This window comes from Ascaphus truei, chromosome 1 (genome assembly GCF_040206685.1).
Source record: "Ascaphus truei isolate aAscTru1 chromosome 1, aAscTru1.hap1, whole genome shotgun sequence".
Lineage (NCBI taxonomy): Eukaryota > Metazoa > Chordata > Amphibia > Anura > Ascaphidae > Ascaphus > Ascaphus truei.
The window spans coordinates 200758961-200831049 of record NC_134483.1 but is presented as its reverse complement, the minus strand read 5'-3'; the positions used below and the strand labels follow the sequence as shown (position 1 = coordinate 200831049).

The 72089-nt window shown below is 41.6% G+C and overlaps 1 protein-coding gene across 1 annotated transcript; it reads left to right on the top strand.

Annotated features, from left to right (window-relative positions):
• Positions 1–17114: 17114 nt before the first annotated feature.
• SLC27A6 (solute carrier family 27 member 6) lies at positions 17115–68751 on the top strand. The gene is made up of 10 exons (XM_075600203.1): positions 17115–18228; positions 29923–30132; positions 42814–42972; positions 45638–45762; positions 48275–48469; positions 49825–49915; positions 51962–52160; positions 57877–57974; positions 61643–61773; positions 67356–68751. Exons 1-10 carry the CDS (start codon positions 17739–17741, stop codon positions 67530–67532), a joined length of 1875 nt encoding a protein of 624 aa, XP_075456318.1. The 5' UTR covers positions 17115–17738; the 3' UTR covers positions 67533–68751.
• Positions 68752–72089: the final 3338 nt, after the last annotated feature.

Below are 72089 nucleotides of genomic sequence, written 5' to 3'. Positions count from 1 at the left end.
TCTGATTGGTTGATGAATACGCCAATTTTTAAACCTGTCAACGTGACCCACAGGGTATTTAAGTGAGTCTATGAACATTTAACAAATTATCCCTGAAGAAGTCTGACACTTACGAAACGCGAAGGATAGCTGCAGTTGCTTTATATGCTGATTACACCCTTCAATTCTCTGCCAGACTACCTAGACCGTTGTATTTACTGAACACTTAGACGTCCTGATCATTTGGCAGCTGCCTGACGGCACTCGTTCGTGACGTCAGTGTTTGCCACGAGGGTCGAAGTGTAAGTCATTCTAGAGCGGTTTGAGTTTGGTAGGGTGTCGGGAGTTCCCCAACATTTGTATAGTGAAGTTTCCCCCCCCCCCCGATCGAGCGGAGGAGTGCGGGATAGAGGTGGAGAAGGACGGGATCCGGTGCCTGGCTCGTGGAGAGAACAGAGAATCACGGATCGCCTCTATTGTGTACCGGTGTATGCTGAGATCCTGGATCCCTGATGTACTTCATAGTGGTAACATGTCCCTAACATGTATTGCCTGATTTATTCCATTTAAGTGTACGTGAGTGTTACGCTGTTCTCGCCACAAACTAGACGAGACCCCTGTGCTGAGATGGGATAGTAGCCACCAGCCACAGACATGGGGACCCCGTCCGGAATGTAAAGTAGTCTTGCTGGCCGAGTCTAGGGCAGGAGAAGTGAGAGTAAACGTATACTTGCCAAGTCTGATGTGGGAGAGGTCCAGAGCGAGTCAGGTACTATTGCCAAGGTCAGAACTGGAGAAGAGCGGATGGTCGGAGTCCAGAGCCAAGGGTCAGGGCAGGAGAGATACGGTTGGTCGAAGTCAAGCCTAGGTCAGTGTTCCAGAGAGTGAGAGGTCCAAAGGCAGGCACACGGTACACGGGTAAGCAGAACTAGGACAAGGTAACAAGACAAGGGAGGTAGCGGCAAACACCAGGTAACAGAGTATATGCTCAGCCGAAGTGCTAGTGGCACAGCTGAGCATAAGTAGCAGGCAAGGACCAATCACTTCAGGGGGTGGAGCGGGGGCATAACCCTCACGAGGAGCCAGGATAGGCTGGAAGGGAAGAGACAGCTGGCAGTACTGGAACTAATAAGTTCCTCTTGACTCGTCGCTCGGGGGCGTTGCGCGCCTGTGACGCGTCTCACGTCTGCCCTCCAATCCCGTGGTGCGGGGCCTGCACAGCGCGTCAGCGGGGACTGGCGCTCCCAAGGGGAGCGCACTGCACGTGCGGGGAGAGGCGCGTACCGGAGGACAGCGTGGAAGGTTGTCAGCAGGTGTCGGGGGGGAAGTAAGTGTGAGTGCGTGGCGTCCGCACTGGAGCGCGTGAGGGACCGCGAATCGTGTGAGATACTGTCAGGACTCGGGCACACGCCGCCCTCGCCGCTGCCCTTCCCTACCTGTACCACTGGCTGCGGCCTCCTCTGTTCCTGCTGGGCACCTCGGCCCATTCCTCCGCCCCCCCCTGTGGCTCGCCGACGCCGGAGTCACGGCCGCTCCGCTTACAGGGCGCACGCCGCGCAACTTCATTTATGCACTGCATCAGCCGGGTAACTCCGCCTCCCGGCCATCTCCACTCTTAGGCTCAGCTCCTCCCACCATCCTCCGGCAAGAAACCAGGCCATTTAACCCTGCCCTATCACAAAGGGCTCCTGGGCGTGCCTCTGCTCCGCTTCTTCCTCCCATTGGTCCTTCTCACTTTATAACCCCGATGATTCCTCTGCAGCCTCGCTCTGCATAGTTCGTCTGCCTAGTGCTGTTACTCACTGTGCCTAGCTCTCTCTTTGTTTCAGCTTCGTTGCCGATTCGGTTTGTCTTCCTCTCCACCCTGGCTCTACGACCCCGGCTTTCACACAACCACCGCTTACCACTCGGACCCCTTGATCTCGGCACCTGGACCCCTACTTCCCGGAACTATGTAATCCTCGACATCTTGCCTTCGGACCTTACTACGGCACCTTCTACACGCCCGGATCTGCCAAGAACTCTACCTATCCTGGTACCCCTGGCCTTGTCCACGCAACAATCCACACTCTGGGCACGCTCTCACTACTGCGGGTGCGTGGTAACTCACTTTCCACCTCAGTATTGGGGGTTAGTCTGGTCTGCGGGCAGAACAGCGTGACAGATACTTACCTACCTGCAAAGAGTTAATACAATCACATTTAATACACTATGACTTGTGTGATGTTTTTCTGGTTTTTGTTTACACAAAAGCCTGCCCTTGTGACAGGGGAAAAGTTCTGTGCATACAAACAAAACAATGCATTTGGGCATCAATTCAAAACTAGAATTCAACAGAGGGGTGCTATATAACAGGTGGTAATGTATTAGACTTTCTGCTTCTATCATTTTATGAAACTGTCTGCATTTATATATTGTATGTCATTGTTACATTCCTTTTCTGTAAACAAGTACTGTACCACTTTTCATATACCGGTATATTAAAGCCCCAATACTACATTCCACCCTTTTTCTTTACATTCTTACCTAAGCTGGCAATCATTTGGTGCTACTTTTTTAAACCTGTCAAAATCCTGAATGTGTGCCTAACATAATGGCTGCCTTTCAGTTTCAATCAATCCTTCAGTCAGTGTACTGCAACTACAATGTATCTTATATTACTACAGTAATATTATCTACAGTATTGTTACAGTTTGCAGCTCAAACTGCTGGGAAATTTGGCAGCAAATAATCACAAACAGGAACGTGTTCCAAATATCTTGCACTGCTTGGGTGGTGGGCTAAAACCTCCTATAGAAACCAAAGGATGCTTTAAAATTATCGTATTTACTTGATTGTAAGACGCCATCGATTGTAAGATGCACCATTGATTTAATAACAGTTTTTCGGGGAAAAAAGAAACACTACATTAAATGTACAGAAAAAATATTTTTACTAGCAGACAATAGCATACATTTATCCATACAATTACACATCACTTTCTTCTTCAGTATCACATTCAAAGTTTGAGTCTAAAGATTCTTCTGAATCACTTCGGGAGTTGTTGAGGTCAGTGTTTCCCACAAGAGATCATCCTCTGTACCATCAAGTGCAAACACGTTAACTGAACTGAGGTGACAATCGGATACCTTCTACAAACGGCTAAGTTTGCGCATGCACAGGCAATGACAACTACGCCACAACTTGCTCCTCTTCCTAGCAGCTTGCAAGTTTCTTTTGACATCGATTGTAAGACGCATCCCGCTTTCAGAAACGTTAAAATAAAAAAAGGTGCATCTTAGAATCAAGGTAATACGGTAATTAACAATGACATTGAGTTGAATAATAAAAATTAGAAAACAATCACTAATATCGAATAATAAACAGAACTGATTTATTTTAAAAACCATATAAAATTTCACGTTTTGCTGCTTTAAATCTAAAAGTTAATAAGTAGCGTCTTTGGGCTCCAATTGAACCTAGTACCTTTTTTGTGTTAATTAAATATTTTTTTATAGTAAACAGAAGACCAAGAACTTTTAGGGGTAAGGTCGATCTCATATACTCCGCTTGCTTGCGAGAATGCGAGCTCTTGCTGCAGTAGCACACGCGGTCTGTGCGCATAGTGTAGGAGACTATTGGGGGTTTAGCGGGGGCTTGGCCATGATGTCATGGAGCAGCGGCTGCCACTAGAAAAGACACATTTCTTGTCTTTTCTAAACGCGGTCGGTCAGTTGTATGTGCGCACTAGGAGCGGCCTCAAGGGATCCTGCACTTTGTGCTTTGCGCGTGCTCACGCGCCAACGCACACAGTATTATCTTGACCTAAGACTTTAATTATTTATTGTTGGTGAACACTCAAAATCCCAGCAGGCTCAAGAAACCCCCATACCCACCACATTATAATATATATATAATAACTAACACAAACAAAGAGTAGCACTAAAGTGTGTAGTGAAATAAGGGGTTAATAAGCATATGTGCATAAATATAATCAATAACAATGATTTAAAATAAATCAAATAATTTGTGTAACACCAAGGTAAATATATAAAAAAGAAAAACAAATACGTGAAATAAAGATGAAAAGTACAGATCAGGAACCAGTCTGTAAGGGGAGGCTTCTTGATATGATCTTGCAAGATCACAGAAATCTACAAAAAACAAAAAGACAGAAGCGCCAGCTCCATAGCATAATACTGTGAAAATGGAAGGATTCTTTAATGAAACAGAGAATGGTCACCAGGACCTATACTCACAATGTGGGTAAAAACACAATCGATTGAGACAACAGCAGCCGGTCAGTGCAGATGGATATATCAGACAGGTAACCAGGACCAATAGGTAATGAAGTGGTTAATCAAAGGAGGAAAACAGTCCACAGCATGCCTCTTTGATGTGGGGATGATAATTACACCAAAGTCTAAATCCCACCAGCCAGTGGAGCGTATGATACAGTGTCCTCCTGTAATGGTGAAGGATAGACCACACTGGACTCTCAGTAGCAGCAGCCAGATGGAAGAACTGCTATGAATCAGATGACTTCACAGCAATGGCGGCACCCCTCGTCGAACAAAAAAATCTACTCGCCACCTATTACCACACATGTGCTGCTTGGGCCAATAGCAGATCGCCACGATGTTAAATCCACTCGCCCGTGGCGTGCAAATGTATAGGTTTGTCGAACACTGTATATATATATATTTCATATACAGAGGCGGCACATTTTATTTGAGTGCGGCTAGCTCCGCAAGCCTGGGGATGCCCCGGCATGCTAGCCGCACTCCCTCGGCGTGCCGCGCGTCATCGACGCGCGGTAACGCGTCATCGGGTGCCTGCGCCCCCTGCACGTGCGTCCAGGGCTCCCCGAGGGAGCCCTGGTGTCCCGTGATGTGGGGGACGGCGGCAGGGGGTTCCGGGGGACCCGGCGGACCCGGCAGCGGGAGGGAGAAAGCCCCGATCGGAGGGCGCTCCTCCGTGTCTTCGGCGTGCGCCCGGCACCCTCTGGCGCGCGCCAGGTTACTGCTGCGGCCGAGAACGGGCAAATGCTCGAATAAACTCGGCCGCAGCAGTATACAGTGGTGTGAAAAAGAAAGCACACCCTCTTTGAATTCTATGGTTTTACATATCAGGACATAATAACAATCATCTGTTCCTTAGCAGGTCTTAAAATTAGGTAAATACACCCTCAGATGAACAACAAACACATGACATATTACACTGTGGTATGATTCATTTAACAAAAATAAAGCCAAAATGGAGAAGCCATGTGTGAAAAACTAAGTATACCTTATGATTCAATCGCTTGTAGAACTGCCTTTAGCAGCAATAACTTGAAGTAATTGTTTTCTGTATGACTTTATCAGTCTCTCACATCATTGTGGAGGAATTTTGGCCCACTCTTCTTTACAACATTGCTTCAGTTCATTGAGGTTTGTGGGCATTTGTTTATGCACAGCTCGCTTAAGGTCCAGCCACAGCATTTCAAATCGGGTTGAGGTCGGGGCTTTGACTGGGCCATTGCAACACCTTGATTCTTTTCTTTTTCAGCCACTCTGTTGTAGATTTGCTGGTGTGCCTGGGATCATTGCCCTGTTGCATGGCCCAATTTGGCCAAGCTTCAGCTGTCAGACAGATGGCTTCACATTTGACTCTAGAATACTTTGGTATACAGAGGAGTTCATGGTCAACTCAATGTCTGCAAGGTTCCCAGGTCCTGTGGCTGCAAAACAAGCCCAAATCATCTCCCCTCCACCACCGTGCTTGACAGTTGGTATGAGGTGTTTGTGCTGATATGCTCTGTTTGGTTTTCGCCAAATGTGGCGCTCTGCATTATGGCCGAAGATCTCCACTTTTGTCTCGTCTGTCTTAAGGACATTGTGCCAGAAGCCCTGTGGTTTGTTCAGCTGCAACTTTGCATACCTAAGCCATGCTGCTATGTTCTTTTTAGAGAGAAGAGGCTTTGTCCTAGCAACCCTTCCAAACAAACCATACTTGTTCACTCTTTTTCTAATTCTACTGTCATGAACTTTAACATTTAGCATGCTAACTGAGGCCTGTAGAGTCTGAGATGTAACTCTTGTTTTTTTGCAATTTCTCTGAGCATTGCACGGTCTGACCTTGGGGTGAATTTGCTGGGAGGTCCACTCCTGGGAAGATTGGCAATTGTCTTGAATGTTTTCCACTTTTGAATAATCTTTCTCACTGTAGAATGAGGGACTTTAAATTGTTTGAAATGGCTGTATAACCCTTCCCAGATTGATGGGCAGCAACAATTGCTTCTCTAAGATCATTGCTGATGTCTTTCCTCCTTGGCATTGTCTTAACACACACCTGAATGCTCCAGACCAGCAAACTGCTAAAACTTCGGCTTTTATAGAGGTGGTCACACTTGCTAATGATCAATTAATCAAGGGCATTTGATAAGCAGCACCTGTCTGCTACTTAGCATCTTAATTCCTATGGAAGCAGTAAGGGTGTACTTAGTTTTTCACACATAGCTTCTCCATTTTGGCTTTATTATTGTTAAATAAATCATGCCACGGTTTAATATGTCATGCCTGCTGCCCAAACTGGATGAACTAAGAGCATGGTGCCTTATGCACAAACCCAAAGCCATTGTTCTCACAGAAACGTGGCTAACCCATAAAATTCCATATGCAAATATTGCCATTCAGGGATACTCCATTTCTAGTGTTATTTTATACTGCAAACACTTTACAATTTACACTGCTAAATTGCCCCCCCCCCCCCCAACCCACCCTCTTTTGAAATCCTAGTTGGCAAAATCTGCCTCCCCTTTTCTAAGCCCATCTTGCTTGCTAGCATCTACCGCCTCCCTAAAGCCCCTCTACAGTCCCTGACTGATATCACCCAGTTTCTTGGCTCCATTTCCTCTCTGAATGAGAAGAGTGAGCTGACAGTTTGTGGGGATTTCAACTTCAATTGGCTTGACCATAAAAAACCAAAATCCAGATACAAATCAAATCGCTTAACCTATCGCAACTCATTTTCCAACCCACACGGACAAACCTAAATTCGCACAACCATTCCTTGCTAGACTGGATTCTCTCCTCAAATCCCAGAAGAATCCAATCCTCTGGCATCCTTCCTGACATTTTCAGTGACCATGCAATAGTGTACCGTGTAAGGAAAATTAAACCGCCCCAATCAAGCCCTAAAGTTCTCCTCACAAGAACATTTAGAAACTTTAACCCACAACAGTTTCTGGCTGACCTTACCAACTGCCCTTGGCACAGAATCGATTTAATTCCTGACCCTGATTATGCACTCGACTATTTCCAATCCGAGTTCTTAAAACTCTGTGATACCCATGTTCCACTACGCAGAATAAGGGTACGGGGTGCCCACCTTACATGGGTTACACCTGACCTTATAGAACTCTACCAGTTCAGGGATGCCTTGTGGAAAAGCTACAAAGTATCTGGCACTACCAAGGATCTCAATCACTACAGATGACTGTGGAACATTTGCACAAGGCAAACAAGGCATGCAAAAGCACAATATTACTCTGACAATCTCTGCCAGAATACATAAAACCCAGCTAACTTCTGGAAGGTTATCAACAATATATTCCAGCCTTCTAACCATCAACAACCAAGTAATATCACTAAGGGGGATGTTACTCTGACAACCCCCACTGACATTGCAAATGTATTCAATTATTACTTTGTGGGGTGTGCTATCAACTTATTAGCGAAACGCAACCCAAACCACAAACCTGAATCTCATCCTGGGAGTACTCATATAGTCCCACTCCCTCCCAACACTGCCCACAATTTTCAATTTCGCCCAGTATCCGAAGTGGAGATTACACAAGCGCTCCTCAAATTAAAATTAATGAGCCAATGTGGACCTGACTTACTATCATCTAGGTTCCTAAGACTTGGTGCCCCAGCAATTAGCCAAACCAATTGCTTCCATAGTCAACTCTATCCTGTCTGCAGGCCATATCCCTAAAACCTGGAAAACTGCCAGAGTTGTCCCAATCTTCAAAAGTGGGGACAAAAATACTGTCTCAAACTACAGGCCAATCTCCCTTCTCCCAATCCTATCCAAAGTCATGGAAAAATGTGTCCACTCCCAATTAAGCGATTACTATAACAAGACAATTTTCCCTAGCCAATTCCAATCTGGCTTTCGCCCCAAACACTCTACCGTAACTACCCTGCTAAAAGTTTGCAATGAAATCCAGTGTGGAATGGAACGGGGACAACTCACTGGTGCAGTATTCCTAGATTTTGCACCCCTACCACATGCAGCACTTATCATCTGAGATCAGACTCCAAAAGACTGTTCATGGTCCCAAGGCACAAACAAAGTATCCGGCCGCTCCTCCTTCTCTTACCGTGCACCCCAAAACTGGAACAACCTACCGGAGACTCTCACATCCACCACCAGTTTAAGTTCTTTCAAAACTAAGGCTATCTCACATTTTAATTTGGTCTGTAACTGTAACATAAGCCTTTAATATACATCTTCTTTAACTGTGCAGGCAATGTCTTGTATATAATGTATACCCTTTTCATTTATGTAACTGTACTTGTAACCATGTATTATTTGTCATTTTAACTCTATGCCCAGGACATACTTGAAAATGAGAGGTAACTCTCAATGTATTACTTCCTGGTAAAACATTTTATAAATAAATAAATTAATGTGTTGTTGTTCACCTGAAGTTGTATTTACCTAATTTTAAGACCTGCTGAGGAACAGATGATTGTTATTAAGAGGATGTACTCTCTTTTTAACACTATGTATGTATGTATGTATGTATGTATGTATGTATTTACAGCTCAACCCCGTTATAACGCGATCCGTTACAACGCGAATCCGCTTATAACGCGATGCAAGCTTGGCTCCCAATTTTCGTATTTATGAATACATCACAACACGATTATTTTAATCTTAAATACTTTATTGTACAACTAGCTGATATACCCGGCGTTGCCCGGGCGTGGAAGGGCAGGAGGCATGGAATGGAAGGGGGGCAAAGGGCAGGGAGGGGGGGCAAAGGGCAGGGAGGGGGGGGCAAAGGGCAGGGAGGGGGGGACTCAATCCCCCCCCCCACACACACACAACCCCCCCCCCACACACACACACAATTCCCCCCCCACACAATCCCCCCCCACACACAATCACACAATCCCCACACTCAACCCCCCCCCACACACACACACACACAATCCCCCCCACACACTCTTCCCCCCACCCCACACACACACACTCAATCCCCCCCACCCCCCACACACACACACTCAATCCCCCCCACCCCCCACACACACACTCAATCCCCCCACCCCCACCCCCACACTCAATCACTCCCCCCCCACCACCACCACCACCAACACACACACACACACACTTAATCAGTCCACAATTTCACCTGGGGGGGCGACATGCTCCGATCCCCCAACCCCTCATGCTGCTGAAAACGGGAAGCAGACAGGAAGAGAAGGAGGGCTTGTCTGTGTGCAGAGAGAAGCCCCGCCCCCTCTGCAAGACACAGACATAGAAGCAGCAGCACGGATCTTCTGGCCCCGCCCCCTCTGCAAGACACAGACATAGAAGCAGCAGCACGGAGCGCCCGTGCACAGCTTTGGCCGCCCCCAGGTTTCCCTGCAAGCTGCTCGCGCCCCCCCTACATAATCGTGCGCCCCCCCTACTTAGTGTGTGTGTTTGTGTGTGTGTGTGTTTGTGTTTGGTCCGTCACTCCGCCTCAGGCCAATGAGAGGTGTGCGGGGGCGGGCGGCCCAAGGGACCAATGAGATTTCCCCTAGGGACACCGGACATCCAGACAGGCATACAGTGCTTTCACTAATATAGTATAAGATGCATACAATTGTACATTATTTCTAACGTGATCCGCTTATAGTGCGATGTGATTCTTTGGACCCCAAGCATAGCGTTATAAGGGGGATGAGCTGTATATATATATACACACATATACACACACATACATATAAATATATATATGCAGAGTATAAGGCAGATGCCTGTCCCATAGAAATAAACAGCAGTTACCAGTCCATGAACCAATAAAAGAGACAGCATACAGCAAGGCCCTGAGGAAGATCTCCCTGTGGGACCGAAATGTTGGCATTCGTGTAACAGTGTATTTTTTAATACATCACTTTTGGATTACTCCTTGCTGTATGCTGTCTCTTTTATTGGTTCATGGACTGGTAACTATGATATATATATATATATATATATATATATATATATATATATATATATATATATATATATATATATATCATAGTTACCAGTCCATGAACCAATAAAAGAGACAGCATACAGCAAGGAGTAATCCAAAAGTGATACATATATACATGTGTGTTTTGTGTCCAAAGGAGTGCTACTAAGCGTGGCCAAATGAATAAAACAAAAAGACCAATGCTATATCCACTATGACAAAAATATACAGTGAAATACCTATATATTATCTTGAAAAAGGGTCATTTAGTTAAACCCTTTTGCCAAAGCATTATAAGCTTGCTAGCCACATGAAGGCATGACTATTAGCAGGCTCTAACACTACCTTATTACCCTTTGACCCTTTTTAAAGAGAATATATAGCTATTTCACTGTATATTTTTGTCATATTGGATGTAGCATTGGGCCTTTTTGTCTATTGTTTTATACATTTCGCCACTCTCAGTAGCACACCTTTTGGACACACACAAGAAGAAAATGTTCGCGCCTACCAAAATCCTCCAGCACAATCCTTGTATGCTGTGAGATGACTGCAACCAATAAATGGTTAAAACATAAGTGTAAAAATATATACGGATAAAAAAAACAACACAAAAGATTATATGTACATAAGAATATAAAAATGATATGTAAAAAATGTAATCATAAATTATACAATACACTGAAGAATCCAATCCAAAAAAAGTGTACTGTCCTTCAGATTAACTGCAGCCTGAAAAAAAGGACCACTTAATCCCTCAAGGATATACAAGAAAACAACAGGCGCACTCATGGTGTAGTGTATCAGTAAAATTTATATAGGACTGAAAAATAAAAATTGTGCACTCACAAACGTGACAAGATCATAAGCATGTATGAGTAAAACTCAAATCGCCAGCAGTGACAGGATAGCAGGGTACCGTCTTGGGGTTCCACCGTGTGCTGCAGATGTCAGTAGCTCCGTGGCCTCCGTGTACCGAATGCTTCCCCACTCCAATCTCGCGAGAGTCGTGACGTCAGCAGGAGCTCTTAGGTGACGGGAGAATTTTAACAATCTCTTATCTCCTCTCCCTGTACCCATTGGATACAATACTCTGAATAAAGTCCGTAATAGCAAGCTTGTGGAAGAGCACAAATGTACAAATGATACAATTGTGTTGGTACAAATGATCCGAAACACACCCTATGCGTTTCGTCCTTAAGACTTCGTCAGGGGGTATATATACACACACATATATACGAAAAATTGTAAAAGACAGCGCCCTTCTCCAACCACGCACAGACCACTGTGGCCCCAATAAAGTGCAGCAAGGTGATACCAGCACAGATGACTGATAAAAATGGCTAAAAATATACTAATGTAAATATGTGTAAAAATATATATGTGGTAAGGAACTAATAATAGGGACTAATTGCCCTGTGTAAAATATTTGTAGTGTGTGTGTGTGGAAATATATGTGTGTATATGGATAAATCAGTGTTAGATTAAAATAATGAATGTATGTTGTGTATTATATGGACCAAAGTAAAATAGTGTGAAAAGCAAAAAATGCCAAAAATAGGAAAAATAAAAATTACTAAAAATAGTTATGGTAAAAAATGAATAAATTGAAAAAAATACAAAAATATATAATTGAAAAAACAATACTTAAGTCCACATGAGTCCTTGATATAAACACATAAAAGGTCCAGGCAGCTTCTTCATGGGATCACCAAACTCCCAACGAACCTATAGAAAAGAGAAGAAAAAAGCGCCCGCTCCTTGTGTAAAATCAGATGATAAGGTTTAATAATCCATGGACAAGACAATTGCACACTCACACTGTGTCAGAATTAAAAGGCATGTTATGGGACCAGTCCATGCACCAGATGGACGTGAGGTTTCACCGTCGCCCTCGGTATTGGATGCGGTGGGAATCTTTGCAGATTGATATTGCTGCTGTGGTTTTTGCTGGAAAGGGTTTTAACCTTTAAAACCGGAACACCTCCGTTGACTGTAGCCGCCGTTTACTGCTTCCAGCTGCGGGACCAAGGGAATCCTTTCACACGTCTTCACTCCTTCCTCTGGCGTCTGAACTGGTCACCTGCCGTAGTTCCTATGCCACGTGACCCTACGCGTTTCTTCCGGCTCAGCGGATTTCATCAGGGGATGAACTCCAATTGAATAGACTGGTAATTTATAGTCCCATAGTCCAATCAAATATAGAGGTGGGTACAATTCAAACTGGAGTGTTAAAAAAGGTCATCTGTGCTAGATAAAGGTAATCAATGCATGAATACATAATATATACTTAATAGTAAGATGAGGACAACATTGAGAAAAGTAAAAAACAATTACAGAATTATATACAAAAAAAATAATAAATGCAATAAACATTAAACAATGACAATAATACATGTATATTATATAATAAAAAGAATGATTTTAAATATATAATTAATACTAATATAATAATTAATTCAAATTTCATTGCACATAAGAAAGTAAACATGCTGTGGAGACATATAGGACTGAACTTTTCAAATATTGCCAAATGAATGGCTTACCAATAAATTGATAAAACAAAAATAAGAGATGAATAATATCAATGAACAAATAAATTAGTATGAATGAATAAAATACACACAAGCATGAATTGATCACCAAGAGTTCAAAATAAGTTTAGCTCTAAGTGATCTAAAAAGGAAGAATTGAAACTAAAATTAATCAATTGGAACAAAATGTATAAAATTGTATCTTAGTTTATTATTGCCAAAAATGTATTAACACTATGAGATAGTTTGTGTATAGTGGTCTGTAGCAATAAGTAATGATTATAATTGGAATCTTTGTGCTACATGGACAAACGAATGTTATGATCAGATATTGATTGATTAGAATCTATATACTACAAGAACAAATTATTAGCACCTCCCTAATCTACATAAAAATAAATAACGTTGGACTTTATTTAAATATTTGTAGCCAGATTAATAGAATATATTAATTTGCCAACTAGAATCTATCATATGACTGGTTTCATACCAACAAGTGATTTCATGTTTTTTGGATGACCGAAAAGGAAAAGACATGTGAGTGTGGTACACTATGATATTACATGGGGATTCCACAGGAAGGGGAGAACAAACTACTTATATTGAGCTGATATTATATAACTGGAGAAGTAATTCAAAGAGCCAGCAATCCATTAAACTAAATGTATTAATACTGTGTTATATGTGCCATAATAAAATATCATAATACTGTGTATGGTTTTATATATTAAATAAAGATGTATCTGTGTTTTAAGTGGAAATGAATTAATAAATTTCTCAGTAGCACTCCTTTTGGACACACACAAGAAGAAAATGTTCGCGCCTACCAAAATCCTCCAGCACAATCCTTGTATGCTGTGAGATGACTGCAACCAATAAATGGTTAAAACATAAGTGTAAAAATATATACGGATAAAAAAAACAACACAAATGATTATATGTACATAAGAATATAAAAATGATATGTAAAATATGTAATCATAAATTATACAATACACTGAAGAATCCAATCCAAAAAAAGTGTACTGTCCTTCAGATTAACTGCAGCCTGAAAAAAAGGACCACTTAATCCCTCAAGGATATACAGGCATACCCCGCTTTAATGACACTCACTTTAAGTACACTCGCGAGTAAGTACATATCGCCCAATAGTCAAACGGCAGCTCACGCATGCGCCTGTCAGCACGTCCTCAACAGCAAAGTTGAACTCCTTACCTGCACCAAAGCTGTGCGCAAGCGGGGAGACTATAGAACCTGTTACAAATGCGTTATTTACATCAGTTAAGCACATATATGACGATTGCAGTACTGTACATGCATCGATAAGTGGAAAAAAGGGAGTGCTTCACTTTAAGTACATTTTCGCTTTACATACATGCTGCGGTCCCATTGCATACGTTAATGCGGGGTATGCCTGTACAAGAAAACAACAGGCGCACTCATGGTGTAGTATATCAGTAAAATTCATATAGGACTGAAAAATAAAAATTGTGCACTCACAAACGTGACAAGATCATAAGCATGTATGAGTAAAACTCAAATCGCCAGCAGTGAAAGTATAGCAGGGTACCGTCTTGGGGCTCCACCGTGTGCAGCAGATGTCAGTAGCTCCGTGGCCTCTGTGTACCGAATGCTTCCCCACTCCAATCTCGCGAGAGTCGTGACGTCAGCAGGAGCTCTTAGGTGACGGGAGAATTTTAACAATCTCTTATCTCCTCTCCCTGTACCCAGTGGATACAATACTCTGAATAAAGTCCGTAATAGCAAGCTTGTGGAAGAGCACAAATGTACAAATGATACAATTGTGTTGGTACAAATGATCCGAAACACACCCTACGCGTTTCGTCCTTAAGACTTCGTCAGGGGGTATATATACACAGACATATATACATACATGTAGCCCCCTTTCCCCCTGTGTCAGGGCTACTATGTGTGCTGCTATACCTGTGTGACAAACAGGAGGCTTGACCCTCCACCACTGGGGAGCCTGGGGTGTATGTATATCTACTAAACAGCGCCTCCACCTGAGAAGGATCCTGACATAGTAGGATAACCCCTCGCAAGACAATATGGGCAGAAATACACACAGAGTATGGGGAACAGTATTTACTGGGAGGTAATAAACAATGACAACAATAGGAACAACAATAAACATATATGTATACCAACCCACGGAATATCCCCACAGTACTTGGGTGCAGGGGCACCAGTGTCCCTGTGTCCAGACCACAATGGCCTTTCCCATCCCAAGTGTGAGACAGCACTGCCCACGTGAATGTTGTCTACTTATGCGGATACCTTCCTGGGTGCTCCAGCCCCCGGGTGTAGCTGAACAACAGTCAATGGGCAGCCTGCTCCAATGACGCCTTCCGCCTCCATGTGGGGTGGTCTCCACCAGAAGCTTCCCACCATAGATAGTCTCTGAACGTAGGTGGTCTGATCCCAGACCACAAGTTACACGTCACCGAGTGGCGTAGACACTGTGTCCCTGATGCTGCACAACACAGGAAAAAGGGTCCCTAACTATGGGCTTCCCTATACAGCTGCAGGTGCCTACTGTCAGTCGTGGACTAACTGGGGCCTGCAGGGGAAAGCTGGCCTAGTCCCTAGTCCTTGGCACCTGGGACCCTAACTCCCTCTTCTGTACCTTGCTCCCAACTGACATAACTGTTCTAACTGTTCTACAGGCATACCCTGGTTTAAGGACACTCACTTTAAGTACACTCGCGAGTAAGGACATATCGCCCAATAGGCAAACTGCAGCTCACGCATGCGCCTTTCAGCACGTCCTGAACAGCAATACCGGTGCCCTACCTGTACCGGTAAGCGGGGAGACTATAGAGCCTGTTACAAATGCGTTATTTACATCAGTTATGCACGTATATGACAATTGCAGAACAGTACATGCATTAAGTGGGGGAAAAAGTAGTGCTTCACTTTAAGTACATTTTCGCTTTACATGCATGCTCCGGTCCCATTGTGTACGTTAATGCGGGGTATGCCTGTAGTTTTAAATGCAGCAGCCCTATTGGCTGTCTGACAACATGTGGTCTGCAGCCTCTGAGGCTGCTGGGACTTGTAGTTCCCAGCGGATCTATGGGTGTAATGGCCGCCACTGGCATTATACTGCGCATGCACCAGGTGTACAAAGATGGCCGCCGCAACTCTAGATACTATCTGCGCATGCGTGAGCCTTCTCTGCGCATGCGCGAGCAGCCACTTGCCTGCACTCGCGTCTTAAGGCGGTACGGTTGGCAGCAATCCCGCGCCATGACATGGGTATTCCGAGGTATACACCGCGTGATTTGTTAAAATAATGGGCTCTGCATCTGTATTGTGGTGGGTTTTGGGGTTTCTTGAGCTTGCTGGAATTGTGTGTTTTTATTAACTTTTGTTTTCAGCTGGTCTCAGCTGCTTGGAGGTAGTGGCACCTCCTCCCCAGGGTTTAAGCTCGCCCCTTCGCACTTTCCTAAGTTAGCAGGTCTTTTTCATGTTACTGGGTTTGGACAGATCCAATGTGATCATTCTCCCTCCAAATTGGAGTTAAATGAGAATTTTAATCAGGTAGTGTTAGGGCCTGCTAATGGTCATGCCTTGATGTGGCTAGCAGGCTTATAACACGTTGGCCAAAGGGTTTAACTAAATTACCCCTTTTCAAGAGAATATATAGGTATTTCACTGTATATTTTTTTCATATTGGATGTAAAAAAGTATTGGGCCTTTTTGTCTTTTGTTTTATAATTATTGTTGGTGGCAGCGTAACTGAGGTGTAGTGTGACGGTGTTTGGGGAGTTACTTATTGCTAATTTTAGTGGCCTGCGGGGAGGTGTCAGCAGCATAGTTTCACCCTGTTCACATACTGTAAACAATCCCATGCACACAGGTGTGGCCTTCCTAACAATTCTAATTACAGATCTGTTTGGAATTGCATTCAATAATCATGTGTCATTTCCCAACACTCACTTTTTACTGGAGCAGACACAAACCTAAAAATGCTTCCCATAACTTTAATCTCAGTCATTCAAAAAGCATAGTTACTTAATGCTTCTTACACCTAAGCAATTCAGAACATAAGCACTTTTACAATGAACAAACACAGATCTTAAGGCTGTGTTTTTAAACAATGTTTCAGGTGGGTAGTAATGAATAATCAGCAATCATGCAAGTCTGTTTTGTATTATACTGTAAAATGTTGAGGTGTGCTTACATGATGAAGTATCTCATTCTTGCTGTTTCATATTGAATCTACAGTAAATGCACTCTCTTAGTGGCAGTGCCTTGAATAGCATTCAGCACTTCGCCCTTTGTATGAAGCTTCCCTCCCCCAGCCTTTATTACCCACCTCCATAACACTGAGCAGCTTATCTAGAGAAGCTTTGACTTGTCAACAAGTAGGAGGTGGCTTCAAACGGTTAGGGAGGGGACATATTCCAGTGCTCATCGACTCCTTGTCCTGTCTCTTATGAGAAGAAAAAAAAAGCAATTTCGGCTGTCATCTGAAGCGTGAGTGGGAGAGTTTAACAACAAGGCAGGCTTGCTTGCAGAACATGAAATCAGGAACAAAGTGTCCCTCTTTCTATCAAGTTATGTAAAGCCCTGCGCATGCCAGAAACCCGCAGGAAGAGAGAGAGAGAGAGAGAGAAGAGGAGGAAGAAGAAGAAGAGATTGCAGGACTGAATGCACATTTATTATCACTTCTAAACACATTGCCCTGGTTACTTTGATGCTGCGGCTTACACTATATCAAAGTAGGATAATTCCTCTTGTTACAAGAAAGCTGCTCTTGGACTTTGGGATTAGTCTCTGATCCCAACTTGAGTTTGCCTTCTTAAATAGCCTAGTTAATGTAGTTTTTTTTTTTTTTTTTTTATCATTGTTTCAGTTTGATTACCTCATGTACTGTACTCGGGCAACAGTAACCTATAGCAGCTGGAATATACACCTGCCCTTGTGCATTTCCATTTACTGAATAGATATCCGGGTATCCGGGTACCTTTCCTCGAGTTTTCACTTGCCTGCTTTTCTACATGTCCCACATGGCTCTGCCATGGATAACCGGACTTGTGACGGGCTTGGCAGCCCTGCATTTCTTGCAAAGGCGATTTTTCCCTTACTTCTGGATCGACCTGAGATACTTGCTGAAAGTAATCCGCTATGGGCTTCGAATTGAGCTGTACAAGAGGACTGGCAGGATAGTGACTGTCGTGGATCGCTTTGTGCAACAAGCTCAACAAGTGCCCAACAAAGCCTTCCTCGTCTTCCAGGAGCAGGTCCACACTTACCGCGACGTGGACCGAAGGAGCAATCGGGTGGCCCAGGTGTTCCTCCGTCACTCCGCGTTAAGTAGGGGTGACACGGTGGCCATGCTTATGAGCAATGAGCCTGACTTTTTGAATGTCTGGTTTGGGATGGCGAAACTTGGCTGCAGTGTTGCATTCCTCAACTACAATCTCCGGTCCAGGTCCCTTCTGCATTGCTTTCACAGCTGCGGCGCGAAGATCCTGGTTGTGGGAGCAGGTATGATATTAACCATGCAAATCCACATTTGTCTATGTGCTCCAGCGGTTAGCTGTGTGTGTTATCTGCTTGCTGAGACTCACTTCAATGACAGTTAACGCTAGATCAGGGTGTATACCCCCAAAATGGGCGCTTACTACATCTCCCCCAGTATGGCTTTCAGGAACTAATTTTTTTTTTCTGGTGGGGGTGCTGTGTATACAAATTCGGTATAATGTATAAACCCTGGTGGGAGGAATCTGAAGGCACGCCCCACCCCTTTGTTACAGCCCCCCATTGTATGGCAGGTCTTTCATCACACAAAGTGTCATTTGGGTACATTTCTGTTAATCATTTAGGCTTCCATATTGGGACATTATCACTGGCAACTTTTGGTGTAAATCCCAATCTCGCCCCATTTGGGAATTTGAATGAAGGTTTCATATAACAATATAGGTATCACATACATTGATAGATTTTGCATCGTATCACAACAGGTGGAGGTATTGGAGATGCATAAACTTTCTTGTGCAGGAATAACACTTTGATTTTCATAATTCTCAAAATTATTAGTTGTAACTTTTTTTATGGTGTATTGTTACATTACAGTATAACATTTTCGAACATTTATAATTAATACATTAACCATATTGGCAAGATAAAATTTTCTAGGTCTTGAAGAGTAAAATATCCACCATTACCCAATTTCTCAGGGAACTCCTATCCTCCTGTGGAGCACCAAGGTTCCATTGAACAATGGTTAAATGGTAGCGCTATATGAAATAAAGTTATTATTAAAAACCTGTGCTCCATTATAGGGTTCTTCAACTAGTTCTCAAAAGGGGCCAGATGTGAAAACAGACAGAAGTAGAATCGCCCTAGGCTTATTATAACATAATTTTAGATGCATTTAAAGACTTGAAAATTATATGTCAACATTGTGCCAGCATTTATAACATATGTACCATGTACCACAGGACTCTTCAACTCGCAGGCCAAATGTGGCTCACCAAGGTCCTTGGTATGGTACTTGGACTCTCTGATCTTGCTAATTTCTCACTAGTTGTTTAGGCATCTAAGTGCATTTTTTAGCACTGAAACTCACTTGTAAGTTAAAGCAGGGGAGTGCAAACTTTTGCAGCTGCGCCCCCCTACCTTCCCTCCGCTGCTGCTCATGCCCCCTCCCTTACCTTGATGCAGCGTCAAATGATGCTGTGGGGTCAGGTGACATCACGTCGCGTGACCCGCAGCGTCATTTGACACGTGTGACATCACATGACCCCGTTGCGTCATTTGATGCCACTTTGCCATGGACACGAGTGACGCCGGCACAGTCAAGATAAGTAATAGGGCTGCAGAGGCTTCACGCGATCCCCTGGCATTTAATTTTAATGCCTCAGGGAACAGCGTGGTGCCTCTGCAGCCGCCCGTGCCTCCCCAGAAAAAATCTCACGGCCCCCCACTTTGCGCACCGCTGAGTTAAAGCAGTGTTCCCTGCAATTTTCAAGTAATTTTGAAAATTGTATCAAATACAGAAGACTTTACAATGCATCTGAGCACAGAGTTGCTATTAGAGATGGTTGGGGGTTCCTCAGTATTGGACTTAGGGTTCCTTAACTAAAAAAAAGGTTGGAAACCACCGAGTGAAGATATTGAAAATGTATCTGTTAAAATATGATAATTGTCAATGTATCTAAAATTAAGTTACCATAAGTGTGTTGCCCTTCTACTCCTAAATGTTTTCTGATGTGGTCTCATTGGAGAACTATTTGAAGAGACCTGATATATTGTACATTTACATTATCCTAACTTATTACTTAAGACTGCGAAAATAATGTTTTCGCGCCGCTACCGCCGCTGTAATGTGTGTATGTATGCGTGTGTGTGTGCGCACAATGTTAATAAATAATTTATTCTTACACAACGTATCTTTTTTAATTTTAAAAATATATAATAAATTAATTACTTACACAATCTACACACACACATATACACATATACAAACACACAGACCACTGCAAACCTGTCACTCCCGGCAGCACGGACCGTACACACAAAACATGTGCGTCACGTGCACGCACGTTCGCACAGGTGCGCACACGCACCTACTATAGAACAAGCCTAACATTAGACATACAGATTTGTGAAGAATTGCTAAATGTTGCTAATTTGTGTAATGTCTAACAGTGAAGGGGTTTTATCTCTTGCAGGACAGTTCATGTGGTTTCTTCAACTGATCATAGAGCATCTTGCATTAGAACGGGGGGGGGGGAGTACTTGTGTTTGCTAATTGCTAGCAGTACAATATCTTGTTTGGCTAATTGGTGTTTTGAGGGAGCTTTCTACAGAAACTTTAAAAAAATGTTTCTTCATATAACATGATGAGCTAATTTTATGCATGAATTATTTACAGATGTAGCAGACATTATTGCTCCCGGTAATGTGACATTGCATGCGTTAATAAAATGATACAAAGATTGTGCCAACATTGTTCGAGTTAACTGGAGTAATAATTACAAAGATACACCCTTTCCTCTGCTAAAACTCTGACACAGGCCCTCATTCTAATAATAATATCGTCTTGTATAGCGCTTAGTTTTACATAGCAATTTACAGAGATATTTTGCAGGCACAGGTCCCTGCCCCGTGGAACTTACTATCTATTTTTGTGCCTGAGGCACACGGAGATAAAATGACTTGCCCAAGTTCACAAGGAGCTGACACTGGGAATTGAACCAGGTCCCCTGCTGCAAACTCAGTGCCAGTCAGTGTCTTTACTCACTGAGCCACTCCTTCGCTCCTGTCTCGACTACTATAACCTTCTGCTGTTCGGCCTTCCTGCCTCTCACGTGTCTCCCCTACAATCTATCCTAAACACTGCTGCCAGAATCACTCTACCCTTTCCTAAATCTGTCTCGGCGTCTAACCTGCTGAAATCCCTCTGCTGGCTTCCTATAAAATCCCATATCACACACTCAATTCTCCTCTTCACTTTTAAAGCTTTGCACTCTTCTGCTCCTCCTTAAATCTCAGCCCAAATTTTGCGCTGTACACCATCCCGACCCTTGCGTTGTACTCAAGGATGTCTTCTCTCTACTCCTTTTCTTCCTATAGCCCTCTCCCGTCTTAAACCTTTTTCACTGATTGCCCCACACCTTTGAAATGCCCTTCCCCTCAATATCCGACTAGCACCCTCTCTATCCACCTTTAAGACCCACCTTAGAACAGACCTGCTTAAGGGCTGGGACCCGCCCCTTGGGGCGGGCAGTGGTGGTAAGTGGTCGCTGGCGGCGTTTGGTGCAGGAGAGGCGGGGAGCCGCCTTTTCGGATCGCCTGCCTTTCCTCTCTTCCCTCCCCCTGCCCCCCTCCAGTCACTCACATCCGCCGCTGCCTCTACTCTCGTACTCCACTTTGTGTGTGTGTGTGTGTATCAGTGTGTGTGTGTATCAGTGGCTGTGTGTGTGTGTGTGTGTGTAGCTATCAGTGTGTCTGTGTGTATCAGTGGCTGTGTGTGTGTGTGTGTGTATGTGTGTATCAGTGACTGTGTGTGTCTGTGCAAGCCAGAAGTAGCTGTGTGTCTGTGCAGGTCTGTCTGTGTGGGTGTCTGTGCGTGGTCAGTGTCTGTGTTGGTCTGTGTGTGTGTCAGTTGGTCAGTGGCTGTGTGCGTCTGTGCAGGTCAGAGAGAGAATGGGGGGGGGGGGAAATGGAGGGGTGAGAGGGAGATGGGTGGGGGAGAGAATAGAGGGGAATGACAGAATGGGGGGTGGGAAGGTAGAGAGAGAGATCTTTAGCAACATTTTAATAAAGCTTCACTAAATTCAGAAAAAGAGAGAACACAGGAGCACACCAAGGTAAGAGTAGTGTATTGTAAAACAAAAAATAAAAAGTAGTCACTTACATATAATAAAACTTTAATGAATCCCGATCTAAACGATGTCCTTCTCAGTCAGGCACCACTTGGGAGGGTGGGCAGGGGCGATATTCAGATCCCTCCAGATAACAGTCCCGCGCGCTGGGGCTGTCTCTGTAGCACTGTTCGCATCAAGCCTCCACGAGTGTAAGCGTCGTTTGGGGCAAAGTGCGCATGCGTGGGAATGAAGCCCCCCGTAGCCGTCTTGGGTGCCTGTCTGTTTGGGTACTCACGATCGGAAAAGAAACACTTGTGTGTATGCCAGCTATCAAGGTGAGTAGAAGCTGGTTACACAATTCGCGACGTATTTCGTATACCAAGTATACTTCTTCAGACGATAGCTAGGGCACCTATAGAGGGTCCTTTACATGTCCATCACATACCACCATTGGCTGTACCTGTGAGCGATTCAGCCAATCATGGCAACACTATGACGGGTGGATGAAGTTTCAAACCCTCCTCTCTGTTAACTTAAATAGATCTATAGTACTAATATATGCAGTGGTATTTATTGATCGTGATTGGATGTTACAAAGGTGAAAAAGATAAATTATTAGCAAAATTTAAATGCCAATGATATCAGATTCGGACATGTAAAGGTACATTGATAGGTAGCCCTAGTGGTCAAGTGTGATAGTAAACTAAAAAATTCATATGTAATAATATGAACAGCATCTAAAACATTGTGTAAATTACATAAAAAAACAATAATACAAAACACATAAAACAAAAATGAAAAGGGAGGGAGAGGAGAGGGGGGGAGGGAAAAAGGGGAGAAGAGGGAAAAAAAAAGGGGGGGAATAAAAGAAGAGAAGGGAAAAAAGAGTTGATAAGAAAGAAATAATAAAATCAAGAGAACATATGATACAAAATGAAAAGGAGAAAGGGGAAAAGAGGGGGGGAGAGGAGGGGGAAAGGGGGGGGGGCGAGGAAGGGGAAAAAGGGAACATCGACCCTCACAGTGAACATATCAAAAACATGTCAGACTTCAAAAATGCAAAATATAGATGTTCACCTCAAAAAGGGAGTCAGCTCTACATAATCATTTAGCCCCCCAGGATATTTCGTTTGGAGGGTGAAAATCCAAAACTGCTCCCTTCTTGCAATTTGCAGATTTTTATCACCAGCTCTAATATTGGTCTTTATATGTTCAATACCCATATATTTGACCCCTGTGGTGCTGCATTGGTGAACATCTTTGAAATGAGACAAAAGATGTGTAAGTGGTTTACCCATGGCCAGTAATTTAGGAATATTGGCAATGTTTCTTAAGTGTTCCATTACACGTATTTTAAGATGGCGTTTGGTGCGGCCTACATATTGTAGACCGCATCCACATTGTAAGATATATATGACATATGTTGTCAAACAGTCAATATAATTTTTAATCTCATATTTGAAGTCTGTTATTTTAGATTTGAAATGATCCCGTGTAAGCATTCTAGGGCAGATTTTACACTTATTGCATTTATGGTTTCCTTTTAGACCTAATATATCTCTTAGATCCTTCTTTTTCCTAGGAACACTCCCTTTAAGGAGACTAGGGACCAAGATAGTTTTGAGGTTATTTGATTTAGTGAAAACAATAGGTGGTCTTTTCGACAGAAATTTAGTCAGTATTGGGTCCATATGTAAAATGTACCAATATTTATTGAGGATATGTTTAATCTTGTTATGTGAGCTATTAAATTTTTTCTTGTTCTTATGGTTTTTGTCATTAAGCTGTACAGTCTGTGATGCAATAATTGATGAAGTGGAATTATTAATGGAAACATTCTCCAACGATTGATTGAGTGTGTTAGAATCCCCATTTGTATTGACAATTTGGTTTCTAATTTGTTTATTGGTTTGGGGTCTGATCAGTTTCTTCCTATTGATATTTAAAGCTCTATTATAGGCCGTAGTAATTATAGTGTTATCATAAGCTTTTTGTTGGAAACGTTCAAAGAGTATCTGAGATTGTACCTTGAACGTCTCAAAATCAGCACAATTGCGCCTAATGCACAAAAATTGACTGTAGGGAATATTGTTAATGTATCTCCTTTCATGTCCACTTGTTGGATGAAGAAAGGAGTTAACATTAGTGCTCTTGAAATGGGTTTTGGTAAATAATTCGTTATTGACAATATACTGTATATCTCCAAATCCAAAAATGTGACATTAATTGGGTTTAATTCGCTAGTAAAAAGGATATTAAATTTATTGTTATTTAACTGGGCAACAAAGTTAGCAAATGAGATGCTGTCACCGTCCCAAACAACAATCACATCATCGACGTATCTCCGCCACATAATTAATTGTGGCGGAGATACATCGACACCCCATATTTGTGACGACTCCCACCATATATATACAGATTAGCAAAAGATGGTGCAAAACGTGTCCCCATAGCAGTGCCACACAGTTGTAAATAAAACTCGTGTTCAAAAAGAAAATAATTGTGTTTCAAAATAAATTCAATAGAATTGTGAATAAAAATACGTTGAAGAAGTGGTAAAGTGCCATGTAGTGCTAAAAAGTGATCAATAGCATCTAAACCCCTATGATGTGGGATAGATGTATATAGTGCTTGAACGTCAAGAGTGGCTAATTGGTAAGATGATTTCCAAGTGAAATCAGTGAGAATGGTGAGAAGAGATGTGGTGTCAAGTAAATGTGATGGTAATAGTGGTACTAGTGGTTGTAAAAAAGAATCTACATATGATGAAAGATTGGCAGTGAGTGAATTGATCCTGAAATAATAGGACGCCCCGGAGGATTAGTGAGTGATTTATGTATCTTAGGTAAGTGATACATAATTGGGATGGTGTGGGTCATACAACACAAATAATCAAATTCATGCTTGGTGAGAACGTTAGACTGATAAGCAGATTTAAGCATCTCATTAAGGTCTAGTTTAAATTGGGCTGTAGGATCTTTAGGTAGTTTGCAGTAGGATGTAGTATCTGACAGTAATCTACTAGCCTCCAAGCAGTAGTCTGTTCTATTTTGGAGTATAATACCCCCACCCTTATCTGCTTCACGTACAATTATGTTTTGATCTAATTGTAGTGTTTTCAACATTTGTTTTTCCTGAGCCGTTAGATTAGTATTTTGACTCATTTGACTTGCCTTAGATCGACCAAGATTTTGAAATTCCTTTTCAACTAGTCTATTGAAAATGTCAATATACTGTCCCCTCGAATGGTAAGAATGGAAGATGGAGTTGGGTTTGAACAATGAATGTTGAATAGACATATCGTCTATGGTGCTAGTGGAACCCTCATCCATCAGGGACATTAAATCCACTAAATGCGTTTGCTCACTGGTAGACAGTGTATTGACAATGGGATTGACAGTGTTTGGTGTTAACGATGGATTCCCCTGGTCTGTAATGAAATGTCTACTAAGAGAACTTCTGGAGATCTATATAAAGATTAAAATTGTTAACTCTACGTGTTGGGGCAAATGAAAGACCTTTACCTAAAACATTCATCAATGTATGGTCTATGCGGAAATTGGATAGATTGAAGATGCCCTTTGATCTTAGTGTTGGGTCATCTGGATAAGTTTGGGCTGTTTTCGCTATGTTATTGGGTGGTATTTTTGGGAACTATCTGGCAACACTGCTCCCCACAATGCAGCGCGTGCTCCACGGGAAACCAAAATGGCGAAGGACTGCAACTGAACCAGGCAGTTTGCGCGTTCCATGTAAGGTTTTGGAGCCTCCTCTCGCCCTCTCACCGGCTGCGGGCAGCAACAGCAACAGCAACAGCAAGAGGAGTTCCCGGCGCTGTTTCCTGGGGGGGTGGTTCATTTTTTTATGAGGCACTCCGCACCACTGCAGTGACTGAATGAGGTGAGCGCGGTGCTGCCGGTGCCAAGCCACCAACTGCGCACTGCAACTGTTTGGTATGTATATACAACTTTGTTTTCACTTTGGGCGCCATGGAAAAATCCTGATCGCCTTTGGGAGCCTTGAACCGAAAAAGTTTGGGAACCACTGGTATAGCCTATTCAGTAGTGTAGGCTATCGGGTGTCTTCTGGCATCAAACTGTTTCCTATGGAATAGCACCGTTAAGTAAACATGGGCCAATATGTACTTAAATATCCTGTATTTGAATCATTTTTTTCTGAAGAGTTTTGCATTAAATACTGCTTTTGCCATCTCCTCACTGTCCTCGGGGAATTTTGATAATTGGTATGTAATGAGTGTATTTGGGTGAGGCTACAATATAAGAATGTATTTATCTGGGAGGGGGGGTGGGGCTGCAGTATCCCTTCCATTCCCCACACAAGGATATTTTCTCTGTGAGTTATTTAGGAGTGATCAATCAGGTTGCATAGGGGGCTGTGGATCAAGGCACAAGTGGCAGAATTCTGGGGCAATAAAACTGCATGCGATGTACTGTAGCAAATAAAAAATCCTATTGATTTTTAGATCCACATTTGCTCCAATTTTGCCTTGACACACACCTCATATTCAGTAAGCTGTTATAGGTGGAACCGTGCCCCAACACTCAAACCAGTCCAATCTACCTTGCACCAAACACTGTTTCCCTACAATAGCCCCCCATACACAAATCTTTTTTTTGCGGGGTTGGCAGGCACGTCACATCATTCTTCTCTCCAGCCAACAGCAGCATCCTGTTTTTCCCATCTGATAGCAAATGAAATGATCATGTGGCTCAACCATGTAGTATCATCTAATGCATCACATTGTGTGTGTACTTTCTGTACTAACGGGGGACAAAATAAACCACACTCCTCCTGCCATCTGTGGCCAGCAATATAATCAGTTTGGTGAAATACTGTAATACAAAATCTTAAATGAGTAAATACTGTTTTGTTTTGTTTTAACACCATTTTCTATTTCCATTTCGGTGCTGCAGTAGATGTACTTTCTGTGCTCTTAACAATAGTTACCTTTTAATCATTGTATGTATGTATGTATGTCACAACTCGAGAAAGGAAGAGTAGAGGCTCCATGATTTTATAAATGCGATAATTTATTGAAGCCAAATAAAGTGTCCAACGTTTCGGCTGTCAAGCAGCCTTTGTCAAGAAGTGGCATGTGTCTGGACCATAAGGGTCCTCTCTATATAGTCACTGCAATAAATAACAGACCAGGTGATTATAACTCATAGTCCAGGTGAATCCCATAATCCGTGACAGGTGTCTTGAATCATCTCCTCAGTACAAATATGCATGTAATTTTGCCTGCTTGCTCCCGGCTTTCTTCAGACTGGTGTATGAGGGAAGAGTGCAAGTCTTGTCCCAGGCACATCCTTCTGGGCAGCTTGATTCCCCATGGCTCATCTTGTTCATGGCTACAAAGTCCTGTAGCTCCCAGGTACACCCTTCTGGGAAGTCCCCACAGCCTCTTAACCTGTCTCTGCAGGTTCTGGAACAGGTAGCCTCTGTGGCATTCCAGCAGGCTCTCAGGGCGTCCCCCTGAGAAGCATGACCCTGCAGGATCTGGAAGCACTGAATGTACTGTATTTAAGTTCCTGCCTTTTTAAAGAGCTTAAGATCTAATTGCCTACAGCCTAGCAGCTGGGGTGTGGAGAGAGGGAGAGAGATCCTAATACTCAAACTTATTGACAAGAATACAATGTTAAAAATAAAATCACAGGGCTAGAATGTGCACATTCATTCGCAAAGTACATACACATCACTGATACCTGATACCAAGTGATGATAATTCATTATAGAATAAAACCAAAAACATTTCAGTCCTCCATAGCAAGAGAAATGAATTCTCCCCCCGTAAATAACTTAAATTAGGAAGAATAGGTCCAATGGATATTAAGTCCAATATAGCTACCCCTCGATTACAGGGGAATAATTAAAAACGTACAGTTCATTAATGAGTTGTTGGTATTAAAGCTCCTGCAGTAGGTCCATTACTATCTTGATGATACAAGGTAATAGTCCCCGTGCTTACCAGCGTTTCATAATGGAGCAGCAAATTTTACAGGTGCTGCAGTTTTTCTGTGGGTAGTTCTCTGAATGACTCAGTAATTCAAAAAGTGGTATAACCGTTGTAAGGTATTCCCACGCTAGCCAGTGTATTTCTAGGGGACCAATTACCAGGTAACACAATAATGTTCAATAACTCTTCACAGGTCTCAGTCTGAAGTATCCCCATGCTAACCGGTAACTTCCCAGGGGTTAGTGCTTGGAAGCTCCTGTCTGTGATTGGTGCTGATTACACACTTCTCCCAATATCATTGAATCTCCCAGTATAGCAGATAGTACATGACTCACACAAATCTTCAAGTTTGGATCAGCAGGACCTGGCTAAAGGTTGATGTGATTTGTGTTTTGTAATATCACCTCTCAGGTAGGAGTACTGAAGTTAACCCCTAATTTCAATACTCCTACCGTTTTTAACATTGTATTCGTGTCAATAAATTCGAGTATTTGGAGCAAGCACTCCTTTTCTTCTCTAAATACCCTACATTTGGATTTGGTCATCCATAGAAGCAGCAAATTATTAATTCCATCCTGTTATATTTATTAAAATCTGGACAATTGCCAGTATCCTGAAAATTGTATTTGTCAACAGATCACATTTTAAATGGTAAAACATTCAAATTCAAGATCTAGCGCTGATTTTCTTCCTTTTTTTTGTATCTGCGTAACTAGTGGCATAATTACACTTCAAAAATATTAATCGGGATATCCGTTTTGGTTTAAGAAACTCAACAACAAAATATTTTAAAACATTGGGGCTTATGCAGAGAGGAACGTTAAAAAAGTTTAAAATGGCTGTAAAATAGCCACAGATTTGCCGTTAGTGAAGGTGTTATGCAGAGAACGTCGTTAACTAATTTCGGCAAAAAACTTCAAATTGCCAACTTTTCCTGGCTATTTCAAACTCGCCATACTAATGCACATGTTGGCGTGTTCCAGCGATTCGGAGCTTCTGGAATACCACGCTATATTAGCATGGCGAGTTTCAGGTTCTCGCCACGAGTTTGGCGAGTTTTACAGCTCTGAAAAATTTTCTGAGCACTTTTAAAAATCGCGCCATTTTCTCCCGAGTTTAAGGATTTCTGGCTAGTTTTTTCGCCAGAAGATGGCGCTATTTCCTTATCTATGCTCTCTGCATGAGCCCCATTATTTGATATCTGTATTCTCTGCTGCAAAGAAAGCACTAGTTGTGTTGATGGAGACAACAGACATTTTTTTTGCTACATTAACATTTTTCAATATATGCTGTGAAGCCACTTCCCTTTGTCTATGGAAGGTTGAGCATTATGACACGGAGAAGCGATTTAAGAGTATATTTTAATAGGGGCTTGAGAATACCAAAGCAGATGCTGGCAGCGTGGACATTCTGCAACTCGTATCATTGAGAAGTGCAGTACTTCACCGAATGCTAACTGAGCACACTTGTTTCTATTGCATAGAAATCCTGAAGTTTTCTCTAGCGGGTATTCACCTTTTTATTGTGAACATAATAATAATAATAGTATTATTTATTATAATTATAATAATAATTATTATTATTATCTTTTATATGCATGGGGCAAACATATTCCACAGCGCAGTACAATGTGTGAGGGAGGACAATAACATTGTACGGCAAGAGAGTACATATATGTTAAGACAAACTGAGATAATAGACAGGAGGTCCCTGCCCCATGGAGCTTACAATCTAGAAGCTGTTTCACTGGTCAAAAATAAACTCAGAATTAACTGATCAAAATAGACTTATTGTTATCATCAGGATCTCCGCTGTGTTTGCTGCTTTTCTTGTCGTTTGTCATTAATGCATAAACTCCAAAACTACAGCATAGCTTTTCTGTGTTACCAGATATGCTTGAAACACTGGAGGAGATCCTTCCCAACCTGCGAGAAGATAATATCAGTGTCTGGGTAATGGCAAAAGAAACTTCTCTCCAAGGGGTAAATACTATAATGGACAAGCTGGAAACAGCAAGTGACGAGGCGGTAGCACATCACCTGCGCTTTGTCAAGAGCATCAATTCTGCAACTCTCTACATTTTCACCTCTGGAACCACAGGTAATACAACTTTATGCACTCAAGATGCATCTCTACATCTTACTGAAGAAGTACTGTATATGAAATTAATTCATTCAAGTAATAGCTCCTACCGCTCTGCCTTTATTTATGAAATTCACTAAATGAGCAATCGCCAACTGTTGACATAAGGAGGTGTTTTATGCTCTAATAAAAGGCCATGTAAACCTATAAATGAGCAAAACGTGAAATCCTATGTGTTTTTTTTTTTAAATGTATTTAAAATCCATTGTGTAGTATTAGATTCATACTTTTGGCATTTTGTTTTTTAAATTCAACTCTTAATGCCATTTTTAATTATTTTTAAAGCATCTTTTTATTTCTATAGCAGCAGGTTTTAGCCCACCTCCCAATCAGTGCCAGATCTTTGCAGCACTTTCTTGTTTGGGATAATTTGTTGCCTATATTCCAAGTAGTTTGAGCTGTAAACTGTAACAATAGATAATGTTACCTTAGTAATGTGAGGATACATTGTAGCAGTTGAGTTGCACCAACTGAACTATTTGTTGAAACTGATAGGCAGCCATATAGCAAACCCTGGGAAGCATGATCTTTACTGATCGATCAAGGGAGAAAGAATAGATTGGCAACTTGGATAATTTGTTTTCAATAAAAGTAATCAAAGGCTGTGTGTGTATATATATGTGTGTATATATATATATATATATATATATAAAAAGCAAAAAGAACAAAGCTGCGCCTCTGCTAATGGTTTAACTAATATACAATGGAACTAGCTGGATCGGTTCAACACTGTATAAAGGGTTTGTGCTAATTATATGAAATAACTAACATGAAAATAAAAATAAAAATGTAAATACAGATAAAATGTGAAAAAAAACGAACATAGCAATAGATAATTTGTTTTCAATAAAAGTAATCAAAGGCTGTGTGTGTATATATATATATACAGTGGTCGACAAATCACCAAAAAATCTACTCGCCACACAAAAAAATCTACTCGACACCTAGTACCAAATGTGTGCTGCTTGTGCCAATAGGAGCTCGCCACGATGTTAAATCCACTCGCCTGGGGCGAGCAAATGTATAGGTTTGTCAAACACATATATATATATACAGTGGTTGACAAATCACCAAAAAATCTACTCGCCACACAAAAAAATCTACTCGCCACCTAGTACCAAACGTGTGCTGCTTGGGCCAATATTTACTCGCCCGGGGGTTAAATCCACTCGCCCGGGGCGAGCAAATGTATAGGTTTGTCGAACACTGTATATATATATATATATATATATATATATATATATATATATATATATATATATAACAAAAAGCAGCCAGCACTCCAAGCAACAAATGTAAAGTCAATGTGCATGCTCCATAGAAATCAATATAGAAACCCTGTCAACCCATAGTGTGCTGTTTTGTCACTGCTAATACATGTCTTTTTGCTATATCTGAGTGTTGCTGCTTTTGTGCCTTCTCTTATGGGAAGACAGGGTATATATATATATATATATATATATATATATATATATAGATATAGATATAGATATAGATATAGATATAGATGTAGATGTAGATATCTATATATATATATATATATATATGTTATTATTATTTTTTAAGTGCTGTGCGGACTGTCTCTTAGCTGCTTAGTTACACTGACTGAAGCAGCCATTATATTAGGTACACAATCAGGATTTTGCCAGATTTATAACAGGGGCACCAAACAATTGCCAGCTTACGTAAAACATGTACAGTAGTTTTATATATTGTCCCATGCTTAAAATATACAAAGAAGAAAAAAAGGGGGAATATAGTATTGCTGCTTTAAAACATGGGGCACAGAAGAGGTGTGACAGGATCAATAGGACCAGGAGCAGCTGCAAGAGGGGTTGTAACAGTCAGGGTCCTGCTGGCATCTATTGTAACACACCGGCATTTACATTTTTTTAAATCAAAATTAAAACCACAGCTACTTGTACACTTGCATACATTGTGACCACAGTTTTTAGATGCACCTTAGAGTAGGACAATGGATAGGAATATTATAGTTCACTTTTAGAGTCACTGACTAAAATACGAGGATATTGCATTTTTAATTGCTGGAGTTCTACTGTAATGCTTTGTCTCCCGCAAGGTTAGAAATGCATTAGGAAATGTGTTTACTCCACAAATTATAGTTAATTCTATCTATGTGATACTTTAACATGAGACACCAGTACCCATGACTAAGCTTGCAATGCCAAAGGATGCTCAGTTCAGTATAGAAGGTAAGTAATTCCATGCTTCAAGTAAAGGTTAATGGCCACCCCTCCCTCTTTCCCATATAACCCCTCCATTCCCCCTGTCCATGTCCATGCTGAGCTCCAGCGCTACCACTAATAATCACAGGCATTTCATCACCCCCGGTGGCACACAGAGAGGTATAATAGTGGCGCTCTGCCAGCGGCGATGAGGTAAATATTGTGCTGCTTGTGACTGGCAGAAGTAGTGCCAGAGCTCAGCTCTGACGTACATAAATTGAACAGGGAGCCACATGGCCTGGTGCCTAAATGTGTATGTGGAGGCAGGTGGGTCATGCGAGCAATGGCTGCTGAACGCACAGATTAAAAGGAGATTGAGGGGCAAATTTTGCACAACTGTGCACCAAGTATAGGGCAAGCCATATGTAACAAAGTTTAGACTTCAGAATTCCAACTTTATGTTGGCCCATTGTTACGTGGTTACATCGTTGAATAGTAGATGAGGTTGAAAAAAGAGCCGTTCATTGAGTTCAACCTATGCTAAATTTAGACGACAGATACTTATACTATATTTGTACGTACAGTATATTGATCTAATTTAGCTAACATCTCCTTATAAATCAGATTTTCTATCTCCTTTATTAATTTGCATGTTTTCTAGTTCCATTATGTATTTTTAATGGAGTGGTGCCCAAAACTGTACTTGATATTCATGGTCTTGCTACTGCTTTATACAGTGACATAATTGTGCTCATTTCCGTTCCCTCCATACCCCGTTTAATGCAAGATAAGATCTTGTTTGCCTTTGCAGTTACTGCATGACTTTGGGCACTATTGCTAAGCCTGCTGTTTACAAGCACTCCTAAGTCCTCCATCAAGGATCAACCTAATTTTGCCCCATTTAATTTGTAAGTTGACTGTTTATTCTTGTTTCCCAAATGCATAATCTTACATTTATCTGTATTAAACCTCATCTGCCATTTAACTGTATTTGGGAGGGTTGCGGTATAAGTATGTATTTGGGTAGATAGTGTTGCATGTATTTGGGGGGTTGTTTTGCATGTATGTATGTGTTTGGGAGGAGGTATTGTATTAAGGGTGTGTGTGTTTTTGTGTGTGTGTGTGGGGGGGGGAGGAATGAGGGAACGACTGTGATGTAAATACTAGATCTGTACCAGTCATATCTGTTTTTAAGGGTACTGGAAATCCTCCCAGGGGAGGTGTAGATGCCGCACAGCCGTGGAGTAAGAACTTCAGAGAAGGCTGATCAGTGATTCATAAAAAACTTTAATGAAACAAAGTGCAAACGGATCCTCTTGACGCGTTTCGGCCCGTCAGGCCTTTGTCAAAAGAGTGATCCGTTTGTAACAGCATGATGTATATATAGCCAGTGCAAGTTACAACACCTGTGAACAAGCCCCAAACAAATGGGTAACAGGTGTAACCCCCTAACACAGCAAATAATAATCATCAAATTAAAAACAGTGCTGTAATGAAATTGACCAATCTTATCATTGGATAGGAAAACATATACAGATAATTAAACATAATATGCTAAACCAAAATCTCTGATGAATTGGTCAAAAAAAACTAAAAACATGTGAGTTAAAAGAAAAGAAAATGCACAAATGTAAATAAAGTTTATAATGAAATACAACATTAATTCTATGAGGTCTACCGGACTAGCAAGATAAAGTTTCACCAAAGATAGTAGAAAGAGCTATCAGTCACAAATCACTTGATATTAAATCTGTGTGTAATAATGCTTTGAATGATAAAACAATAAAGAAACAGCATATGATAAAGCATGTTGGACCATGTGAAAAAAGGGAAGTGAAGCAAGAAATTAAGAGGAACAGTGGGGGAAAAGGGGGAGTGAGAAGGGGAGAGAAAGCGAAAAGGAAAAGAAAAAAAAAAAATTAAGAGGAACAGTGGGGGAAAAGGGGGAGTGAGAAGGGGAAAGAAAGAGAAAGCGTAAAGGGAAGAAAAAGGAGGAAAAGAAGGGGAAGGAGAGACAGGACCGGGCGGGGGGAAGAAAAAGAGGGGGAGAAAGAGCGGAAAGAAAGGGTGAAGAACAGAGAAAGGGGGTTGGGGAGAGAAGGGAGGGGGGGGAAAGAGGAGAGGGGGGCAGAAGAAAGATGGGGGGGAAAGAACAAGGAGGAAAGAGAAAAACAATAAAACAATATACATAATGCAGTGATAAGCATTCATTAATCACCAAGAAAATGTTTTAGCTCCCATTCAACATTGAGTCCGTGAGGCTGTAATGTATTCATGGAAAATATCCATGACATCTCTTTTTTATTCAATCTGTTCAATCTATCGCCTCCTCTAATGTAAGAGGGGACGTGTTCAACCCCAAAGAATGAGAAATTCTTGAGTCCACCAAGTGGACATTGTACAAAATGTTTTGATAGTGGATGTAATAAATCTTTTTTATTTATTAATCTAACATGTTCTGAGATACGAATATATAAAGATCTAATGGTTCTTCCCACATATTTCTGTTGACATCCACATGTGATAACATAAACAATGTAGCTTGTTTGACAATTAATAAATGTGTTGATTCTATATTTGCTGTTTGGAAACAGTGTGTGTACTCTTTTTGTTGATGTAGCAAATTTACAACATTTACAAAATCCACATCTGAAAAAACCTTTAGGTATGTTGCTAATTCGAGGTTGGCTTGGAGATTTGTACATGCTTCTCGAAATGGATGAGGCTAATGTATTGGCCCTTCTGAAAGCAAATTTGGGACCATGTGTTGTAAACACATCTAGATCTAAAGAAAAACACAGACATAACTATAAAAAATGCCGATAAGGGGGGAGCAATAGTTGTCCAGTCATCCACTAAATACCGGGACGAGGCTCTAAGATTGTTGAGCAATGAAGAGTTTTATACTACACTCAACACAGACCCAACTAAAAGGTTTTTGGGGGAGCTCCAAGATCTTTTAGAACTTGGTGACACCTTATATGTCTTATCAAACAAAGAGAGGCAATATCTGGCATGTGATTCTCCTATTATTCCCATATTCCACCATCTCCCAAAGATCCATAAGTCACTGGAGAACCCCCCGGGGCGGCCCATTGTCTCCAGTATTGGATCTTTGGGAGATGGTGTTTCACGTTATGTGGACAAATTCCTCCAGCCCATTGTAAAAACCTTACCTTCGTTCATTGAAGACACTACAGCGTTGTTGATTTCATTGGAGGATGTGTCTTGGAAGGAGGGATACCGATGGGTCACCATGGACGTCACATCATTGTACACTATTATTGAACACGAGCACGGCCTAAGGGCCATTAATCACTATTTGCAACTCTCTACACTTTCTATAGCACAGATCACGTTTATCACTGATTCCATTCTTTTTTTACTCACTCACAATTATTTCCTTTTTGATTCACGATTTTTTTCTTCAAAAACAGGGCACAGCTATGGGGACATCTTTTGCACCCTCATATGCTAATCTTTTCATGGGTTTATGGGAATCTATTAATATCTATGGTAGCACTAATTTGTTTCGTTCCAATATCATCTTTTACAAACGTTTTATTGATGATTTGATTTTCATTTGGGAGGGTGATCTTAACAGTCTTCACACGTTCATACAAACTCTGAATAATAATAATATAAATCTTCACTTCACATTTCAAACCGACACTGTTAATATCAATTACCTTGATGTGACCATCCATGGTGATCCCATGACGGGTATACAAACTGATATATATACAAAACCACATGCCAGAAATTCATATCTTCATGCCAAAAGTAGCCATCCTAAGGCATTGATACGTGGGATCCCTAAGGGACAATTCTTGCGTTATAAACGTCTCTGCTCAGACCCAGAAACCTTTTTGAAACATTCCAAGACATTAAGTACCAAATTCTTGTCCAGGGGATATAATAAAGTTGATGTAGATGTGGCCCTTCTGAATGCTAAAACTGTGGACCGTGTTGACCTATTAAAAAAGAAAGCTAAAGATAAACAAATAAACTTTCAGGACACTCCATTGTTTATCACAAAATTCAGTAAACAGGCGTCACAAATCAGACAGATAGTGTCCAAACACTGGAACATACTAAAATTGGATAAAGATCTAGATGTGTTTACAACACATGGTCCCAAATTTGTTTTCAGAAGGGCCAATACATTAGCCTCATCCATTTCGAGAAGCATGTAAAAATCTCCAAGCCAACCTCGAATTAGCAACATACCTAAAGGTTTTTTCAGATGTGGATTTTGTAAATGTTGTAAATTTGCTACATCAACAAAAAGAGTACACACACTGTTTCCAAACAGCAAATATAGAATCAACACATTTATTAATTGTCAAACAAGCTACATTGTTTATGTTATCACATGTGGATGTCAACAGAAATATGTGGGAAGAACCATTAGATCTTTATATATTCGTATCTCAGAACATGTTAGATTAATAAATAAAAAAGATTTATTACATCCACTATCAAAACATTTTGTACAATGTCCACTTGGTGGACTCAAGAATTTCTCATTCTTTGGGGTTGAACACGTCCCCTCTTACATTAGAGGAGGCGATAGATTGAACAGATTGAATAAAAAAGAGATGTCATGGATATTTTCCATGAATACATTACAGCCTCACGGACTCAATGTTGAATGGGAGCTAAAACATTTTCTTGGTGATTAATGAATGCTTATCACTGCATTATGTATATTGTTTTATTGTTTTTCTCTTTCCTCCTTGTTCTTTCCCCCCCATCTTTCTTCTGCCCCCCTCTCCTCTTTCCCCCCCCCCCTCCCTTCTCTCCCCAACCCCCTTTCTCTGTTCTTCACCCTTTCTTTCCGCTCTTTCTCCCCCTCTTTTTCTTCCCCCCGCCCGGTCCTGTCTCTCCTTCCCCTTCTTTTCCTCCTTTTTCTTCCCTTTACGCTTTCTCTTTCTTTCCCCTTCTCACTCCCCCTTTTCCCCCACTGTTCCTCTTAATTTCTTGCTTCACTTCCCTTTTTTCACATGGTCCAACATGCTTTATCATATGCTGTTTCTTTATTGTTTTATCATTCAAAGCATTATTACACACAGATTTAATATCAAGTGATTTGTGACTGATAGCTCTTTCTACTATCTTTGGTGAAACTTTATCTTGCTAGTCCGGTAGACCTCATAGAATTAATGTTGTATTTCATTATAAACTTTATTTACATTTGTGCATTTTCTTTTCTTTTAACTCACATGTTTTTAGTTTTTTTTGACCAATTCATCAGAGATTTTGGTTTAGCATATTATGTTTAATTATCTGTATATGTTTTCCTATCCAATGATAAGATTGGTCAATTTCATTACAGCACTGTTTTTAATTTGATGATTATTATTTGCTGTGTTAGGGGTTACACCTGTTACCCATTTGTTTGGGGCTTGTTTACAGGTGTTGTAACTTGCACTTGCTATATATACATCATGCTGTTACAAACGGATCACTCTTTTGACAAAGGCCTGACGGGCCAAAACGCGTCAAGAGGATCCGTTTGCACTTTGTTTCATTAAAGTTTTTTATGAATCACTGATCAGCCTTCTCTGAAGTTCTTACTCCACGGCTGTGCGGCATCTACACCTCCCCTGGGAGGATTTCCAGTACTCCAGTGCCTGCTGCCTGCATGCCGGGCTGCGTCTGGTGCACCTGCGTCCCCCTGCTACACCCGGATACACCGGCACTGCCGTCGGTCAGGTGACCACCCACCGCGATCGAGCGGATGTAGGGTTGGCGGCAGAAGAAAGTGCTGGCGGGCAGAGAGGATCAAGTCGTTAAGACACATTGCTAGCAGAGGGACATGCAGCATTTCCATACCGGAGGATAGACCAGCCACTTCTCTACATCCCCCAGTTGTAAGTTATCTACTTCTATGTTTTCTCTAACTTTATTGTGCTTATGGTTAGCCAGTTGCAGAGATTTACATTTGTGAAGATTACACTGGGGGACTGTGGCGTTCGTTACCAACATTAACTGTTATTCAAGCACCAGTTCACAGCTGCAGCCATGCTTTCTGAGCGCCTGGTGGGTTAACTTGCTGTTTACCCGTTTCACATGCCTGTTTTTAAGGGTAAACTATAAAACTGCTTCAGTTATAGGTGTAAACTCTGAACATATAATTATAAAATCGTTCTGAATGTCTCCTGCATTTCCTTTTCCTATAACTAGTCCTCAAAATGCTCACTAGTTAAAGTGGAGCAAAGCATACAGTGACACAATGTGACAAAGACGGAACTGTTTTGGAACAGTTCTCCCGTTAGACACTTGATGCATTTCGTTAGACCAGGGGCGAGCAAACTTTTCCCTCTGCGCACCCCTGCCTTCTCTCCTTACCAGCTCGGGCCCCCTCCTTCCTTGTCTTCGGCGTCAAATGACGCCACATGACCCCACAACCGGCGACACGTCGCCAAAGACAAGCTGTGAGACATTCAAGAGGCCTCACGCGATCCCCAGGCATTTAATTTAGATGCCTTGGGGAAGCGTGTGGGGCCTCTACAACCACTGTGCCCACCCCTGAAAAATCTTGCGCCCCCCACTTTGCACACCCCTACGTTAGATCAACCAGCAAAACGTGCTGTTTTTGATCATTTTCATGGATCTATATTAAAACATCCCAAAAGACTTCAAATACAAGATTGCACGAGCAATGCCAAGTGAGCTATTATTTTGTTCTGTTCCTCCTCAGTGAGAATCTTCAATTTTTTTTTTTTTTATATATATATTTGAAAAATTCCCTTTTGCATATTTGCAATCTTATGAATTTATGAAAGGTGATTTTCAGTTCTGGATGCTGCAACGAAAAGCAACTGTCATGTTAACATTTAACATTTACATTTAACAATTAACATTTACAACCACTGTAGGTAAAGGTAAAGAAAAAGGCATAGTGCAGACAGTACTAGACAAAAGTTTAGTGTTGACATAAACACATATAACTCACACTTTGTAAAGTTGTTACAGGCAAGTTTAAGGTTAAGCTGTAGGTGTGTGACATCACTTACTGGTATTCTCCATCCTCCAATATCGTCCGAACAGCACGGTCCTCACTAGATTCAGGCTCCAAATGCTCTTGCCTTGTCACAATCTCAACACGTTTCACAGCGTTAGCTGCTTTATCAGGAGTTTCATCTGTGATTCTCCTGATGAAACAGCTAATGCTGTGAAACGCGTTGAGATTGCGACAATGAAAGAGCACCTGGAGGCAGGATCTAGGGATGATATTGGAGGTGGGCGAATATCCGGAAGTGACGTCACACGTCGGAGCACTCAGCGAGGAGATTGATCATAGCCGTACTGAGGGCCCCCTATTAACAACAGAGGACCATAGGACTGCCGATGCACAGTGCTTGTAATCTAAGAGCAACACCAGGGACCCAGAAACCCAAAGCTTAACCTTAAACTTTCCAAGAAGAACGAAGCGGTGCAACTCCCATGCAGTAAGGACTCAGACCAGGACAGTGTCACTCAAGTGTAAGCTTTATTGACACCCGACAGCCCCAGAACCACTCTGACACGTTTCGCACGGTACACCGTGCTTTGTCAAAGAGAATACTAACACAGAACAGACATCGGCATAAAATACCCATCAGACCCTGCGTTCTAACCAATGATAACTCGGCATACACCCGGTTACTCCCACCTACTGAATATTTAATCACCATTCCAGCTAGTCGAGAAATGGGGAGTGTATACCGAGCGTCACAGGGTGTAGAAAGGTAACATAAAAACAACAAAGAAGTTAAGGGGATATCAAACATAAATTTGAAATATCAAAAAACGTTATTCTAACCATTACACCCCTATAACTAATTGTGAAAAACATATATGAACAAAAGAAATGAACATAAAAACAAGGATCAGAGGCTGTACTAATCCTGACAAATGTATTAAAATGAAACTAAAATCCTATCTCTAAATAAACATTTAAAAGTTAAAAAATTGTATCAAAACAGAAGTATTGACATCAAAGCAAAAAAAACAAAAACCCCTCCTCTATGTATATATATCTCAAGTATCACCAAGGGCAAAGATAGGAATATAAATCCAACAATGAATGGATATGTAATAATAAACCCTGAAATGGTGTTTCCAATGCAAACACCAATATAAATATAAGAAATCAGGGTAGTTCCCATCATATAATGTATAATGTATATTTGCACCTTGGTGGTACACTGTCATTCTATGGATATGTGGATACTTTATATGTGACGCTGATGGCTGTTTAAAAGCAGTTCAGGATTTTGCTATTGATATATTATCATACTTGGCCTGCATTTAGAAGCGCCACTAGGGGGTGTGAGACTCCCATCATTTCTACAGTTAACCTTAAACTTTGCCTGTAACAACTTTACAAAGTGTGAGTAATACAGTATGTGTTTGTCAACACTAAACAATTTTCCATAATTGGTCTGCACTATGCCCTTTACTTTACCTTGAGGTACAGTATATCCACTTCAAGACATTTGGAAGAACACCGGTGTCGTTACCTGCATACCTTTGGGAAACATCAGCCATTACATCATCAAAGAGGCACACAACAGCCAGTGGTTGTAGCTCCTTTATTTATTCTATTTTCTAGTAAGTGGACACACATATGAACCAAGCTGAATTCCACAGTCCCATATTTCTGTGCACAGTATACACTATTATTGTTTTACTCTTTTCTGGGATGAGCCTGCTCCTTTTGGATTTTGGAGGAGAAATGCTGCACTAGAGGACTCCTCATCTTTGGTTTTGAGCAACTTTCATCCCAGAATCTATCGCTTATATACACTTACTTTTTAATCCACGTTATTTACGTATATGATTAGTGTGGGAGCGCCGTCCAATTATTTTTGGTGTGGTGTATACCTTAAATAACCACAATCCAAACTATGTATTTGCAACAAACTGTACTATGGCCCCATAGCACGCCCGGTAACACAATATATACACAATAACTGTAACCACAGCTAATTACATTAGCAATTGTCCCCCCAAAGTACTGAGGGTGCCCTGGGCACCTAGAACCCGGTGTCCAGCAGAACAATCCCTCCCAGAGATATGTGAGGGCAGCGCTACCCTCCCCATGTGGTGTTGGTCCACGTGGGTACCTTCTTGAGTACTTGGGTACACCAGGGTATGCTCAGATAGGCCGAATCCTTGATCCCACGATGCAGGGCCTCCGACACTATCCCCTCTCACCTTATGTCCGGTAGTACCGTGCGGCCATTCCAACAGGCCTGGGGAATTCTCCCCTGTGGTTCCGTCTGCTCCACTGGATCTTTTGCACACCAAGGGTCAAGTCCCTTAATATTGGCCAGCCCTGCAGTACTCCACTACAGTGTAGTGGAAGCTAGCTGGGGCCTACGGGGACAGGGTCTGGCCTAGTCCAGGGGGCTTGACTAGCTTCCCGGACACTACCTCTGCCTTCGCCAGCTCTGTCAGGACTGAGCACGCCGCCTAGAGTCCGCGGAGGAAATCCTGAATGACAGGACCTCCCCTTCCTGCAGCGCCAACCCCAAGAAGGGCGCTGCCTTACGCACAGTCCATCTGTATGTGGCTGCACCAACCACAACATGGCCAATGCAGCTCACTCAAACCCTCACATGCGACGGGACCAATGCCAGGGAGGAGGCAAGTGAGGGTACCCTGCTATAAATATTAATATGCAAATGCATTCCACTGACTGCAAAATACTCCTCTGCAGCCATTTAGTGAACCCCGAGCTGAATCTTCGCCGATCGATCACAGGAGAACGGATCGATTTGGCAATTTAGCTAATAACTTATTGTGTGGATTATATTGATGCACATATTACTGGGGGGGAAATAAAATGTAAAAAAAACAGCAGCTTGACTTCTACTTTAAACGAGCAATCCATGCCATATCCTACATGGTTTTTTTTTTTTTTTTTAATTAACCAGTTCTATAGTATTAAATAATACTGCATTTTATTTTTTTAATTCAACTCTTAGTGCCACTTTTTAGTGGTTTTGATATACTGAGCATTCCTTGATTTCTATAGCTGGTTTTAACACACCTCCCCAGCAGTGCAAGATCTTTGGCAACAAATTATCACAAACAGAAAAGTGCTGCAATGTTCCCAGCAGTTTGAGCTGCAAACAGTAACACTAGTTAATCTTACCTTGTTAATATAAGAATACAATGTAGCTGCTGAGTTACACTGAATGATTAATTGAGTCTGAATGGCAGACATTTAGTGAACCCTAGGAAGCAGGATCTTTGCTGACCGAACACGTGAGTATGACTTAATCGACAGCCAAAGGTAATCAAAGGCTGCATATATTAAAACAAAAGATGTATTTATTTATTTTTAAGTGCAGTGCAGACCGCCTCTTCAACCAGATTAATGTTGTGTATATTTTATTCACTATGCGTTTCATAATTATTACTAACATCTGTAATGAAATCTCCTTTTTCACTGTAGGTCTTCCAAAAGCAGCCGTTATTAGTCAGCTCCAGGCCTTAAAAGGTGCTGCTGGAATTTGGGCTTTTGGTGGAACTCCTGATGACATTGTGTATGTCACTCTTCCTCTCTACCATAGTGCTGCTTCTCTCATTGGAATAGGTGGATGTGTTCACCTGGGTATGTCTTATCTTTCTGCTCTCAATTAAATGTCCTCTAGTGATTGGGCTCAATTTTTGGCTAACCACTTATTGTGGCAACATATTTTTAAACACATTAACACTGCTGTTTTGGTACACTACCCAACATTTGAAGGGTTAAAGGAGATATTTAAATATGCAGATTTGAAAGATGGTAATCATAATCTGCATGATTTTAATGTTAGCTCAATACATCTTTTTTGAATTGCTGTGGCAGAAAGCACAAAAGGAAAAAAAACGGCGCTAACATAATATAAATGAGTTAATTACAAATATACAGTGATAACAAACTTATTAGTGCTAACAGAGGAAGGTAATAAGTTCATTATAGATATACTTAGGTTCAGCAGCCAGAGTCCAGGAGAGAGTTCCATGTCACTCCAAAAGTGAGCAAAGAAGAAAAGATGCTCTCCGGGGCGTTGTCTCAAGTATATTCCTTTTAGTCCAAAATAAAAATAAGAGACGATAGCAATGTATCAATACAGGTTAATTAACCCTTACAGTTCATACATTTGAAGTCATGAATTTACAATTTAGCATAGCTTATGTTGTAATTCTTTTCCTATCCGGAGTGTCAGAGGTTAATCTAGACAGGCTAGGTCTCCAATACATATAGACTTGTAATGGAAATAGAAGAGAGAAAAGATCATGGCACAATACATTTATTACAAAAGACTAGATTAAGAACAATATTGCACTTACAGACAGTATAATCAAAAACAGCATTTTTGGATAGCTTCCCAGCGTGTGGTAGTAACTCTTTGCTTTGATGGTAATGTTGCTCACATATTGTAGAGTCCATGGTCCCCTTCCGCTGTGTGTCCGCTGCGCCCGTGACCTCCGATTTCCTTGAGTGAGGACACTGCACCTCTCCTACTCCCCAGGAATCGTAGAAGCAGGAAAAGCAAAAAGAACAGATTCCAAATTCAATAATAAAAGAAAACACCAAAATATTGCAGATTGTCTAAACTTTTCTATAGAAACAATTTAAGCAATAGAAAAATGCGCACCCACAATATAAAACATTTTAAAAAGTATGTTATGACATATTTGGCATCAGAACAAGCAGGTTCACGGGTTTGGAGAAGAATCACTCCACCACCTCGGATGGCCTTAGTGTCGTTTGTAATCCGCAGCCATCACTTCTGGTCTCGGCATACATTGTGAGGACAGAGAGGTTGAGAGAACATTGTAGAAGAAGGTACATTTGCTTACACACTTCCAAATACACATGAGTGGACAAAAATGGCAAATACTTAGGAGCCAGATAGAGTTTTGTTACAGTCTCTCACTCTTCTGGTTATATCGCATTGTTTGTGCATCTATATATAGTAGTCACAGTGTACTCTGCGCTTTACAAAAGACCATACAACAAGTGCAACAAATAAAATCCAACAATAGGAAAGTAAATCCCTGCCCCGGAGAGTTTACATCATCGGGCCCCTGGAGTGCCAGACCTAATGATGTGGTAGGTTAAAGTGACTGCCTACATTCTTGACTCATAGCACCTCTGTTAAGGCCGTTAAACTTGCATAGCTGTGTATATTTAGAGCTAAATCTCTAATATGAGGGTGAAAGATATAGAAAAACTCACTCAAACAGCAGTGCAAAAAAAAACCCCAAAATATCTCCATGACTGAGTGAGTAATGTTATTTTAAACCCCATTATCATTGAGACAACAATCGTAAACTACACACATTAGCACTTATTCCTATCATATAACTAAATAAAAACGGGGTGTATACACAACATAAGAGGAACAATTAAGAAGCAAACAGCAGACAAAATACCACCACATTTATGGATTGGTTGGAATAAACTGCAGAGCAAAGCGGTGGAAATTGAAGGGCTGGAAGCATACGATAAAATTGTATATTTAATGGACAATTGAAGCAACAGCGCCCCCCCCCCCCCCCCGCGCTTACCTCGGCTCCAGCGTCTGCATGAGAATGTGTTGCCATAGCAACGTGATGTCATTTGACACTGCGTTGCCATGGCGACGCGTCTAAGAAGCAGCCGGAGCCAAGGTAAGGCTGCAGTCCCTGTAACTGCCTGTGCGTACGGCGTGCGCTGTGCGTGTAAGCACCGCCCCTCAATGGGGCTGGGCCCAGTAGACACCGTCACGCTGAAGATGCAGCCGCGCCATACTGCAAGGTTTTTTACAACTCAATCAAATTGAGTTCAAACCTTGCGATGTAATGGCCATGTCCCCGCAAATCCCCGACCACGCCCCCTCCCGTCGCAAGCTTCCCTCTCTCCTGGAGACCGCAGATCGCTAACCGCCGGGCGCGCGTGTCACAGAACGCACTGGGGACTCAGCCTAAGTCTGGTTTACACGAGGCCCTGCAGCTCCCCAGCACTTAATTTAAGTGCCTTCGGGAAGCGCGCGGGGCTTCTGTAAACGCCTCGCAGTCAGTCTTGCGCCCCCCCTGGGGGTCGCACCACCCACTTTGCGCACCGCTGCATTAACATAGTAACCCTTTGCCATGGTGTAGATCCCCAAATGTGGCCAAATAAGCCGCACAGCTTTTTTTAGTGCTGAGAAAGTTGATTCAAAAATTGGAAATGGGTCGTTCTTTCTGAATTTCCTTAAAGGATGAAACCGAAATGTTATTTCCCCCCCCTTTATTTATTTTTTTGATAGGTGCAACATGTGTATTAAGGAAGAAATTCTCAGCAACTCAATTTTGGATTGACTGCAAAAAGTACAATGTTACCGTTTTTCAATACATTGGAGAATTGTGCCGTTATTTATGTAAACAGCCCAAGGTCAGTTCCAAATGTAATCCTGTGCTACAGATCCGTTTCACATTTTACCTTATTCCCCCACCCCGTGGGGAAAAACGTCCTACGTCACATGGCCCAAGAGGAAGCCACAACACCATTTATTTTGGCTTCCTATTGACCTGCATGACGTAGAGGATTGAAACCTCCATGAATTACCGGCCGCACTCTCTGGTAGGTATCTCTGCAAATTAGCATTCTTGTTGTCAAGTCATTATTTCTCTCCCCCACGTGCAAACAAAAATAATGCTAAAAGTACAAACTTAAGGAAACCGTGCAAGCAATAACGATAAAAGGCAAAACAGTTTGACACAGCCAACATGCTGCACTTTTAATAAAGAGATCTACATAATGAATGACATCTAACTAATATAGAGTTTTGGCTGAGGTAATTTAGGATGTGCAGTTTCAAATGTACTTGTGTCTAAACAACTGCTGAAAGGTGGTATTTCCAGTAAGATCATGGAATGACTAAAAAAGCATTTAGGTACTTTTGTTTGTGTTATGGCTGTAGCTGAAAGGCTCTCTGCCTTATTAGAGGCCTCTACAGTTGAACAAATGCAGGAATTTAGTTAACTCCCTGTCAGTGACATATTTATTGTGTATTTAGCGTATGGCAAACCGAGGAGTAATGAGACAATGGGAATAAACTTTGGTCTTGACACAGGTATGATGGGTTAGGCCTGAAAGAGGATCCACCCTAGGGGAGAGAATATGGAGGCGGGGAGGGTGGAGTAAACCTGAAACTGTAAACAGAGGCAGGCGAGGAGCAGCTGGGTATTTAAGTCATTTCTCCCCAGAATTCCCTTTACAATATATGTTGCTGGAGATTTCTATATTGGCAAATCTAAACCAGTGCAAATGTGCACTAAATAGATATTGTTTTAACTTACCATTAGATGTTTATTTTCAGACAAGAAAACTCCTTGCATGCATGCATACATGTACAAAAGGCTTACAGAGTTTATCCCAGTATTATTATTTTTTTAATAAAATAAAAACATGCCATATTGGTTAATAGTATTACATGTCAACATTGATGTGGTATATATAAGAATATACGTGTGTGTGTTATATATATATATATACTAGCAAAGAGGGTAAAAAACCGCCCAGTAAACTGTTAATAGGCACTCAATAATCAGAGAAAAAATATAATATTATAATGTATATCAAACTTTGTATCACATACTGTATACGAATTTCCCTAATATATTTTCTGGTGTGGCATATAATTACATGAAACAGAAAATATAACCCCTAAATAAGCACTCTGGGTATACCAAAAAATACAAAATATTTATTACACATCAATAATAAATAACACACTAATATTAAAACCAATGTCCTCTCAATAATACAAATGACTCCTTAGGCCGAGTTCAGGGTGGCTGCTACGCAATGTGAGCGCGTTTGCGTGCGCGCACGTCCGTCGCAATTTCAGGTTGTTTGTTGGGAGTGTTCAAACTGAAAACTCCACCGGCGGCAAAGTGCAGTGTTGACGCTGCTACATTTTGCCGCTACAACCAAAAATGATATTTGGGGCTGCAGTCGCGTCACGTGAGCTGATTCAGTGAACCAGCTCCGTGACACGTGCGCCACGCCCCCAAATGCCGCGACCCAACTCCTGCAGCCAAGTCACAGATCGCTGGGCTGCAGGAGCACGCGGGGGAGGCATGCACGGACGCAAGCGTCCGTAGCAGCCACCCTGAACTCGGCCTTAGACAGACCTCCAATATATATTGGCACAAAACAGCAGTATGTCTGCAAAGTAATAAACCTAATGCGCTAAATGTATATATAATCGAATAGTGGTATAAATCATATGATAACGCCTCTAGCTATAGCTGGAAAAGAGTGACTGCTGGACAGAAATGCACACACAAAATAAACATGTGAGAACAAAGTAACAGAGCTAACAATACCAAAGCAGGTTCAAACAGAGTAAGGGAATCCGTAGCACTAATAGTCCACATCAGGAAGAAAAACCGTCAATGAAGACTACCAGAAAATATTTTTGCTGTCACAGAAGTCAGAGAGGACGTGCTTTGGGGTGGGTCTGATCTACACACAGACACACACACATCTTATTATTCACTGGAAAATAACATTGCCTGTTTTTGGTCCCAGGGGTCTCACACTTGAATGAAGTCTCACTGGGAAAAAAGATAATTCAAATTTGTTCAAAAAACTACGAGGTGAATTATTTGGAACTTTAGACTCTGGCAGCTGGGTAATTTCCAGGAATGACACAATGCACGTCCTGAGTGATGACTGTACCACTTGTACATTTAATCCTCAACCACTGGCAACTTCTCTTCCTCATCTTTCATTTCCCACTGACAGCTATCTAATGGGCAATCCCCGCGTCCATCTAACTAGAGTTTACTATTGCAGTAACAATTCTTCACCACCCAAGTCGCCACTTTGTTTTAAATATAAATGACAGCAGTGCATGCAGAATAAAATGAAATATGCCTTGTATTTATACAAACAGGTGGAAGGGGAAAAAGATCACAAGGTCCGCATGGCCGTTGGAAATGGTGTTCGTAATGAGGTGTGGACAGAGTTCATCGATAGATTTGGTGAGATAAAGATGTGTGAGCTGTACGGGGCCACTGAAGGGAACATTTGCTTCATGAATCACACAGGGAAAATTGGATCTGTTGGACGCACTAATTTATTTTACAAGGTAAAACACTCAACACCTTAAACACAGAAATACTGTAAATGCTAATTCAACATAACAGAAATTAGAGGCATTCCAAGCGGCTTCTCTAGAATCATTTATATGAATACAAGTTTTATTGTAAGACATTAGTTCTGTGGTACATGAGCTTTCAAGACCACATACAGATGCAGCAGCCATTATTGTAAGAAATCACAGCGCCGTTTTCGTGTGCACTGCTGTACTCCACCCGGCCAATCGCCCCAGGCACACGTGTTTATCGCGGTTGCTTTGTTTGAATTTCATGGATTGTGTGCAATTAAATGCAATGAAATTAATGAATTGTAATATGTACAGTACTGTGCTACTGTGTCAATTTCAGGTGTTTAAAAGCCACAACACTAAAATGCCATTTTCTGCACTCGCCTGCACTCGCGTCTTAGGGCGGTAAGGTTGGAAGAAATCCCGCGCAATGACATGGGTATTCCGAGGTATACACCGCGTGATTTGTTAAAATAATGGCCGCTGCATATGTATGTTCTTTTTATTTATTTATTTTAAAATGTGAATGTTTCATTTATTCAATAAAATACTGTATTTCACAGATAGTAATTGTCACAGATGCATACTTCCTTTTATTAATAATTTTAAGTAACTTCTAATCCACTAGCTGTCAATAGAGATTGTCCAATGCAGTATAAGTACAGGCTCAAGGATTACCAGGATTTGTTTTTAAGTGTGCTTTAAAAAGGCAAGGTGCAATATTAATTTCCTAGATTGCATTATGGGAATTCACCATGAGGAGATTTAATAACCCTTATTAGAAACGTCAATATAGTTTTATACTCGTTAAATGTTTTCAATTCAGAATAAAATACATTTCCATATATCACAGAGCAACCTTGTGGATTACTCATACCCTGTTGTATTTGGAATTCTTTTTTCAGAGGACACCGTACAGTAGCTACAGTAAAAGGCAATGGAATAATAAGTACATTGTTTTCTAGTTTTGGAACCAAGTGCATTATTACCATAGGCTTCAAAGATGCCATTCCTTTCTTGGGATGTGTTAGCTCTGGTTTCATTGCCTGGAACAGTGTACAAATTGAGTGCCAGAGAAGTGGGCATTATTGAGTCTTGTACGGTGGACAAGCACATTAGCATTAGATATCTAATTATTAATTGCGGGTGCTCTTATTGTCACATTCATGATCTAAATTGTAGCTCTTCAGAAAGTGGCAGGTTGGATTTCATACATGCAATATTTTCTTATTTTATAATGTTTACTGAATTGTTACATTTTGAATGATGTTTTATGTGTTTTTGTTATGTGTTATGTGGGCTGGGTAAAACTAAAATTCTCTATTTTTTTCTTCTAGATGTTGTTGCCTTTCGAATTGATAAAGTATGATATTCAAAAAGATGAGCCAATTAAAAATCAGCAAGGCTGGTGTGAAAGTGTTAAAAAAGGTAAATATTATTTGAGTTGAACATACAAATTATCCAACATAGACAGAATACTGTATTTGAAGTGCTAAAGGAAAGTTGCAGATGCAGAATCTTTTAAATTTCATAATATATAATATAATCTCATTATTACAATATGCCCTTCTATTCTTCCATATATTGTCTTAACACTCCTCAACATTTTTACTGTGGCAAGGTTAGTGACACATTGGCCAGGAGTAAATAAATAAGAGTTAATATCACACTTGTTAAGAAAAATAAAAAAATATTTTGGGCGCCTTTACCCCAGTGTTATGGCCTAAGCCAGGGGTGTGCAGACTGGGGGACAGGACATTTTCTGGAGGGGGCGCAGTGCTTACAGAGGCACCGCGCTCTTTCCCACAACATTTAAATAATATATCGGGGGAGCACGCAAGGCCTCTGTAACTTCCTCTTACCTGCTCTCCAGCGGCTTCTGGTGACGCATAGCCATGACAACGCAGCATCAAATGACGCTGCTGGGTCAAATGGCAACGACAAATGATGCCGGAGAGAAGCTAAGGGGGGGGGGGGAGGGGGGCGCAAGCAGGGGGGGTTGGGAGAGCAGGCAGAGGGTGCGAAGAAAAAAAGTTTGCGCACCCCTGTCCTAAGCCATCTCCATTGCCATAAAAATGTACTGGATGCAGTATGAAACTGACAATCACAATGCAGTAACCAAAACCAAACGAATAAATGCAACTTAATTACCATATGTTATGAACAGGAGGAAAATCGTATACTTCTTAAATAAAAGTTATTACAAGCCCTATGGCAGAAAAAACATTAACCCCTTTGACGCGAGTGGCTACCAATATATTCCACAGGCACCAAATGGATTAATATAGTCCTAACACTACCTACTTACTATCTACGGCCTTACTTAGGAATACTATACTTTACTAAACATTAATGGAAGCAAGTGCTAAGTGCCTACCAATCTCCTTCACCGTGGGCCTAACCAGTCTCCTGTGGCAGTTACACCCAACAATCACACCTCAACTCCCTCCTCCACAAGCAGACCTAACCCCCACATCTATAGGATTGTCTAACAGTCCTATTAGCCACCTTGGGCTAATAGGGCTATCGGCCAATGTAACACAATAAAACAAAGTTAGAATGTTTAAAATAAAAACAGACCTTTATTACAATAATGAATACATCAAAGGAGGCTAATGCATCCCTTGATGCCAATGAGGCTACCTAGGCCGTATTGTGTTACATTAGCTGACAGTCCAATTAGCCTCCACTGGCTAACAGGGCTGTTAGCCAATCCAACTGATGGGGGTGGGTTTGGTGTGTTTTGAGCTGGTTAGAAGGGCGTAGGGTTGGGCAAAACACAGGTAGCATAGTAATGTTGTGATAATAGAAATGGGCAGTAACTTTCTATCTGTTGTCTGCTGGTGTCACAAAGGTTCTTGTGTGAAGCTGCAGCATGCGAGTCACGGAACTTCCAGCCACATTCCCCCTAACCAATCCCTTCCTGCTGCACTTCTGCAGCTATATGGAAGCATGAGTCGACAGTCAGTATGAAGGGAGTGGGGCTGGTCTGGAAGCTCTGTGACTGAGAGGCTTTCACATGCTGCAGCTTCAAGTAATTCTCCCTACCCCCTACCCCTCCCACGAGAGAGAGAACTGGCTGCACACTATATCAGCAACTGTCACAGGGTGAGAGACACCCACTAACCCCCACACCATTAACCCCCACATCCCTGTGTGTAACTGTTACCCAGGTACTATGTAATCATTATACCCTACCCCATGTTATTTATGTACTGTGTAATCATTATACCTTACCCTCTGTTACTCATGCTTTGGCAATACTGAAATGTTCTTTTGGCATGCCAATAAAGCTGATTAGAGATAGAGATTGAGATTTGCTGCTAAACTAACATTAGGAAACGTTTACTTTAAATGTTTAATCAGAGTGAATATATATTACTGTCTATGATCTTGTTATGTGGGGGTGGTAAATTTCACAGCTAGAAAGCTACATTACTAATTCTGTGTTTTTTGTTTTACTCAACACTACAGGTGAAACTGGGCTCCTGGTATCACGGGTGAACGCCAGAAACCCTTTCTTCGGCTATGCTGGGAATAAAAAACACACAAAAAAGAAGTTGTTGTGCGATGTATTCAAAAAAGGAGATGTTTATTTCAATTCTGGAGATTTGATGGTCCAAGACCATGACGATTTTATTTACTTTCAAGACAGGATTGGAGATACTTTCAGGTAAATTACTACACCCAGTTCCAGTCACTATATTTGGTATGTGACTTTTCAATCTGATTGTCAAAGATGATGTACAATCCGTGTAAGTAAATCACAGCAGTTGTGCATTGATATACCTTTAATGAAGGATTGCTGTTTTCTAATGCACAGTACAGCAGTGTTTACAATACTTCATGATGTATCACAATGTGCTATTTTGTATTTAAATTTAAGAACAGTTACCTGTTAATAATATTGTGTAATAACACCTGAAACCTTTTTTTTTTCTTTCTTATTTGTTATCTACTTTTCAGTCTAAAGTCTAACTAGAGCTCGCAGTCATTTTAATGATTCGTGGAAAAGTATTCTGGGACAGATTTTAGAAAGGGAACCGTTTTTCCATTTAAATCAGCTCATTTCTATTACTAAGCTTTACTGTATATACTGTAAACTGAAAGGCACTTTGGTTTTCAAGTCATTATCATACAGTACGGAATCCGTATTAATGTTGCTGCTTTGTGCATGAATGTAAATTGATGCTTTGGGCCTTATAAGTGTGATAACTGAAAGGTCTACCTAAACCTCCAGGCATTATTAGTTTTAAAGAAAAAAATGCCTCTATTACAAATTAAAGATCATATTTACCAAGGGCCTTATTCTGCAGAAGCAGTTGTTTGGGACAAAAAGTTTTTAGACAAAAATGTCCATTGAAGTCTATGGAGATTTTTGTACAAATGGCCTGAGCTACAACTTTGGCAGATAAAGAATTGCCCCGTAAGCAGTCTATCGCCACAAGGCATCTTGTGACGCTGGAAGACACTTTACAGGCCTTTAGGTGGACGGTAGGTGAACCTCAAACATGAGATCAACAAGTTTTTTGCATTTATGCACAATTACAGTAGATGCAAAATGAAAATCTTGCTGTTTGTCAAGACATAATAGGGGAACCCCTGCTGCAGCCTTTGCGGTGAAAAAATGATATGAACGGTGCTTGGGTGTAAACTGTAGAATATGAAGGAGAGAAGGAACCCAATATAGCACTCAGGTTCACACTCTGGTGGTGAGTGAATGTTTTAAAAACATAATCTTTATTAAACAATCAATTATAAAATATTGGTCGAGCGACGTACTAAGGGTGGGTTGATCCTAAATAAGCTATATATGGGTCAAATATGGGTCAAAACACCTAAAATAGCCACCTTCTATAGCCTGCCCAAACTACATAAGAACAAGATCCCCCCTCCTGGCAGACCCATAGTGTCGGGGATAGGGAACCTAACTGAACGGGCAAGCTCTTATGTGGATCGAGTGCTGAGGCCCTACGTCATGGCCTTACCATCTTACTTGAGAGACACCAAGGATGTCCTGAAGCGGTTGGATGATATCTGTATCAGTGAAGATACTATCTTGGTCAGCCTAGACGTAGAAGGCCTATACACTAGCATTGATCATAAGTATGGCCTGGAGGCGGTATCCCACTTCCTGAAGACAAGGGGTCGGTGGTACACCAAGCATAACCTATTCACCCTAGAACTGCTCAGATTTGTACTGACACGTAATTACTTCCTTTTCGACTGCAAAATATACCATCAACTGAGGGGCACTGCAATGGGCACCAAATGTGCCCCTACGTATGCCAACCTCTACCTGGGATGGTGGGAATCCCAGGTAGTATTTACAGAAGAAATGGAAACATATACTGAGCATGTCGACCTCTGGGTCCGCTACATCGATGATGTGTTTGTCCTGTGGCGAGGCCCAGAGGAAATGCTAAAAGAGTTCATCAGTGCACTCAACACTAATGTGTTCAACCTCCACCTCACCCTGGATTACAGCAAGGACACTATGTGTTTCCTGGATCTATTCATTTCAAGGGGCAACGAGGGTTCCCTCCATACCACCATATACCGCAAAGCAACAGCCACTAACAACCTTCTAGAAGCCAGTAGTCACCATCCAAAGGCTCAGGTTAATGGCATACCGACAGGCCAGTTCCTTCGACTCAAAAGGAACTGTAGCACTGATCAGGAGTACGAAAAACAGTCCAAAGCAATGACACAACGCTTTGTGGAGAGAGGGTATAGCCGGAAAAGTATAAAGAAGGCCTACAAAAGAGCTAAATATACCCCACGCCAGTCCCTTATTATGGACAAACCACCTAGCCTACCAGACAAAGTGATTCGCTTTATAGGCACATTTAATCGCGAATGGCCCCAGGCAAGAGCTATTCTGGAGAGACACTGGCACATCCTAAGAGCAGACGAGCTCCTCAGAGGTGTCACCAAAGACCGCCCATCCATGACCAGCAGACGAGCCAAGAATTTGAGAGACTTGTTGGTCCATAGCCACTTTGAGGAGGAGAAACCAAGAACATGGCTGCCACCAAAACCCACTGGATCATATACTTGCCAACGATGCAAGGCATGCCAATATATGAACACCACTAAACAGTTTGGAAATTGGAATGACACCAAGACGTATCCCATACGCAGCTTCATCAACTGCCTCAGCACAGGTGTCATATACCAAGGAAAATGTGTCTGTGGCAAGGTATATGTGGGCAAAACAAGTAGATGTCTCAAACAGAGGGTTCTGGAACACATAGGTACCGTGAGGAATAAGACGGACAAACCCCTGTCGAGACACGTCAATCAATGTCATGGCGGGGACCTCAAGGCCGTCACCTTTTGTGGGATTGACCATCCAACTAAAGGACTGCGGAAAGGAGATTGGGACAAAGTTCTCCTCCAGATAGAAGCCAAATGGATATACACACTTGGGACATTGGCACCTAGAGGCTTGAATGAGGGGTTTCTATACACCCCATTCCTATAGGCAGGGTATGCCCATTCATTTTGTTATCACTTGGGATCATGTCTGTACACACACACAGTCCACTTCATATCGCTTTGTGACTACGTAACCACTTTACATATATATACACAGAACACCATTGCCATATCTGTTAATACAGGTAGCTCCCCAATCCTGTACACAGACCATCACCACCCAGGAGTGGTGACATTATCCTACCAGGGCCTCTCTGGACCCTGACATTATAATTAAATGTATATATGCACATGATCATATTGGACATCACTTTTACTACCCCTGTATCAGATTTGGAGTTTATCATTACTTCAATCTGCAAGCCTCTGACAACTAGGCAATAATAACACACAAATTGAGTCAGACCTTTATTAAATCAGTGTGCTGGATATGCAGTAACAAACATTGGTTTATTCACTGTGCTTTACTACAGGACCAAGTATATCATGGCACACCAGGGGTTAATTTATGACGTCATCACTGGGGGCCCTATATATACCTGCCTACCTGCAGGGTATCCTCAACGATACTAACTACTCGCCTTGAAAAAGCCCTTCGCGAAACGCGCGCGTCGGCACTCAGTATACACGTGCACGCGCAGATCAGGACTGCCTCCACATGATTCTCAGAGACCGCGAGTCAATGCAGTAGTCTGCGAGTGCGTTTTTATACAGGACAAAAGTGCCCCGACGGTCACTCTTAGCCTCCTGAAGGTGTTTATAGGGATAGTGTTCCGGCATAACAGTACTGAGGGAACGTACCTTCAGCATACTACAGCTGCCCTGCAGTGTTGGGGTGCTGTATACCATCCGTGAGGTTCCTTCAGCTTCATTTAAATCACTCTGTATAGTGTGAGTCAACAGCTTGCCCCCCACCATCAGCGTCTCCCAATTGGGATACTGACCCTTAGGACCTTAGTCAGGATACTTACCTCTGACTCCTACCACGCTGGTATATATAGGTCCACACACCCCCTAAGTATAGCACGCAGAGGGTTAACCGTAGGTCATTTTGACACTGATAGGGGCACACACACTTCTCCATTGAGGAGCTTAGCTGATTGCACTATACTACCACTGATATACATAATATATTTGTTTTTTATGTCTATCAGTTAGGTCACGCTTACCATTAAGTACCTTATATATTATATCTCTGTGACCTGCAATCTCAGTACTTACCCGGACACACCTGGAATAATCACCTACCACACAGGTCCGCATCAGGAATACTGTGCGAACCCAGTACCAGTGATTTATTAAATTCATCTGGCACACACTTATTATTTTGATCCAGACCCAATGGTGTTCTTTATTTAGGATCAACCCACCCTTAGTACGTCGCTCGACCAATATTTTATAATTGATTGTTTAATAAAGATTATGTTTTTAAAACATTCACTCACCACCAGAGTGTGAACCTGAGTGCTATATTGGGTTCCTTCTCTCCTTCATACAGTATTCTACTGTTTGTCAAGACAAAAATATGTACAGAGTTGTGTTAAACAGCATGTGGTATTACCTGCACTGTCCCTTGAAGTTGATATGTGGTCCATCGATGTTTAGGGACCCCTAAGTTCTGAGAGACCAGACTAGCTGAAAGGCCCAGTCATAAGCATGATAGAAAGACACGGTCAGGAAAGCCAAGGATGTCCAGCAAAAGCATGGCAAAGCCAAGGTTGTCTGGGTGCCCAACAATATTTCTTTCTACATCTGTGTCCTATATAATTTAACAAGGGAAAGGAGGGGAGGGGAAGGGAAAGAAGCTCTTGCTTCAGTCTATTAGGGTGTGACCGAGCCAGGGACAATTGAAGATAGAGAAAAGACTTGCCTGGACAAAAAAAAGATTCCCCTCTAAAACTAACACTCATCAGTTATAGAGAACGATTGTAATGTTATAACCTTTTATTGGTCCGTTATTATAAAATAGTAGTGGACAAACTAGAAGTGCAAACATATATCGCATGAATGTTTTCACTTCTAGTTTGTCCACTACTATTTTATAACGGACCAATAAAGGTTTTAATATTACAATCATCCTACATTGTGTCCGCAGGTTCTGTGTGTGTGTGTGTGTGTGTGTGTGTGTGTGTGTGTGTGTGTGTGTGTGTGTGTGTGTGTGTGTGTGTGTGTGTGTGTGTGTGTGTGTGTGTGTGTGTGTGTGTGTGTTTCATTGTGTGTCTGTATGTGCGGTGTAGTCCTTTATTTTTTTTTTTATTTTTTTTTTAGAATACTAAAAGATAATTTGGTAGTTTTAGAGGGAGTTATATCTACCAGAATCAAATGTTTTCATTTATGACACAATGGGCCACATTTACTAAGCAGCATTTTCTGCCATGAGGCACCGCCTGGCACTGGAAGACACCTTAGGCCGCGCTTATAGTGCGCGCGACGCGACGGATGACGTCACCCGTGAAAGTTGTATTTCGCTTTGCAGTGACATCGCTAGCGACCTGTCCATTGATTGGTTCAGAGGCTGTCACATGTGGCGACAACCTGTGAAAAATCAAATTTGACCGGCTTCCAAATTTCACGCTGCTTCATCGCGTCGCGCTTACTATAAGCGCACGAAACGTCGGCAATACATTTGTTTTGCCGCGACGTCGCGTCGCCGGCACTATAAGCGCAGCCTTACAGCCCATTCAAGTAAATGGGCTGTTAAGTATCTTCCAGCACTGGAGAGTGTCTTACAACATTAGACTTCTTCAGAAATATGAGCTATTGTATTTTTCATAGAGTGAAATAGTTGTTCAGTGTTCTACATTCCTACCTGTCATTACATGGCAATGATTCAGTAAAATGGGGAGCACCATGAGTGCAGATTATTTTTAGATTTGTTGTTCCTTCTGAACAAAATTACCCGAGGGATTACTTATTGGCACTCTGTAAAACATTTTACATTTGTCTAGATGGAAAGGTGAAAACGTAGCTACCACAGAAGTTTCGGATATTATTGGGATGCTGGACTTCATACAAGAAACAAATGTCTATGGAGTGACTGTTCCAGGTAAGGGTCTACCTTGCAGTTTGGGTTAGAAATGTGTAACCGTGATTTACACATACAGTAGTATGTGTGATATCAATGTAGAGTGATGTTAACAGTATCTACCCAGATTGGTTTCCGGGCAGCAAATATGACACACTCCATAAAACTAAACCTCTTTGCTTTCATGTCTGCAGGCCCATCTGAAACAGTAAAAGTTAGTGTATATTAAGTGTGATCCTGCTGGGATGGGCCGTTCCTTCGGAAACCTTTTACACGTTCATCTAGTGTTCTCAGAATATCATGACAAATTCTTTTTTAATTAAATCTAAGCATTTTATTTTAAACAACACTTGATGTAAAGGAACCATGTTACTTCTTTGTACAAGCTCTTTTTTTCTTTTCTGTTCTTAAAATTGTTGTTTAATATTATAGGCTAAAGCTGTAAAATTCCAGGCATTATTGAAATCCCTGCTCTCTGATTGATTAAAATTCCGGGCATTATCCAATCAGTAATGCCCGGAATTTTAGCAGCTTGCAAAGTGTAGTTTTCAATGTGTTTATTTCCAGCCAATCAGCTTTCAGAACAGCTGAGACAGGGCAGGGGATAGGTCAGAATAAAGTAACAGCTCTGAGACAGGGCAGAGGATTGGTCAGGAAGTATCAGCCACGGGCTGACTCCTCCCCCTCCCGAGCTGACTGAGATTTCTGAGCAGATTCAGTTGAAATGGGGGGGGGGGAGGAGGGGAGAGTCAGCAAATAAGTAAGTGGCTGTCTGCAGTTTGTTTGTGGCTGCAGTTTGTGTGTGTGTGTGTGTCAGTAGCAGTGTTTATGGGTGCAGCAGCAGCAGTGTGTATGTGCTGTGCTGTTGTGTTGTATATCTGTGTAGAGTTGCTGTGTGTGTGTATACAGCTCCAGTGTGTGTGTGTGTGTGTGTGTGTGTGTGTCAGCAGCAGTGTTTATGGGTGTAGCTTGTGTGTAGCAGCAGTTTGTGTGTGTGTGTAGAAGTGCTGTGTTGTGTGTAGAGGTGCTGTGTATAGAGGTGCAGTGTTGTGTGTGTGTTTTTGTAGAGGTGCTGTGTTGTGTATAGAGGTGCAGGTGTGTGTGTGTGGGGGGGGGGGGTGTAGAGGTGCTGTGCTGTGCTGTGTTGTGTGTAGAGGTGGGGGGAGAGTGCAAAGTTTAGTAAGTGGCTCCATTTTTTATTGTGGCTGCAGTGTGTGTGTGTGTGTGTGTGTGTGTGTGTGTGTGTTGTGCTGTTGTATGTGTAGCAGCAGTGTGTGTGTGTGTGTGTGTGTGTGTGTGTGTGTGTGTGTGTGTGTGTGTGTGTGTGTGTGTGTGTGTGTGTGTGTGTGTGTGTGTGTGTGTGTAGAGCGGCTGATGTGTGTGTGTGTGTGTGTATAGAACTACTGTGTGTGTGTGTGTCAAGGTGAGAAAGTGCCAGCCCCGAGCACGAAACGTACGTCGGGAATGAGGTCATCGCGTTGACGTCGCACAGTATAGATACCTCTCTAATAACCTCCCACCCTCAACACGATCTAGTTACCACCATCAGGGAATATTTGATTACTTGTATTGGGATTGTCCACCATATTTCCTCTGGTGTTACCTATCACCCTTCTATTTTAATTGTTTTTATGGTGATTAGAGTATGCGTCGTTGTTTTTGAACCAATAAAACTTTATTATTTTGGCCTGCAATAGGCTTTTTAGTGGCAACTGTCCTCCTACAGTGTCGGGAGCGGTTACTTCGTGTACCACATACAGCTCATTAGACTATTTGTCAGGGAGTATTATACCCTTATACATTACAGCAGCCTTGTTGTGCAATAAATAGGGATCTTTGGGAGACCTCGTGATCTCCTTGTTTGTTTTTGTGTGCTATCACCATTCCTTTGCACCGGCTGTGTTTTGATCACTAACCTTATTTATCAATATACATTGGTGAGCAGTTTACCACAAGTTATATATATCTACAGTCATGTGAAAAAGAAAGTACACCCTCTTTGAATTCTATGGTTTTACATATCAGGACATAATAACAATCAACTGCTCCTTAGCAGGTCTTAAAATTAGGTAAATACAACCTCCGATGAACAACAACACATGGCATATTACACCGTGTCATGATTTATTTAACAAAAATAAAGCCAAAATGGAGAAGCTATGTGTGAAAAACTAAGTACACTCTTACTGCTTCCATAGGAATTAAGATGCTAAGTAGCAAACAGGTGCTGCTAATCAAATGCCCTTGATTAATTGATCATCAGCAAGTGTGACCACCTCTATAAAAGCCAAAGTTTTAGCAGTTTGCTGGTCTGGAGCATTCAGGTGTGTGTTAACACAATGCCAAGGAGGAAAGACATCAGCAATGATCTTTGAGAAGCAATGGTTGCTGCCCATCAATCTGGGAAGGGTTATAAGGCCATTTCAAAACAATTTAAAGTCCCTCATTCTACAGTGAGAAAGATTATTCAAAAGTGAAAAATATTCAAGACAGTTGCCAATCTTCCCTGGAGTTGACATCCCAGCAAATTCACACCAAGGTCAGACCGTGCAATGCTCAGAGAAATTCCAAAATACCCAAGAGTGACATCTAAGACTCTACAGACCTCAGTTAGCATGTTAAAGGTTAAAGTTCATGACAGTACAATTAGAAAAAGACTGAACAAGTATGGTTTGTTTGGAAGGGTTGTCAGGAGAAAGCCTCTTCTCTCTAAAAAGAACATGGCAGGACGGCTTAGGTTTGCAAAGTTGCATCTGAACAAACCACAAGGCTTCTGGAACAATGTCCTTTGGACAGACGAGACCAAAGTGGAGATGTTTGGCCATAATGCACAGCGACAGGTTTGGTGAAAACGAAACACAGCATATCAGCACAAACACCTCATACCAACTGTCAAGCACGGTGGTGGAGTGGTAATGATTTGGGCTTGTTTTTGCAGCCACAGGACCTGGGAACCTTGCAGTCATTGAGTCGACCTTAACTCCTCTGTATACTAAAGTATTCTAAAGTCAAATGTGAGGTCATCTGTCTGACAGCTAAAGCTTGGCCGAAATTGGGTCATGCAACAGGACAATGATCCCAAGCACACCAGCAAATCTACAACAGAATGGCTGAAAAAGAAAAGAATCAAGGTATGCCAATGGCCCAGTCAAAGTCCAGACCTCAACCCGATTGAAATGCTGTGGCTGGACCTTAAGAGATCTGTGCATAAACAAATGCCCACAAACATCAATGAACTGAAGCAACGTTGTAAAGAAGAGTGGGTCAACATTCCTCCACAACGATGTGAGAGACTGATAAATTCATTCAGAAAACGATTACTTCAGGTTATTGCTGCTAAAGGTGGTTCTACAAGCTATTGAATCATAAGGTGTACTTAGTTTTTCACACATAGCTTCTCCATTTTGGCTTTATTTTTGTTAAATAAATCATGACATGGTGTAATATGTAATGTGATGTTGTTCATCTGAGGTTGTATTTACCTAATTTTAAGACCAGCTAAGGAACAGATGATTGTTATTATGTCCTATGTAAAACTATGGAATTCAAAGAGGCTGTACTTTCTTTTTCACATGATTGTAACTCAAATGGACTAACATTTTTACATTTGTCTCTGTTTTAGGTAGCAGTAATGGTTTGTCTTACCTTCTTTTACATTCTATACTCATTTTGTGTCTATTGTTTTTCAGAACATGAGGGAAAAGTTGGAATGGCATCAATTATTCTAATGCCCGAGCAATCTTTAGATGTTAAGAGCATCTATGAACACGTTGTAACTTACCTACCTGGCTACGCTTATCCTCGTTTTTTAAGGCTACAGGTACTTTTCAATATACTCTCTATCATTGTCCATACAATTTATATGCAAAATATATCTACTGTGTGTATGTGCTATTTTGCACAATTATATAAACAAATCATGCATTACAATAGTTTAAAAAAATGAATGCCAAGAAAAATAACTGCTACTAAAATCCATTATTCTCCAATCTCCACTAGTTTTCCTGTAGTTAAAATGGGCCATATTTACTTATGCAGCTCCATAAGGCTTTGTCCCTGTTGGCCGTGGCGCGCAACGACGTGCGCGCCGCACACAAGGCACAGCCCTCTATGGGGCAGGCCCCAGTCAGCGTGTGTGGGCACACTAGCTGCGATGCGCACCGCCTTTGCCAAAAGACACGATTTTTGTCTTCTGGCACAGCGGGCGAGCATTGGACACGTCACGGCGGCGGTTCTGACAATGAGGGCGAACCAGCCGCGTGACATCATGGCCGCGCCTCCACTAGCTAGTCATCAAGTCTCGTTATTTATCGGAAACCGGCCTAACACAACAAATACAGCATATTTTTTCCCCCTACACTTGGCTGGTTTTAGCCCTTTCTTACCTATGTATAATATGGCCATTACATAAGTAAGATGAGCTAAATGAACATGGAATAAGGGATCAAACATTAAACACTTCACATTTAACTACTTAGCAATCCCTTAGTAGTCCAAGTGGTCAGCTAGTCATGGCTAGCTGACCACTAAGGGCTATAAAGGTGTTAATACACAAGTTAAACTACACTACCTGCAATGCTTTACCAACTGCTAAGGCAAATAAGGAGTTAACTGTTAAAAACAGCCAAACACACATTGAATTGCAATAGACAGAAGAAGATACACTTACTGGGGGTCTGGGGTTGACAAACTGACTTTCCTAGTTGAAATAAAGTCTTTAAAACAGTCCAGTTCTGAAGTGGGGACTTAGAAAATATTCCGGTTTAAAAAGTCCTGCAGCTTTTTTCCTTGCAATCTCCGCAAGGCGTCTCTGGGTCCAGTCTGACCCGTTCTTGCCCTTATGGCACATTGGACTTCTGGAATCACTTGGGAACACATAGAACCACATAGGAACACATGGAACACAAAAGACAGAACAACAGAGAGCGTTCTGGGATGGCGACTAGCTGTCTTATACACTTTGGGACAGGCCGTCCCACAGCTTGTCCTTCAACCCATGGCATGGAAATTCTCCTGCCAGCCAATTCCCGATTTGCTGGTATTTTAAAGCCGGGTGGGCACCTTTTTTTTCATTCTGCAAGGGGCATGGGCTAACCTGGCACCTCTGCCTCTTTGCATACTGAGCCCATCCGCTTTCCAGGCTTTGCCAAATGGTGGCCGGATAGCCCCGTGTTAGCTTGGGATGCGGGTACTCAAGCAAAACAGCAGTACCCCTCCTGTTCTAACACCTTGGCATCCCTGAGGCTTTCAAGTCAGGACTCTGCACAGACCCATAGGCACCAAGCTTAGTAGCCATCTGGTCTGCCCGTAATCCATGACTTGGAAATCCCACAGTTCATTTACAGGTTACCAGTACATATACCTATTAAATATAACTCTTTAATAAAATATACTGTGTCCTGTGTTATGTGTGGTAAAATATATAAATCTCTGTTCTGGTGTCAGGGATGGAGTGAGTTATATAGTACTTACACTCACTAGCCTCATACTTTGCACACTTTAGAACTGACTTTAAACACTTTTACACACAAGAAATCACTCTCAGCTTTATCTTAATAAAACCCTCAGTTTTATTTTTGGGTTGGAGTAAACCCTAAACTCCTTATAACCGAGTTAGGGTGACCAGGGTAAGAACTGGGCAGCCCCTCCTGTTATATTAGGGACCCCTTGACTGTTTCAGTTACCCTTTCCCTCCTTTTACCTTTTCTGGTCTGGGCTGAAGCAGGACCTCCTAGTGGTGAGTCGCAAGAACGCTTTTCATGGTAGGGTTTTGACCAGAGTACTGCACTTCAATGTAGCCAGGAATCTAACCTGAATCTCCTGGGTACATTTTTGGGATCTCCGTTAACTTTGGAACCCCGCTATATAGACGCAATCTGAAAGAAGTTTCTCCTTCAAACCTACTCTGAAACTCACAGCTTAGAAATCTTCTGGTCCCAGCACCCCAGGAAAGGCGAAACACAGAAAAATCTTTATTGATGCATAATTTGCACACAGTCACAGTAATGCACGCATGCACGCATAGTAATGCACAATACCCGGGTCCAAGAGCTGACACTCTAGGCCCCCCAAAACACAGTTCAGGTGAACCAAGTGGACTTAACCTTTATTATAAAGCCTGGTTATCCCGTCACAGGATGTCCTAGTAACCCCTGTTGAAAAACACTGTTCTAGGTCAAATACATATCATATTGCAACTACAAACTATTTATAACCCTTTGAGTGCCCCAGGATCTGGTCACTATATCATGTGCACTGGCACTCTGGAGGCCCCATGACAGTGACTATGTCATGCTCAAAGTGCCTGTTTTTTCCACGTTAGATCGCATTCTTCATTCACATGGAGCCCAGGTCGCAATCGAACCTGTGAGGAGGAAATGGAGGAGGATCCTTCCACTCCCGTTTCCTCCAAAATGGTCACCACTATTGAAAGCAGTCACAGGACATGGCACTGCCATGCCTGTTCTTCTTCCAACTCACCTCAGGACTTAGCTGACTATTTAAAGGAAAAGGTGGAATCCATACTTCAGGACATCCCCTCAGTATACTCCTCCCATCCTAAGCCTCTTCCTAACTCTCAGGAGGATGGGTCGCTGCTGATGTACTCTTCTCCCTCTACCACCTGTCCTCTTAACCCCATTCCCTCCCATCTCCTAAAACCTCTACTCCTACTATAATCCCTACTCTCACACACATTTTTAACTCCTCCCTCTGCTCTGGTACCGTTCCCTCCTCCTTCAAACATGCAACAGTTATACCGCTACTCAAAAATAGCAAGCTTGACCCTACCTGTCTTTCTAACTATCGGCCTGTCTCCCTCCTGCCTTTTCCCTCTAAACTCCTTAAACATCTTGCACTCGCTCACTTGCTCCATTTTCTCAACACCTATTCTCTCCTAGACTCTCTATAATATGGCTTCTGCACTGCTCACTTCACTGAAACAACCCTCACTAAAATAACTAATGACATCCATACTGCCAAAGACAGAGGTCATTACACTCTGCTCATATAACGCAACCTCTACAGAATTTGATAATGTAGACCACCCTCTTCTCCTTCACATTCTCCATACTCTTGGTAGTCGTCACAAAGCTTTATCCTGGATCTCCTCTTACCTCTCCCATCATAATTTCTGTGTCTCTTTTGCCAACTCCTCTATCGATCGCTCTGTGGGGGTACCCCAGGGCTCTGTCCTGGGACCTCTTTTCTCTTTATACTCTCTCTCTCTAGGTGACCTAATCACATCTCTTAGTTTCAAATATCACCTCTATGCTGATGACACACACATTTACTTTTGAAACCCTGACCTTACACCTGCTGTACAGACCAAAGTTTCTGAATGTCTCTCTGCTATATCATCCTGGATGGCCCACGCTGACTTAAACTTAACATGTCAAAAACAGAGCTCCTCATATTTCCCCCCAAACCTGGCCCTACTAGCTCCTTCCACATTACTGTTGGAAGTACTTTCACACACCCAGTAGCACAAGCACGCTGCCTAGGGATCACACTAGACTCCTCGCTCACATTCTCCTCTCGCATTCAAAAGGTAGCTAAAACCTGTTGTTTTGTTCTCCACAATATTACAAAGATACACCCTTTCCTCTGTTGCTCCACTGCTAAAATTCTGACACAGACCCTCATTCTCTCCCATCTCGATTACTGTAACCTCCTGCTGTCTGGTCTTCCTGCCTTTCATCTGTCTCCCCTACAATCTAATTGAACTGTTCGTCAGAGCTAAAGGTAGCCCTTAATAGAGTCGGAGCTCAATGAGAGAACATATGTAAAACAATCTTGGTAGCTGGAGTTCCTTAGTGAGCATAAATAAATAATGTCAGTAACTTATTTGAGTAGTACCACTCAATCCCCTGTGAAGTATCAACATAAACTCTGTATTACAGCCTGGGAGCAACTGGCTAAACCATATAAGCACAATGTAGTTGCGTATATTACTCCCGATTAGTCGCTTGAAGAACAACCGAAGGGAGGAGGAGGGAGCTTAATCATCTCAGTGCCGCCAAGCCGCATTCGTAGCAGTGCGGAGGAAATGAGGTAAATGATGAGTCCTCCTCCATAAGACCTCGGTAGTCGCGGGTACAGCTCCAATAGAGGTTCCATCTGCGTCCGCTGTCACGTGGTGCGAGCGTCGTCGTGGTGACTGGAACCTCCGAATGAAGCAGCCGTGCATCACGTAGCTGGGCTCAAACTGAAGTCTGCTCAATTCCTAGAGCGCAGAAGCAGGAACAGTAGAAAAAAGCATCCGATATTCTCCAGCACAGCGTGCATCCAGGCGCATGCTCAATAGATAGAAGAATGGTGAAAAAGCCGTGACAAATCGCCCAGTGCATGAAACGCGTCAGAGGATCTGCCAGGACCGTTTTTTGTTATGTTTTAATTCAATAAAGCTTTCATTTTGGTCTTTGTCTATACCAATTCTTGGCCAAGTTGTGCTCCGTTTTTTTCACCATTCTTTTATACCCTACAATCTATCCTAAACGATGCTGCCAGAATTACTCTACTCTTTCCTAGATCTGTCTCAGCATCTCCCCTCCTGAAATCCCTCTCCTGGCTTCCGATCAAATCCCGCATCTCACACTCCATTCTTCTCCTCACTTTTAAAGCTTTACATTCTTCTGCCCCTCCTTACATCGCAGCCCTAATTTCGCGTTATGCACCATCCAGACTCTTGCGTTCTTCTCAAGGAAGTCTTCTTTCTACCCCCTCTGTATCTAAAGCCCTCTCCCACCTTAAACCTTTCTCACTGACTGCCCCACTCTGGAATGCCCTTCCCCTCAATATCCAACTAGCACCCTCTCTATCCATCTTTAAGACCACCTTAAAACACACCTGCTTAAGGAAGCATATGAGTAGCTCCGTGGCTGATACTTTACACCTCATACATAAACCTTGGCCCCTTGCAGACCCACTTACCAGAACGCCCTCCTACTGTCTTTGTACGTTCTTACCTACCAATTAGATTTTAAGCACTTTGGAGCAGGGACTCCTTTTCCTAAATTTTACTTTTATGTCTGAAGCACTTGTTCCCATTATGTGTTATGTTTATTATTTGTTATTTATATGATTTTCACATGTATTACTGCTGTGAAGCGCTATGTACATTAATGGCGCTATATAAATAAAGACATACATACATACAGGATATTTGCAGTTTTGTTTTACTGTGCGTTGAGAACCTGTTTGCAATATGTAGCCAAATTAAATGTGTACAATTTTAGGATCTGGCGCAAAAGGAAACACTTAGTTTAAACATAAACCATAGTTTGTACAGAAGCCCCACAACAACTTTGGAACAGCTCAAAATCACTAAGGGAAAATTGGGTATAATCAAATCCCTATAACCATGGCTTATCAAACTGTTGTTTTTTTTTTGTTTGTTTTTAGGAAAACATGGAGGTGACTGGAACGTTTAAACAAAAAAAATTCTGTCTTGTGGAACAAGGCTTCAATCCATCAAAAATACCTGATCCAATTTTTTTCTTAGATGATTTGGAAAAATCGTATGTCCCGTTGACCAAAAACATATATGACAGAATCATATCTGGCCAGATAAAACTTTAACAGTTTATTTTCTGCTTGGGATATATAACTACTGTTTTAAGACTCTAATGCTATTTTAAGATTGCATCCTTTTAAAGTCAAGAAAATACAAAAACTGTAATGTCTTAACCACTGTCAGTACAAGCTTATTAGGAATTGATCTTTTTGCGTCTCTAAAATTAATATTGGCTGTTATAAAATATTTTATATAATGTTCTTGCATATAAACATTGACTTACAAAGACAATTACTTTGAGGTGGGCAATGGATAGTCCTAGCCATGAATTCCACATTGATGCCCTTAAAATTTTGAAGCACTTTCCTCATGCTTGTTAGATGGGTAGATGCACTTCTCACCAGGATTAACTGCTAAAAGGCTATGCACTATATCGATAAACAGAGCATATACTGTACAGTATTTCTATACACCATTACAACCATGTAAATTAAAGACTAGCTATAGGTGGCCTGGGAAATCAAATCTGCATTTCTAAAATCTGATTTTGTTTGGAGAATAGTGATTTATCGGAACTGACTGAAATAATAAGTAATAAATGACTGTTATGATATCAGTTTGCTTTCTTTCCTGTAATCTATACCACCAATGTCATATTTGTTGGATTAGTAACATCACTATTAATATTGTTCTTATTGAGATTGACATAATCTCACTGTTTACATCAACCATGTGGTTGCAGTATGTCATCTTTGGATGGTTGTTTACCACGCTACGGGCGATGTTCACTAAGTAGTGCTACTTCATAAGACTCTTTTCCTGCACAGTTTCATAAGTATGGCCCATTATGGCTTGTGCAAGTAAATAGTCTGTAATGTGTTTTATGGAGTAAGACTGCTTAGTAAATATGGACATACTTGCAAACAAGAGGTATCTCTCAATGTGTTCCTTCCTGGTAAAACATTTTTATAAAGCACTAAATAAATAAAGGTATGGCTTATTCAATTGTATGGGGTCGTATAGTGTGTTCTAGCACAGAAGGTGTTTTGGCAATAGCATTGCTTAGCAGATATGACCCTATATTTTTTATGACCCTCATTTTTTTTACTAAGAATATTTTTTATGATAATAGGAATCTGGGCTACGGTTTGCTATTTTTGGGTGGGGTTGGCTACATTTGTCTCTGTGCCGTTATTTGATGTGAATGCATTGACATAATCAATTCACGTTTGAAATGTTAATGTTATATACTGTAACATTAAAGACCTTTTGTTTGCTGCAAAATAGTGTTTGGCTTCTGACTATATGACGTTATGGGAAACTGCCACGGATAAAAGGGCCGTACCATGAAATGTTATTTTCCTGTTCTTTGTGTGTTATTATTACTTCTTAATGTCACTTGAGTATAGTTCAATACTTTTTTTGTGCCTATTCATTTTGGTAACCTTTGGACTACCCTGGGCTCTGGGGAGAGCTCCATTTTAAACTACTGTACAGGCACTTAATATTTCAAATGTGCGTATATCCTGAAAAACGAGCATTAGATTTAAAAAAATGAAAACAGTGTTGGAAAGGTAAATAATTGGTCTATTAAAGTACTAAATGTAAAGAGATATGTGTTTAGGGTGAACTTCTGCTTTAATTTGACTTTTTTCTTTAATAAATAATAAGTGTTTTTTGTAATCTTTTTGTTTTCAGTTTTCCAACCAGTAGACAGATTCATAACCCATTAAAAATACATATGCATCAATAATCCCTTTGGATTCTGCTACATATGGAACAATACAATCCTGTCCATTACCCATTTATAATTGAGGGAAGAAGGAATTGAGGCCACAAAGTCGTCATAGTAAACCTAACATGTGACTATCTGGTTTAATTGCATTTTATGTACTATAAAGAGGCATATTTAGGCTACAGCATGTGTACAGAATTATTTAACCCAGCTACATTATGAGCAAGTGTCCTTTTTGTCTCTGACGGAGCGGCAAGTCCAATCGAAACAAGAGTGCAGTTTCCGTTTCCGTCATCCGACACAAGTTGTGTCATGATCACTCCAAGAGCAGTCACATGACCCTGAACTACCAGAGGTTCGTGGCATTCTGGTCCCACTGGACCCCCAACACAGTAAAGGTTAATAACATATTTATAGCGTAACCCCGAAAGTAAGGCCACCCTATAATTTTAGAGGCAGCTGTAATGCAAGCGATATATATATGTGTGTAGAGGTATCTTACCATGTTAGCCGAGCTTAATAATAAAAAATGAATAGACTATTCTGTTCTGTGGCTAACGAAATGCTTTTATTTGTGCGAGCTTTCCAGATACACTGATCTCTTCTTTCGGCAGTGTTCCCATGAGTGCTAAAGGCCATGTCTACACATACTGCGCTATATGAATGCACACACAGCTGTCTCTGACACATGCAAATACTCAATGTAATTCCATCCCTATATACCAATGAGGACCACATAGTATCTTCACACACTTATAGTAATGCTGTTGTGCAGTATGCAATATATGACTTAAGGTGGTAAATGGTCCCTGAATGCTTCTGATGTAAGGGGATGTGTGTGTGTGTGTGTGTGTGTGTGTGTGTGTGTGTGTGTGTGTGTGTGTGTGTGTGTGTGTGTACGTACGTGTTTCAATCTTAATTAATAAAGCACCCACAGTGTATACAACACTTTACAAAAGGTGTGTGTGATGGAGTGTATAACACTGGTGTGGGTAGGTGTTGAAATGTAAGAGGATGTTGCATTTCTGTTCATGTGTGTGACTACTTTGTAGTACAGTACATGTATCCTGTCTTATCTGTGGACTTCAGGTACAATTTAGGGTGAATTCATACTTTGTGCTACGGTTTCCGGACTGATTATGTATCATACCTTCACTTTAACTGTTTAAAATGTAAGTGGTTGGTTACATAACAGGAATGCCACACCCAGTACCTGTCCTAAATGTATTTACGTATCTCCAGGGTTTGCTTATAAAAGCTTCCATTTATATATAATATTGTTTTGTTCTGTATTTTGGTCTTTTGCACCACGCAAGTTTTTTTCATTTTGTTGATACATTTTATAGTAATAAAAATAAATAGGATTTTGTTATTTTATTTTCCCTAACAGGCATTCCTTCTGTTATGTTCCCTTTCCTTTAGTTTCAAAGTCTCTTTCGATACACACAAATTCAGCAGTGCAGAATACGTAAAAATACATTTTTTTTAAGGAAGCTTGATATCATTAAAAATGTAATTTAATTTACAAAGGCGGTCATAAACACATTTTGTATATGTTTCAACAACTGCTACGATGTTCAGAATATCAATAATTCACAAACGGAAATCTGTTTTGTTTGCTTTTTTTAATGTTGCTATTTTGTTTAGTGAAAGCTAATATCTTCAATCACTACTGCTCCAGCAATTCTTTGCTTGGGCAAGTATTTAAATATGTAGCCTCTTCGACTAGTTCTCCAAAGAGGCCACATCAGAAAACATTTAGGAGTAGAAGACCCACAAACCTATTGTAATGTAATATTTAGATACATTTAAAGACTTGATCATTATTATATTTCAAAATTTTGCCAGCATTTATACTGTAACATCTGTACCTTAACTTATAGTTGAGTATCAGTGTGAAAAATTGCAATTAGCTGCCTAAGCAACTAGTATGAAATTAGCAGGGCCAGAAAGTCCAAGAGCCACATCAAGACCCTTCCCTGCGGGCCACCAGTTGAAGATCCCTGGAACACAGGAAGAGCAGCGAAACAATTAGCTGTATAGTGTGCATACCATCTTCAATGGGTTGGAGATCAGGAAAGGGTTCGGTGTCAGCGCCTCCAGCTGTAGTGGGTATCCAGTAGTGCTGGATATAGATTCCACAGCAGCACAATCTTCCATAACCCTGCCCCATTTACTTTAGGCTCAGGCAGGAATATATAATACAATGGCTTTATTGTGCAGTCACTGAATAGATTGCATTACAGCGTTGCAGGTGTTCCATCAGAGGGTTCCAGCCATCAGGATGGTGCATAGGCCTCAGGTTGCATTGAGGCCTACATGTCATTCTTGCAGCCTTTGTGGCAGCAGATGTTCCCCAATCCCCTAGGGGTTGAAGTGGGCACATTCATCCCTGATGGGAGAGACTTCCAGCCCTTCCTCCAGTCAAACTCCAGACTGGATTGCCCACCTAACTTTTGGCACTCCCCCCTGATATTAAGAAGGTGAGGGCATAGTCTCTATACCACGATTGGCTACACACACCATGTCACCTCCTCTCCTGTCAATCAATCAGAGGATAGCAGAACAGGATCAATGTCCCTGGATCAGCCTGACACAGCCTGCATTAACAATTAGGGCTTATGTAACAGGAGGCAGAGAAGCAAAAGGGCCAGTCATGTTACATTCCCCCATGGGTGGAAATACCAACGTCCTCACTTGGGGACCAATGATGCACCATCCATCATTCTGGAGCCTGCAAAAATAATGACAGGTTACACATAGTAGATGGTACAACATAACCATATAGTTCGCAGAACCCCTGATTCATCCACTGACTACAGCGATGAAAACTAACTCTTTAACATAAGTGTATAGGGTATATCTACTTGTAATATTTGGGATCGGG

Excerpts from the sequence above, each read along its gene's own strand:
- SLC27A6 (XM_075600203.1), top strand. The coding sequence starts at position 17,739 with ATGTCCCACATGGCTCTGCCATGGATAACCGGACTTGTGACGGGCTTG. Across the intron at positions 57,975-61,642 it reads CTATGGAGTGACTGTTCCAG|AACATGAGGGAAAAGTTGGA; the intron begins GTAAGGGTCTAC and ends ATTGTTTTTCAG. Across the intron at positions 61,774-67,355 it reads CTCGTTTTTTAAGGCTACAG|GAAAACATGGAGGTGACTGG; the intron begins GTACTTTTCAAT and ends GTTTGTTTTTAG.